At 35.8% G+C, this 64,332-nt stretch overlaps 2 protein-coding genes and 1 pseudogene across 2 annotated transcripts; 1 reads left to right on the top strand and 2 right to left on the bottom strand.

The window, feature by feature from the left end:
• Positions 1–14,959: 14,959 nt before the first annotated feature.
• CCDC181 (coiled-coil domain containing 181) lies at positions 14,960–36,266 on the top strand. Its single transcript, XM_007458120.1, has 5 exons — positions 14,960–15,076; positions 17,605–18,555; positions 22,313–22,459; positions 34,111–34,262; positions 35,990–36,266. The coding sequence occupies exons 1-5, from the start codon at positions 14,960–14,962 to the stop codon at positions 36,150–36,152; spliced, it is 1,530 nt and encodes a 509-aa protein (XP_007458182.1). The 3' UTR covers positions 36,153–36,266.
• Positions 36,267–37,951: 1,685 nt separating this feature from the next.
• LOC103069661 (small nuclear ribonucleoprotein-associated protein N pseudogene) lies at positions 37,952–38,675 on the bottom strand (annotated as a pseudogene).
• Positions 38,676–42,866: 4,191 nt separating this feature from the next.
• Positions 42,867–63,303, bottom strand: BLZF1 (basic leucine zipper nuclear factor 1). The gene is made up of 7 exons (XM_007458119.1): positions 63,166–63,303; positions 62,002–62,077; positions 51,982–52,421; positions 50,416–50,615; positions 48,490–48,618; positions 46,384–46,603; positions 42,867–43,217 (listed from the first exon to the last, which is right to left on the bottom strand). Exons 2-7 carry the CDS (start codon positions 62,030–62,032, stop codon positions 43,032–43,034), a joined length of 1,206 nt encoding a protein of 401 aa, XP_007458181.1. The 5' UTR covers positions 62,033–62,077; positions 63,166–63,303; the 3' UTR covers positions 42,867–43,031.
• Positions 63,304–64,332: the final 1,029 nt, after the last annotated feature.

The following is a 64,332-nucleotide window of genomic DNA, read 5'->3' as shown; positions in this document are numbered from 1 at the left end:
TTTTTTTTTTTTTTTTTTTTTTTGCAGTACACGGGCCTCTCACTGTTGCAGCCTCTCCCATTGTGGAGTACAGGCTCCAGATGTGCAGGCTCAGCGGCCATGGCCCACGGGCCCAGCCATTCCGTGGCATGTGGGACCTTCCCGGACCGGGGCACGAACCCATGTGCCCTGCATCGGCAGGCGGACTCTAAACCACTGCGCCACCAGGGAAGCCCCCCAAATTTTTTTTTGAGGAAGTATAATTGCTATCCTAAGATAAAAGATAAAATAGATTATATAAAATGCTCAACTAAAACCAGAGAAGGCAGAAAAAAAGGGGGGAAACATAACAAAGAATAAATGCAATAAACAGAAATCAATTATAAACATGGAGGATATTCATCCAAGCATATCAATAATTGCTTTAAATGTAAATGGTGTAAATACAACAATTAAAGGAAAGAGACTGTCAGAATGGATTAAAAAATAAGACCTAACTTATTTATAAGAAACCCACTTTAAAGACACATGTATGAATAGATTAGAAGCAACAGGCTGGGGAAAGATATACCATGCTAACAATCATTAAAAGGAAGCTGAAGTAGCTATATTGATTTCAGACAAAACTGAATTCAGAACAAGGACAATTAGCAGATATAAATAGGATCATTACATAATGATAAAGAGGCCAATTTTCCAAGAAGACATAACAATTCTTAGTGTGAATGCACTTAACAACAGAACCCTGAAATACATGAATCAAAATCTGACAACTAAAAGGAGAAATAGAAAAATACACTATTATAGTTAAATTATTCAACACCCTCTTTTAGTAATTGATAGATCAAATAGGCAGAAAATCAGTAAGGATATGGTTGGCCTGAAAAGCACTATCAACCTGATCTAGTTGACATTTACAGAATATTCCATCAAACAACAGCAGAATGTACATTTTTTCCAAACCTGAATAAACAATTTCCAAAATGGGCCACGTTCTTTTTTTTTTTTTTTTTTTGCGGTACACGGGCCTCTCACTGTTGTGGCCTCTCCCATTGTGGAGCACAGGCTCCGGATGCGCAGCCCCAGCGGCCATGGCTCATGGGCCCAGCCGCTCCGCGGCACGTGGGATCTTCCCAGACCGGGGCACAAACCCACATCCCCTGCATCAGCAGGTGGACTCTCAACCACTGCGCCACCAGGGAAGCCCGGGCCACATTCTTAGTTGTAAAACATACATTTACAAATTTGAAAGTATAGAAATCATATAAATTATATTCTCACACCACAATGAAATTAAACTAGAAATAAATAACAGAAATGTAACTGTAAAACTTCCAAATATTTGGAGTTAAAAGACACATGTCTAAATAACACCTGTGTCAAAAAGAAGTCTCAAGAGAAATTTAAAAATGTTTTGAACTAAAAGAAAATACTATTTATCAAAAGTTGTGGGAGGCAGCAAAAACAATGTTTAGAGAGAAGTTTATAATATTAAAGACAAATATTAGAAAAGAAGATCCAAAATCAGTAACATAAACTTCCACTTTAAGAAACTAAAGAAAAAAGGGCAATTTAAACCTAAGGCAAGCTGAAGAAAATAAATAATCTTTAAAAGGCAGAAAAAAATAAAATTGAAAACAAGAAATCAACAGAGAAAATTAATGAAACACAGTTGTTAAGATATCAATAAAATCAATAAACCTCTTGCCAGGCTGAGAAGACACTAATCACAATGTCAGAAATGAAAGAGGGATTATTACATGGACACTTAAGAATAATAAAGAAATAACATAAACAGCTCTAGGCCCATAAATTTGATAACTTAGATGAAATGAATGAACTCCTTGAAAAACACAATCTGAATAGGCCTATAACTATTAAAGAAACTGTATCACTAATATCCTTCCAAAATAGAAAGCACTAGGCCTGGATGGTTTCACTGGTGAATTCTACCAAATATTTAAGGAAGAAATAATGCCAATTCTCCACAATCTCTTCCAAAAAACAGAAGCCAAGGGAACACTTCCTAACTCATTCTATGAGGCCAGCATTACCCTAACACCAAAAACAAACAGACTTTACAACAAAGAAAAACTACAGACTAAAATCTCTCATGAACATAGAAGCAAAAATCCTCAACAAAATATTAGTAAATTGAATCCAGCAGTGAAAAGAAGTATACACCACAAACAAGTGGGATTTATTCTAGGTGTGCAAGGTGGCTCAACATTAAAAAAATCAATCAATGTAGTCCACCATATCAACAGGCTAAAGAGAAAAATAATCAATTAATGTAGAAAAAGCATTTGACAAAATCCAAAAGCCATTCACGATAAAAAAAAAAACCAAAAAATTTTCAGTAAACTAAGGACAGAGAGGAACTTCCTCAACTTGATAAAGAACATTTACAAAAAACCTACACTTAACATCATACTTAATGGTGAAAAATTGGGCATTTTCTCCCTAAAATCAAAAACAAGGCAAGAATGTCCACTCTTACCTAAAGGATGAGAAGGATTTAGCAGTGCAAATATCTGGGGAAGAGCATTCCCGGCAGAGGAAATAGCAAAGATGGAAAAGAGCTCAACGTTCTTGAGGAACAGAGAGGTCAGGGTGCTTGGTGCATCATGAATGAGCAGCAAAGTGGTAGGAGGTGAGATTACAGGAGTAAGATGGGGCCCAATTATGCAGAATCTTGGAAGTAAGGTAAGGAATTCGAATTTTATTCTAATAGCATTGGAAAGTCAGAGAGAGGTATGATCTGATTTACATTTTTAGAAGAGTGGCTTGCTGACATGAACCTCTTGGTTGTGGCCATATACGTTCTTGGGAGGCATTCACTCTTTGCATGTAGATTTAGAAGACAAGATGAGTCCATTTTCAGTTAATATATAGGTACTCTTGCATATCCAAGTTTTGTAATGAGCTTTAATGATATTGCCATCCTCAGAGAAGAGAGACAGCCATCATTGCTATTGGATTGTCACTTTAAGGCAGGAGACATTCACCAGGTATAGGTGAAGAGAAAAAGTTGGAAGAATTCAAAGTCAATATTTTTAAGTTTATGGTTTTGAAGTATAGCTTTAAAAAATTATTATTCTCAAGAAAATTGGAACAGCCTTAGGGAACTTGTCTATACCTTTGCTATAAAAATACTACTGAAGGCCTTGGCCCTTTCATCACTGACTACTCCTACTAAAAACCCCACCAAAGAAATTATTTTAAAAATAAATGCCAGGACAACAGGTTTTTCTTGAGGAACACATGTGATTTCTTTTAAGAAACAGAAAGTGTACTTTATTTCCATTTTTACACTAGCTGCTTAAAATTTGAAAACTCAGTTACAGAAACTGAACTGACTCTTAGTGTTAGGATACTGGCATTCACTTCATCTATATCTACCATTCATTGTATCCAGGACGGTATTGCAAGCAGCTTCAAATCCCTTTGGGAACATGTTGAGTATAAACTTAATCACAGGCAAATTTTATGCCTAATTGTATATTACCTTCAATAAACCAAAATGTACTTTGCCTTTCTATGGGGTGATGTTAATAGTAAAGAATATAAGTGGAACATGAAGGACTATAGAGATTATTAATTTAAAAGTATTTTTATGACAGCAGAGTGACCTGAAGTGCATTTCCTCATGTTGATGAGTCAATTATTTGATCTCGCACAGACGATAAGCAGGGTCATTCTTATCACTAGTCATCAATACTATTTGTATACCTTAAATAGAGCCTTTGTAGTTTAGCTTTCATATTTAATTATGTTTTGCTTTTCACATTAAATATGTATGTCTAGAAGTCAAGAAAGTGCAACTTCTGCTATAAAACTGCAAAGAGCTAGACCTATAGGACAGCTTAGCAAACGGCACTTAATGTTTAACCATATGGGTAGTTTCAGAGAGTAATTATTCAATCAGGCAATAAAACACTACTTATAAACAGAGGGTTTTCCTGTCAATAATTTAAAAGGTAAATTATGTTTGTTGTTTTTCCTCAAAGGCTAACCTCTGATTCATTTTGCTTCTTTCCCTTTATAATTTATTTCTATAAAATCCTTCTCCCAGATTTCAGGATTTCTAATCACATACTGAGTAAGCTAGAGCCTCATAGCAGGAGATCCCTTGAAACTTCTGCCTTATGGGGGCTGGGCATATACTCAAAAGTGCTGAACACATGAAACAAGTGCTGAATAATTTTTTTGTGTTAAAGGGATGTACTTATGGCTGGCATACAAGCTGAAAAAGGGATTGTCCTGCTGCTAAGGGTCATATGCAAACTCAAGCTCTCCAGCCTTTACTGTGACACACTCATAATAGTGCACTACAGAAAGAATGTCTTGATTTTTTCAGCAGTTGCTATATTTTTATTATAACTATATCCAGATATAAGATATAACTGATATGTAATATATATGTAATTGATAAATATTATTATACATCAAATCTGTGTATAACTACTATTAAAAGTATCAAATGTCACCTCAATAAGGCTTAACTTGACTAAGTTATTTGAAATAGCAGCCCCATTACTACAACCTAGCCCCACACTTCTGATCCTCTCTTCTTTGCCTTATGTTTTATATATCATTTCTCAACTTCTAACACACAATATGATTTACTTATTTAGTATGTTTATTATTTATTGTCTTTTCTCCCTACTAGAAGGTGAGCTCCATAAAGGAGGTGACTTTTTCACTTCCTAAAGAAAATATTCCCTACATTATAAAATAGCTTTTTTTTTTTTGCTGTACGCGGGCCTCTCACTGTTGTGGCCTCTTCCGTTGTGGAGCACAGGCTCCGGACGCACAGGCTCAGCGGCCATGGCTCACGGGCCCAGCCGCTCCGCGGCATGTGGGATCTTCCCAGACCAGGGCACGAACCCGCGTCCCCTGCATCAGCAGGCGGACTCTCAACCACTGCGCCACCAGGGAAGCCCTAAAATAGCTTTTTTAATTTACAAAAGATCCAGATGTTAATGTATCAATTTCAAATACATGTATGTAAACATTATAAAGCCCTTGTGTTCTGTAAATAAATGAGCCTTAAAGGTGGAATGTATAGGTATAAAATTCAGAAAGATACATGCTTAAAATTTCACCTCTTCTTTTTCCCTTCCTTTCAAATGGTAACATTCCAATTTCTGGGCTGGGAACTCAGAGAGCTGAACTTATTAGAATAAAGTAAGGCAAAGGACTCTGAAACTTTTGCACCTTTTTTTTTTTTGGCAATTGGGTTCTAGGTGTTTGAGATAGTTGGAACTCTGACTTCCAGAGAAGATGATAGTTCATTGATATATTCCAAGTATCTAGAACAGTGTCTGCCATGTAAGTGCTGAGTAATATTTGTTGAATGATTTAGAATATCATGACTCTATGCAGAATCTGAATATTGTCTGTAAAGTGTATTACTTTGTACAGTTTTATAGAAAACATGTACAGTCATGTCTTCTTAATTCTTGGCATTTATTTAATCTCTTCTGGGTACTTAAGTTAAATGAATATTGGCTTTTCTCAATCAAAGCCTTCAAAGTGTTTTTTTTTTTAATTGAAAGAGAGTTGTTCAACTTTATGCGGCTCTCTTCCTCATTTTGTGTACTTATTTCTATACCATGTATAAAGAACAATGACAGAAAACTGGGGGAGTTTTCTCTCTTTCTTGGATCTTTTTTTCAGAATGGACATTTGAAATTTATAGTTATAACTAGTATTAAATTAACCAGTGGAGAGGGAAAACACATGGCACTATTCATATACACAGTGATCGCTATTTGTAAAATCCCATAGTCTTTCATTTCTCTAATGAAGACATACAGATGGCCAAGAGGCACATGAAAAGATGCTCAACATCTGTGTATAAAATAACTAATGAGAACCTGCTGTATAGCACAGGGAACTCCACTGTACAGTAAAAACTAACAACATTGTAAAAAAACTATACCCAAATTAAAAAAAAAATTAATAAAAAAGAAGATGGGGACTCCCCTCGTGGCACAGTGGTTAAGAATCCACTGCCTGCCAATGCAGGGGACATGGGTTCTATCCGTGGTCCGGGAATATCCCACATGCAGCAGAGCAGCTAAGCCCGAGCGCCAAAACTATTGAGCCTGCACTCTAGAGCACATGAGCCACAATTACTGAAGCCTGTGCACATAGAGCCTATGCTCTGCAACAAGAGAAGCCACCGCAATGCACCATGCACCACAACGAAGAGTAGTCCCTGCTCGCCACAACTAGAGAAAGCCTGCATGCAGCAATGAAGACCCATCACAGCCAAAAATAAACAAATTAATTAATAAAAAATAGAAGATGTGGTACATATATACAATGGAATATTCCTCAGCCATAAAAACGAACGAAATTGGGTCATTTGTAGAGACGTGGACGGACCTAGAGACTGTCATACAGAGTGAAATAAGTCAGAAAGAGAAAAACAAATATCATATATTAACACATATATGTGGAATCTAGAAAAATGGTACAGATGGACCAGTTTGCAAGGCAGAAATAGAGACACAGATGTAGATAACAAACATATGGACACCAAGGGGTGAAACGGTGGTGGGATGAATTGAGTGATTGGGATTGACACATATACACTAATACATATAAAATAGATAACTAATGAGAATTGCTGTATACCACAGGGAACTCCACTTTGCTGTACAGTAGAAACTAACACAACACTGTAAAACAACTATACCCCATTTAAAAAAAAAAAATCCCAGTCGTTGATGAGTCATAAATTCAAAACACATTTCTGCTGCCTATTACTAAAACGTAGTCATTTATTGATGCTTAACATTTTCTGACTTTGAAGAGCATTAAAGTCCATCTAAGTGAAAGGGCCTGGATAGCAGAAAACTTCTTTTCTTTTTGTACCTGCATTTACCTAAATCATCCTGTTCCTATATTTCCTTAATTCTCCTTCCTTGTGCAGTCATTGGTAGTCCAAAGGGCTCACACCAGAGAGAAGAGGAAAGAGGACTTTATTTTTCCAACTTCACTGAGGTATAATTGACAAGTAAAAATTGTATATAGTTAGGTTATATGACATGATTTTTAAGGTGTACAATATGATGACTTTATATATACAAATATTTTATATGTGACTATTATATATTATTAAATACTATACTATATATAATATTTATAAGTATAAATGATTACAACAATCAAGTTAATTAACACATGCATTATCTCCCATAGTTACTTTTCTTTTTTTGGTGATAACACTTAAGATCTATTCTCTAAGCATGGGTCCGGTTGACCAATTCAGTAACATTTTCAAGGTTCATCCATGTTGTAGTATTGAATATTTATCAGTACTTCATTCCTTTTTACAGCTGAAATATTCCATTGAATGGATATACTACATTTTATGTATCCATTCATTATTTTTTTGGCCATTTGGGTTGTTTCTGCTTTTTGGATATTATGAACAATGGTGCTATATTCCATTAATATTTGCAAAAATACTTAAAATATTTAGGAGGGTCAGTGGAAAAAATATTCAACTAGGAGTTCAGAAATGTAAGGTCAACTTTAGCTTTGTAGTAATTCCATGTTCACTAAAGGAGATTTGACTAAAATTCCTTTGACCTTCAATACGTGTTAATTTTATATTTTTTGTCTTTTTCAAGTGTTTGGCCTAAGACCAAAGTCCTGCAGCAGAAGAAACATTAGGTCATTACAACTATATACATTCTACACTGTAGCTAGGAAGTGCACTCAATATTGTAATTAATCTTAACCTTAAATCTTTTCTATGTTTTTTAACTTAGTCTACTGTACAGTTTGGAGAATACTTAAAAATTCAGTTTTATATTGCTCCTCTTTGGAGGAAAGGTGCGCTCCATTTTACCAAATGATAGAAATCCTAATAATAAACAAAAATCATCTGAATGGAATGTACTGAGGAAATATTTTCATTTCTCCCTGTTTTATTTCTGGTAGGGAATGGACAGTTCCTAAAATCTTGCCATTTGTCACCACAGCCCAAAAATCATCTTGCTCCCCCTTCATACATAAAGATGACCTTTAAGGAGGATTTGAGAAAATTCTAGATGACCATTTTGACATGCTTGAAAGCTGGAGCAAACAACCTATCTCCTTTGACCATTCTCTTGGGCAATAAAAGTTTTTATTTTATTTTACTCTATTTTTTAAATTGAAATATAGTTGATATACAATGCTGTGCCAATCTCTGCTGTACAGCAACGTGACTCAGTTATACACATATAGACATGCCTTTTTCATATTTTTTCCATTATGTTTTATTACAGCATATTGAATATAGTTCCCTGTGCTATACAGTAGGACCTTGCTGTTTTTCCATCCTATATATAATAGGTTACATCTGCTAATCCCAAACTCCCAGTCCTTTCCTCCCCCACCCCCTCCCCCTTGGCAACCACAAGTCTGTTCTCCACGTCTGTGAGTCTGTTTCTGTTTCATAGTAGGTTCAGTTGTGCCATATTTCAGATTCCACATGCAAGTGATATCACATAGTATTTGTCTTTCTCTTTCTGACTTCACTTAATATGCTAACCTCTAGCTGCAAAGGTTTGGTTTTCATTAGGGAGGATGGGGGTGGGATGGGGAATCTTCCGGTCACTAATTAGCAATGTGCTTATCTACTAATGAAAGCTGAAACTACTTTTGGAAGTTAATGGTGAAGAAAACAACTTAACGGCAATATACCTCTAGAATTCATTCTAATAAAGTCCGTATCCGGCAAGAGACACACGTTGGAAAACTCAACCCAGAGAGTAAACTTTCCCCAATTCGTACTAACCCTCGTGAAACTTATGGGTGATGCTTGGATTTCTTGGTCGTTTCCCCAGAAACCGCAGCCAGAGAGGTCGTTTGCTCGCACCAGGAGGAGCGCCTGGAGAGGTAGGTGTTCTTAAGCTATCGTCTGCGTCTGCGCTGGTCTCCCGCGTCCTTGTAGTGAAAGAGGCCCGGATGGAAGACGCGGAGACGCGCCGTTGCCATGGCAGCCGGGTCCTGGCTGCTGCGGCGCAGGTGGTGGGGTCTCGCTCGCTTTGCTGTCAGAGCTTAGAAAGAGGAGGAAAGGAGAACTCCCCTGGCCGACTTTGTGACCCCAGCCGCTGCGTCTTACACAGGCAGGAGGGGATATAGAGGGAGCGAAGGGAAGGATGATGCGGAGATATTTACGGTGGGAGAGAGGGTAAAGGGGTAAACGTCTGGGACAGCTGGGAGGAAAGGTGGGTAGAGAAGCGAGTGAGGAGACTTCGTGTTGGCGCCTCATCCTTCTGAGTCCGGGGTACACGGAGCTTGGCGCTGGCAGGGAAGCCTGGCAATTCCGCCTTACTTCGCTCTGTATGAGGGAAACCCCTCAGAAGGTAGCTTCCTTTCTAATTTTTGTCATATTCTTTCGCCTCTAAAAGTTCTCATCCTTGGGAGAAAAAAGTCACTCCTGAAATGTTAGCTTCCATGAAGAGGCTAAGGTACTCAGTCGGTGGTACCTTGGGACCCTGGATAAAATTAAAATTACCACTGATGTTTGTAAAATATTGTTTATCCGCCATACTGTGTGACAGATTATGACTTAAAAAAATTTTTGCTGATGGGATCACAGTCTGGGTAGGGTGCCGCAGTAAGAATGGGCCAGATTGTTTCATGATGTGATTATTGGTTAGCTTTTGCTTAAGTACTTATTTTATATTAAAAGGAGTTTCGTTTGACGTTCTTCCCGTTTTCTTAGATTTTAAACAACCTTAAAATAGTATGACTGGAGTCAATGATTTAGATTAAACTATTTTTGAGTGTTTTGAATCCTGAAAGAAAGTTATCAAAATTGTGTGTATATATGGACTTAGTTTAGACTCACACTAAAAAATCTACAGTCATAACCACATGGGATTTAGCAGACACATAAGAGGAAGGAATTAATTTCTGTCTCTTGCTACAGTTCCTTATTAAGAGGGTGGTTCTGGCCTAAGCCACCTACATAGGTTTTTACTGATGATGCACATTGAATGTGTGAAACTCACAAGGAATACGTGTTAGGTGATTCAGTTTGTGTAAGATGTATTTCTGTTCCAGAATGTAGACTGTGTGCCATATGGCCAGTACCCTGGGGATGAAGATTAAAAAAACTGAAGGGGATTGAATATCCTGTGACGCATTTGAAAAAGGCTTAAGGGACTTCGTTACAAGAGTTTATGATTTATGTTCTTTGTTTACTTGGGAACTATCCATGAATTTTTTGAAGTTACAGGAGAAGAATGGCACTTGTTATTTGATGAACTTCATTTACTTCCCTGAGTCACTTCAACTATGGCTTTTTTTTCTTTTTAATTATAGCATAATAGTTTGATTTAACAATACCTAATATGTTTAGTTTGTAATTATTTTATTTTTATTTATTTTGCTGATTCTGTGTTTTAGTTTTAAATTTGAGTTTTCACATGGGTGAGATACTTTGTGAATAGAAAAGCGTATCTACTGGAGTCTTCAGGCAACCATTTATTTACAGGTCAGAACCATGTTTTTATGAAATTAAGGGAAAGCACTGATGAGTTCCATAGAAGTCTTACTCTAACAATTAGTTATGTAACTTAAACATCTTAAAATAATAAATTTCAAGATTCCTGATCTGAAAATAAAGCTGATTATCCTAAGGCATATGTGACTGTGAAAAATAGTATTATTTATATAAGTATTTTGGATCACAGTGAGTTTTAGTCTATTCTACATCATTCTTGGCACCCTTACTTTTTAAAACAATTTTTTAAAATTTATTTATTTTTGGCTGCGTTGGGTCTTCATTGCTGCGTGTGGGCTTCCTCTAGTTGCGACGAGCAAGGGCTACTCTTCCTTGCGGTGCGTGGGCTTCTCATTGTCATGGCTTCTCTTGTTGCGGAGCACGGGCTCTAGGCACGCAGGCTTCAGTAGTTGTGGCGCATGGGCTCAGTAGTTGTGGCTCACGGGCTCTAGAGCACAGGCTCAGTAGTTGTGGTGCTCGGGCTTAGCTGCTCCGTGGCATGTGGGATCTTCCCAGACCAGGGCTTGAACCCGTGTCCCCTTCATTGGCAGGCGGATTCTTAACCACTACACCACCAGGGAAGCCCCGGCACCCTTACTTTTAATTGGTAGGTAAGTAGATAAAACAGTTTACGTGATTTAGCTTGTTTTGCAGCTTAGGCAGTGATAAATAAACTCACTCTGAAACATTGATTTGTTTTCCTCAGGTCACTTCAAAATATTCCTCTCAACCTCTGATTTCCAAATTATTGAGGCATTACTTTGAGTCCTTTAAGAAAGTCCATTTCCTATTTTTAGCTTAAAAGAAATAAGTATCTAGAAGGATACAGTCCAACTAATATATTAGAAATAGTTATAATTATCCAGCTGAATAATTGAGTTGAATAATTAACACTCAGTGTGCCTAAAACTAATTTTGTCTTGAGAGGGAAGGGGAAATAATATTAAGAACTCTGCAGAGGAAAGGTGGTGACATTTAAATGAAATAGACTTTAGAATTTAAGTCTTGAACTCAGTTATTCAGACACTGATAAGTTATTTTAGAGTAAGTATTATCATGGTACTGTGTGTGCATTTGTTTTTACATTCTCTTGCATTTCATAAGTCGGCAGTTATTTGCTAATTTGCATCTTATAGTAAAAGTTAAAATAAACCTTAAGGGTCATCTAGCTCAATCATTTGTCTAAAGTTTCAGTCTCCTTTGAAACACTCTTGCTGTGATTATCTTCTGAGCTATGTATAAACATTTGATCAACAGGGAACGCAGCTCGCTTCAGGGCAAGTTTGAAAATGTAAATTCTGTCTTACATTGTGGAAAAATTTGCCCCTGAGTTTCTAGTCCTTGGTACTAGTCTTACTGTTTGAAATAATGCAAGTCCAACCCTCCTTTACATGGTGACCATTTAAATATTGTAAAGCAGTTGTCATGACTCTCCTTTAGGAGATTTCTCTTCTGTGGGCTAACATTCTGAGGGTTTTCAAGTATTCCTCAGAATATTGGCTGTAAGGCATTTTATTCTCATAACCTGCCTTCTTCCCTTCTCCTTGTCTTTTATTTCCCTGTCTCCTGGTTTACCAACCTCTGAATGTGTTCCAGCTTGTCTTTTATTCTCTAAACTGTAACAAACTGCATACAGAGCTTCGTGTGTTATCTGTACCTCAGCCAGGTCTCAGCCTTGGAGCCCATTTATGTTTTTGTCTTCATCATTTTTTTTCTAATTGATGTATACTTGATTTACAATGTTGTGTTAGTTTCTGGTGTACAGCAAAGTGATTCATATATTCTTTTTCATATTCTTTTCCATTATGGTTTATCACAGGATACTGAATATAATTCCCTGTGCTATACAGTAGGACCTTGTTGCTTAACAGTAAGACCTTGTTGTTTATCTGTTTTATATGTAGTAGTTTGTATCTGCTAATCCCAAACTCCTAATTAATCCCTCCCCTACCCCCTTTCCCCTTTGGTAACCAAAAGTTTGTTTTGTATGTCTGTGAGTTTGTTTCTGTTTCATAAATAAGTTCATTTGTGTCATATTTTAGGTTCCACGTACAAGTGATCTCATATGGTACTTGTCTTCCTCCTTCTGACTTACTTCACTTAGTATGATAATCTCTAGGTCCATCCATGTTGCTGCAAATGGCATTATTTCATTCTTTTTTATGGCTGAGTAATATTCCATTGTGTATATATACACACCACATCTTCTTTATGCATTCATCTGTTGATAGACATTTAGGTTGCTTCCATGTTTTGGCTATTGTAAATAGTGCTGCTGTGAACATTGGGGTGCATGTATCTATTTGAATTATCTCATCCTTTTAACTCATTTTGAACATACTGTTCACTAAAACCTATCAAAAGGTTTTTCACACATAGCGTTATCTATTCTCTTAGCTAGTGCTGTACAGCTAGTGGAAAGATGGTATCCCACATGCTTTCATTATCATTTGGTGGTGAACAGTAGAAGGAAAAAAATGTAAATCTTGCTTTAGTAAAATTGGCACTAGGTTAGGTAGTCTGGTCAAACATTTGGGGAGAATAAAGTGAAGCTAATGGCCACAACACAGTTTGATGTTTTATGTTTATCAAATCAAACATAATTTTTCTCATTTTGTATCTTAAAAAATGTACCTAGGGCTCCCCTGGTGGTGCAGTGGTTGAGAGTCCGCCTGCCGATGCAGGGGACACGGGTTCGTGCCCCGGTCCGGGAAGATCCCACATGCCGCGGAGCGGCTGGGCCCGTGAGCCATGGCCGCTGAGCCTGCGCGTCCGGAGCCTGTGCTCCGCAGCGGGAGAGGCCACAACAGTGAGAGGCCCACGTACCGCAAAAAAAAAAAAAAAAGTGTTACCTAGATTTCATGTGTGTTTGACATCTGTACTTTCTACTTCCAGAAAAGGTTTTAGGCAACTTAGTCTTGGTGTAGGAGCAAGAGAAGGCAGGTATAGAAACAAACAAGGTCCCAGGTGTTTGGGGCCCTGAAGATCATAGTTCTACAGTTATTTTGAAACTGGACCTAAAATTCTAAGTGTATTTATAGAGCATTGCTCTTTTTGTTTAAGTCAGTAGTGGAACGTATGCAGATTATTGCTGTATATTTCTACCTTTGGCTATTTCATGACAATTAGATCCACATAAACAATTTTCCCTCAACCATTTTCTTTTTGAAAAGAAAATATGACATCAAACTGATGCCTTCTCACTTCTTCTAGACCCTTCTCCAGGAGCACATTTATGTTCAGGCCACACTGGAAAATTCCATGCACTTCCGTGTTGGTTCTTCCTCATGCTGTTCTCTTGTCTGGGATAATGATGAACTCTCGTACTCATTATTCAAAACCCATCTCATTTTTCCTTGATATTTCCAATTTTAAACAGAGTTGCTTTTGTATTCTTCTTTCCACAGTCCTTTATAATATACCTTTTCCCACTTATCTACATTTTCAATTTATGTTTTTTATCTACATTTTAAATTTATGTACTTTATGTTTGTCTTCTGTATCAGGGCTCAAGAGCATATTTTATAATTTTTATAGGAATATTGTAGGTGTTCAACAAATATTTGTCAAAATTACAGTACATATTCACACATATATATAGTATGCTCACACACATAAAGGCACGTTATAGGTAAAAATTAAAATGCTTCCTCCATTTGAAAAATTATGGACCAAAAAATTAGGACTTGGAACTGACCTCAATTTGCAGATAACTTTAGTTTTTTTCATAAAAATGGCTGAATGGTATTTTCATAAAAAATTTTATACCATTTTCACACACATTTATTAACTGTCATTTGACATTCTTATTTCTTGTCACTGCCTTCCAGATAGTACTAGGCATCACAGTTTGTTTTTTATGAAAAAGATATATTTTATTTTGAATTGACAACAGTTTGACTTCTCTGGAAATTAGTATTTACTATAACGGAGAGTCAGTTGTTACATAGTTAAAAAAAACTCTCAGATCACAAATTATAATTATGCTATATAAATTATATGGGATTGAGAAACTGAGGATGAGAATTAATATAATTGTTTTTATGTGAATATGAGAAAATGTGAACGAGTGAGACTAAAAAGCTGATTCATCAGCTCGTACCTGGACAAGGAGTTTTAATGATTGGTGGGGATGTGGAAAATCCTTCTCTAAGTCTCAGATAGTTTTCTTTTCCACCCTTTTTAGTCTCCTTGTAAATAGGGTGTCAGGAATTGCGGGGAGATGGAATGGTTGTTTGGGAGCGGTACACCTAGAAAATGTCTGGCCTTTTTAAGTCTCTCTTTTAGGGTATGCTGATATGTTTATTCTGAACATTCCATAATTTGTGTTTCTGTGTTTAATTAGCTTCCTTTAACATTAAAGGTAAGCTAATTAAGCATACTCCATACTACCCCTAAAGTGGACATGACGTACACCTTATCTCTTTTAATCTTATAACATTATTCTTTAACAAACAGAAAATGGATGAAAATAAAGAAACTGATTCAAAATATAGTGGAGAATATGAAGATGACTTTGAAAAGGACCTGGAATGGTTGATTAATGAAAAAGAAAAAAGTGGTGCCAGCATAATAGAGGTATATATAAATTGCCAACGGAGTTCATAGTAATTATATTAACAGTGTTTTGTAGTTCTTGAGGAGTTTCACATATATTATCTCATCTAAACCTCACAAAATTCCTTTGATATACATAGAACAAGTGTAATTATCCCCATCTTAGAGATGAGAAAATTGAGGCATGGAGAGTTTAAACATCCTAAGGCATAGGGCTAATTAGTGAGAGAACAGCGATTAAGTTAGCACTTAATAAAGCCAAAATTATAATTAAAAATTAAAATTATAATTTACATAATATAAATAATTTATTGCATCAAAAGTAAAAAACAAATACATTTAATTTCTACTTTATATGAACCTGGGTAAAATCATGGGTTTATTCTTTTAATATACATGAAAAATAAAGCAAATCCTCAAAAACATGGTCTTCAGCTAATATTGGAAACCTTAAGAGTGAATTTTAGGGGAATGAATATATGGAAAAAAGTAAAAGGTCAAAGACTGAGCCATAGGAATATTTGTAGGAAAAAGTGGATCCATTAAACATGATTCTGTACTATTTATCAGACATGTAGAAGGGAAGTCCAGGAAAATGAACCAGTTCCTGGTTCACAGAAGGTTCCTTCTTTCTCTCTTTACATATATACAGTGTGTGTGTGTATCCATATATAATATATATGTGTATATATATATGCATATGTATTGACACTAATTATATATGTGTATTACAATAGATAATATTTAATTATTACGTAGAATATAATTATTGTCAATAAATAGGGAAGTAATAAAGAAAAGGACCAAGATGGGGATAAGAAAAGGTGACTTTAGAGGGACGTTGATCAGAGTAGTTACAACAAAAGCCAGATTTCAGAGAGTTAAGGAAAAGAATATGAGGAAATGAAGGCAGCAGGTTTTACATCACAGCTGTCTCTTGGCTCCTTTTTGCTTTCTTATGCAATGGAGAAGACAGATGGGATAGATGATATTTGGAAATGGCAACAGAGTCAAAAGTGAAGACTTTTCCAAGATGACTTTTACATGGGAGTTTTATGCATCTTTAACAAAAAAATAATCAGAATGAGTAGAGGTAGAGATACCCAGAGCAATAATGCTGAACCAAGGCAAGATCTCATGACTAGAAGAGTGTGAGAGCCACAGCACAGGGTAATAGAATTAGAGAAGTGATAATGATAATTCATTGTTTTACTTCTTTATTCATTCATTCAACAAAAAATAATGATCACCTGCCATGTGTCAGAGGCTGTTCTAAGTGCTAAAGATATAGCAGTGGTCAAAACAGAGTGCTGTAATGAGTCTTGCTCATTCTGGTGGATTATTACAATCACTTTTTCCTTTGAGGCTGGTAGGAAAAATGGATGACAGAGCTTGAAACAGGGGTGAGGGTCGGGGAAAGATTTTATTGTAGTGGGTTTTACAAAGAAGTGAAAGCTAAAGGAGAATCTGGAAACAGATACTATAGAAATGAGCCAGAGAATCAAATACGGCTAAAAAGAAAAATTACAAGGCAGAGATCTTAGTTGGTCTTAGTTGTTTGGTAGTCATTTTAGGGGGCCAGGTTTATTTACTTATTGGACATCCAGCAGTGTTGTGCAGGTTAGGAAGAGAAGGCTGTTAGAAATGGTGACTGAGCTAGTAAAAAAGGAAGGGAATTTTAAGGGGTTGAAGAGAGCAGAAAAGAGTAGCTCCCATGGAACTCTTTCCGGAGGAGAGAATTGTCTGAGAAAGAGAAAAAATTATATATTTTAGGGGCAAAGTGTTTGGTAGGTGAGGATACATGTTTGTAGGAGAGATGCTAGGTAAGAAACCATTAGTTAGAAACAGATGTGGAGCAGGGTTTTGTGATGTGATAATTCTGGTTTATGGTTCATGTGGAATTATGTTTTTTAAAAAAGTAAGGCCAAGTTATATAATGGTGTTTAACATAGATTATTGGAGCCTCTGAAGATAGCTGAGGAAAGAGAATCTGATCCAGAGCTAAAACTTGACCTGATATTTGGGTATAGGTCCTGCAGAAAATAGCAGCAATACTAATCTGAAAAGATTATAGGAACCTCAAAATTATTAGGACTTGACCAAAGGCAGTGACCTTGTAATGGTCCTGAGGAGAAAGATATCTTTTTGAAGAATACAAATATTACAAGGAGAAAACATTTAAAAATATATTCTTCTGAAACTGTAAAGGGAGGAAAATTTTATAGAGGGAGGAATATTAAAATAATATTGTACTATTTGTAGGTACATTTTTATACATTGGCGTAAAATTTAAAAAAAAATAACCAGTCTAGTACTTAGCAGCATCACATTCAAATTTAGAGTTAAATTTTTCCTGAAGTGCTTTTCCCTTGGGGTGCTCATAAATATGAATTAGAAAATTATGAGTGAAGTATGAGCAGGAAGCATGTAAATTTTCCCACATAAAATAAATTACATGAGCATGAAAATCCATTTTGGATTGTCTACATATAAATGGACAAAAGAGTCTCAATTTTTACTGAAAATGAATCTCATCTCTGTTTTTCTAGAAGGTTTGTGGGAATGAAGAGAATATTAACCAAGGCTTAAAAGAGAATGAAACAGAAATAGAACATTCCAAGCAGCTTTCTGATCCTGACAGATCTTTCAAGGATGAGGTTTCATCAAGAAGAAATGACTTCATTTCTGTACCAAGTATTCAAACTTTGGATCCCATATCAGATTCAGACAGTGAAAACTCTTTACAGGAATCCAAACTAGAAAGCCAGCAAGACCTGGAGGAGGAAGAGGATGAGGAAGTAAGGAGATATATTATGGAGAAAATTATACAAGCCAACAAGCTTCTACAAAATCAAGAACCCGTGAATGATAAAAGGGAAAGAAAACTTAAATTCAAAGACAAATTAGTTGATTTGGAAGTTCCTCCTCTGGAAGACACTGATACTTACAAAAATTACCTTGAAAATGAAAGTAACGTGTCTGGAAAACTGTCTCAGTTATGTATTTCCAATGAATTTGCACAAGAAAATGAGCTCCTGTCCCCTACTGATGGAAATTCTGAAGAAAACAAGGATAGGAAAATACTAGTAGAGAGAGATGGAAAGTTTGAACTTATGAATTTACAAGATATTGAGAGTCAGGGATTTTTGCCCCCCATTAATAATGCTAATTATACAGAAAATGAGCCTCAGCAGTTGTCACCCAGATCTCCCAATTTATCTGTCAGTGGAGTCAAGAAAGAAGAGCCAATAGCAAAAATTCATGCTTTTGCTCACTCATCAACAGAAGAGCAACTGGCTTATATCCCTCAGCCACCACCCAACCCCAAGACTCATCCAGGTTCTGCTGCCAACTCAGATCGAAGTAAGGGGAATGGAAAATCTAGTCATAGGACACGGTCTGCAGATATATCTCCAGTGACCTCAACATACTGTCTCTCTCCTCAACAGAAAGAACTGCAAAAACGACTAGAACAAAAGAGAGAAAAGCTAAAGAGAGAGGTGAGAGCACAAGTGGGCATTATATTGAAAGTAGAATATGTTTTTATGTTTTATAAATGCTGTAGGAATTGAAATGGTTCTTCAAATTATTTGATATATCTACTTGCTTGTTTTGTTTTTCTTTTGTTAGATTAAGTGGTTAAGTATTAAGCATCTGTATTTATGGAACAAGCACCATGATTACCTTGGTCCTTTCTGGTAAGCATCACAAAAGCATAGTAATGAATGACCTGTGTTAGAGCTAGAGGAGACCTCAGTGATGACCTCATCTGATCCTTTCATTTTAAACGTGAGGCTCAGAGAAGTTAAGTGACTGCTGAAAGTAATCTTGTTATGAGGTAGGTGAAAATCAGATGTCAGATGAAAAAATGAAGGCACAAATTTGGGGTTTAGGAGGCAACAGGTGGGACTGGATTATGTTCTCTGGGTTGTGTGTGTGTGTGTGTGTGTGTGTGTGTGTGTGTGTATTTCATATATCTTCCAGGCCTACTGATGGAAGAAATTTTCACATATTGAGGTGTGGGGAAGTCATTCTGGCTTATACATGATTTGTCTTGAACTTTATGCTAACTAGAACAGCCTGTCTTATGGCCTGTAAAGCATACATTGTACATCTGCTTTCACCATTAAAGAAAAAAAAGAATGTACTTACCAGATTGCTTAGAATGTCCACTTAATGGTGCTTAACAAGCACTGTTATTTCTTGCCAGCTTCAATCCTGGTTCTTGACAAACAACTTATGTAACTTTGCAGTTTTTGCTTATATATATGCCTCCCCCATTTTGTAGTCCAGTGGAACACAATTCAAGTGCTTCTTGAATTTGTGTCTCCTGGGCTATAGTCCTTAGTTTGGCTGGAATAAAACTCTTTTCTATTCCTATTACAGATTATTTTCATCAACACTACAGTTCCTTGATTTCAGGGGTTTTAGTTTTAGATTAAGAATAGAACCTCATAACCTAAATGAAATGTCTCCAAAATGCCATACAGAATCCAAAATTATTATGTTGGGATTTTTTTCTTGCTCTTAAATAAAAGTATAGTTGAAAATTCTAGGTACTAAAACTGGGGGATTTTCTCTAAATTACCTAAATCAGCACCCTGGTTCTCTGTTTTACTGGATACCTGATAGCATGAAGCTGAACCATGTAAAATGTCTAACTGTAAATACCAAACTGCAACAGAATCACAGTTAATAGAACCTTACAATTAGAAGAAACCTTAAAGATTATTTTACAGGTGAGAAAACTATAGTCGAGATAGTTTAATAGTTTATTGAAGTCCCTCAACTTGTCTGTAGCAAAGTCAAAATCCCAGTTTTCTTGTCATTTGTTGAGAAACGGTATATTTTCTACTTATGTAGGAAATTACCATGGAAATTTCTGGCATTTAAATCAAACTCACATTAGCAGAAAAAGATTAAAAAATGAAGTTAGTAAGAACATGTAACTTATAGCACACTCAGGTAGGAATCTGAAAGGGTGCATACTTAATAAAATTTTGCTTATTTGGGTACTGAAATCTGAACTCTAACAGTCAGACTCAGCTTACTTGGTTCAGGTATATAATAGGTACTTAAAAGGATCTGTTAACTCAGAACTTCATAATAACACAAAAGAATTTGTTGAGAATAACTGAACTATATGTTTGCTGTACACACACATGCATCTATATGTGTATTTGTGTATATACTTCTGTAAAAGTTATGCAGGAGGTTTTATATAATTTCAGTGTCTTTTCACTAATAAATTAATGGTAATCTTTAACCGGTATGACTGATGGATAGTTCTGTTTTTCTTTTGATCCTCTTTTTTAGGTGTCAAACACTCTGTTTTGGGATATACTTTTCTCATGTCAGGATCCTCATAACTAAATTTCCCTTTGCTTATGTACTTGCTGAAGGCATTGTCTTTAAGTGTTAAGACTTTAAAATATTTTTAGTTGGTTTCAGGGGAAGGCTTTCCTTTTTTATGCCCAGCAAAATATTTGCTGGGTTGGGCAGCTATACTCCATCTCTCTACACTAAATGCATCATTTCACTCTTCTCTTTGGCAACTGTAGGATCTGTACTTTGGCTGATATCTTCTGTATAATCCAGATGTTCCATCTGGAAAAATAATTGTCTTACAATACTGTCTATATTCATGCAAGGCATCCAAAATCCTTTTGGTAAAAATGAACTTAAATATAAAATTTAATATTTAATAAATTCACATATTATATAATGTAAGCTCCTTTAGGGCTTAGAAAATAATATACTGGTATTTTAAAAGACATTTTATACTGTTAATTGGATAGAACTTTTCCTTTCCTTCCTATACACTGTTCAATCAAAAAGAATTAGAAGGGCTTGCTATATTGTCAAAATGTAAGGAAAGAACTCTGAATTCCATTATTTAAAAACAGTTTAAACATGGATTCTATAATTCAGTTTATTTCCATGCTAAAATTTTAGTATTGGAAGAGACTTAAGAGCTTGTTAATACAACTTCATCTTATAGATTAGAATACTGAGTTAAGTGGTTTGCCCAAATTGACATATTATGATGGCAGTATGATTGTTAATCAGATCTCCTAACTTCTAGCTTGGTGCTATTTCCACTGTGACATGCTGCTTTGTTCCCAGTAACTATTTTATAACTCTTCATAATTGGTTTATACTTAAACCAGTGAGGTACTCTCACTTCTAGTTTAAGTAACTCTCTTTTATAACATTAGTTGAATAATGCAGTTATAAAGTGCATTTTGTTCTCATAGTTAACTAATTCCTTAATTCTTTTTCTGATAGCAGAAATGTTACTTTATGATTATACAGTAGTTGAAAATATTTTTAAACATTATAAAAAAAAAATCTCAAACACATACGAAGGTACAATTAACCCCTGTGTCTTCATTACCCAGATTCAAAAGTCATTGAGACTTTGGCATACTTGTTTCATCTCTTCCTTTTTTGGCTGAGGTATTTTTTTAAATTAATTAATTAATTAATTTATTTTTGGCTGTGTTGGGTCTTTGTTGCTGTGCACGGGCTTTCTCTAGTTGCGGCGAGCTGGGGCTACTCTTCATTGAGGTGCGTGGGCTTCTCATTGCGGAGACTTCTCTGCTCCACGGCATGTGGGATCTTCCCGGACCAGGGATCGAACCCACGTTCCCTGCATTGGCAGGCGGGTTCTTAAGCACTGTGCCACCAGGGAAGTCCCTGGCTGAGGTATTTTTAAAGCAAGTCCTAGACAGCCCATCATTGCTACTTGTGCACTTCAGAAATGATTGTACATGTCAGAAAGAAAATGATTATAGCATTTTGTTTTGTAACCACAATGCCATGTATCACAATTAGCAAATTTAACAATAATGTAAAAAATTTTAAGACATTTATAGTGCTTCTATAGACCCCGTGTAGTGCTTCTAGAGTGTGGTGTTTTTCTCTTTTGCACAGCTGCAATTTGGGGAGTTAAATACCAAGAGTAAACTAGGAAGTGAAGGAGAGATCCAAGGAATTCTTTAACAGCATGTTGTATAATGTAGATCTATGTAATTGTAGACTTTATCTTGACAATTTAATTTATCTGAAAAGTCTTCATTTTTTTCCCTAAGCAAATTAGAGGTCCTGTTTTTTAGGGAGGCCCAATTTACAGATGGAAATTTTTAGGGGCAGGGAATCCTAATTTCAGACCTCAAAATGTATCTCTCTACTTTGATAACACATATATAAGTTTATTAATTTTTCATTAATGTGTTTGGATATTCCTTCCACCAGGAAGAACAAAGGAAAATAGAAGAAGAGAAAGAAAAGAAAAAAGAGAATGACATGGTGTTTAAAGCATGGTTGCAGAAGAAGAGAGAGCAGGTCCTAGAAATGAGGAGAATTCAGCGAGCAAAGCAAATTGAAGACATGAACAGTAGAGTAAGTAAAACTCTGTGAAAAACAAGTTCATACAGATATGAAAGCTGAATTTATTTATAGAAGGGAGTCTATCAGACTAAAAACCTATGGAAGAAGTAGAAAAAGTGGTCCAAGAACTACCCTTGCAAAAGATGCCACATGCAGATGACTTATAATTAAATTCTAAGAAGGCTTGTAAAAATCAAATGATTCCTATTTTATTCAAACATTTATAGCACAGAAAAAGGAAAGCTACCAATTCATTTTTTTAAGATAGTATAACTTTGATATTTAAATAGGAGGACAATGCACACAAAAACCCTATAGACTGGTCTCACCGAAGCGTAGATGTATAGAAATCTTATGTGAAAACTAACAAAGTCATCAAATTATTTAATTTTTTAAAGTTCAAAATATACAAAAAACCCAAGAGAAAGTAAAAAAATCATCTATATCCATATTATTTAAAAAATGTATGTAAAGTAAAAATTGAAAATTCAATCCCAAGCCCTTCTAGGCTCATCCCCTAGTGGTAACCACTTTTAACAGTGTGCCAAAAATCCTTCCAGGTCTTATTTATATTTACATGTTTATCCGCTAAAATTTTATTATACGGTTTGATTTTTTTTTCACTCATTCATCAAGGACATATTTCTAGATCATTACATTTAGATCTCTCTTTTCAAATAGGTGCATGATATTCTGCTCTTCAGAGGTAACTTAATTTATTAAACCATTCCTCATTTGTACATATTTAGATTGGTTCTAATACTGCTCTATTAATTAACAATGCTGTTGTGAACATGTGCATTCTGTAGGACAACATCAGTATTCTGTAGGAGAGTTTCTTGGAAATTTATGACTTATTGGATGTCCAGAATGAAAGCTGTGGTTAAACATGCAAAATTAACCTCCTATCAGTTTATAGTCCCTCCAGCAGTATGGAAGAGTGAATGTTTAACACATCCTGTCTAACATTGTACCTAGTTTATTTTCTTAATTTTTCTTCGAATTAATAACATACATTATTATTGTATGCGAGCATGTGTGTATTCTGTGAATTTCCTATTTATAGTCTTTTCTTTTTTGTTTTATTTTTCTTATTGCATTGTATATTAGAGATTTTAATCTTTTGTCTATTATGTCTGTAAATATGTTTTCCTAGGCTGACAAAATGATATATTTTTACATTTATTTACATTTATTATGCCATTTGTAGAAATTTTTAGCTTTTAAAATCTTGGGATGGACGGTACCTTTTAAGGTAGTAGACCTGAAACCACAAACTAAAAGAGAAAATATTGAGAAATTTGACTGCAACTGTATAGTAAAATAATACTATGCTATAACCAAGTAGGATTTATTTTAGGAAGGAAATTATGGACCAATAATAACAAATCTATTAATATATTCAGTATATAATAGGTAGATAAAGGAGAATTTATGGTTATCTTGAAAGATATAGAAAGGGTATTTACTAGTATTTATTATAATTTATTTTAAAGTATTTCTAATAAAATGTGGGTTACAATCATCTTAGGAAATACTATAGGCATACCCATTAAAGTCAGAGATAGGTAAGGCTCCCCTCTATAATAATAATTTTATTCTGGGAGTTCTATCTAATTTTTAAGAGAAAAGGAAATGAGGTATAAGTATTAGCAAAGTGGTCTTTTATATTATAAATATACAAAAATTTATAGTCTTTCTGTATTCCAGCAAAAACCTCATAGAAAAATATAAAAGGGGAAGGAATATAGGCATATATAAAAAACTTTGAGCTGAACAGGAATGTATAAGACCTCTTTGGAGCGTCTTTGCAGGGGACCAAAAAGGTGAATTTGGTAAATGAAAATAAATATAATATTCCTAGATGGGGGAAAATATTATAAATATATGAGTTATTTACTAAATGAAAACAGATATGATACTTCTATAATATTCCTGGATGAATGAACTAAATATTACAAAGATTTGGGTTCCTCCAAGTTTATCTTTATATTTAATGTAATATCCATTAAAAGCTGATTAGGACTTTTAAATTGTCATAATTGTTAGTGTTACTATTAATATTTATATTATTAAAGCAAAAATTTTGAATTTTCCAATAAAAAATGGGCAAAGGATATGTATAATAAGTTCAAATAATATGGATAAATATAGTTATCCATAATATATGAGAGCAAGATACAAATTTGGTAGAGTCAAAGAAATGCCAATTTAAATTTTTCATGTATTCGATAGACATTTTTTTAACTGCTTACTATATGACAGATACTATTCTAGGCACAGCATGGAAAAAATAGGTTTATTTTTAATTAATTAATTAATTAATTAATTAATTACTTTGAGCTGGGTCTTATTTGCGCCAGATGGGCTCCTTAGTTGCAGCTCAAGGGCTCCTTAGTTGCAGCTTGCCAGCTCCTTAGTTGTGGCATGTGGGCTCCTTAGTTGTGGCTTGCCAGCTCCTTAGTTGAGGCACACAGCCTCCTTAGTTGTGGCAGGCGAACTCTTAGTTGTGACATGTATGTGGGATCTAGTTCCCTGACCGGGGGTTGAACCCAAGCCCCCTGAATTGGGAGCATGGAGTCTTAACCACTGCACCACCAGGGAAGTCCCAGAAAAATAGATTTAGTCTATGTTTTATAACGCTCATCTAGTAGGGATTGAAAAAAAATTTTAAGTCTCAATATAAAATAAATTTATAATTATAAATAGTGATGAATGCTATGAGAAAAAGGAACTATGAGAGATCATAATGAGGGAAATAAGTGTATCAGGAAAGATTTTTCTGATGAGTAAAGTAGAAGTAGAAATTAGGCCAAGAATTAGAGGAATTTGTTTTAAGCCAGGAAAACATGTGAGAATGCCTGAGACAGGAACTAACTTGGTGAGTTTGAGAGGATCCAGAAAGTGAGCAGGAACCAGATCATGTGGCATGTTGGGGTCTATAATTTTGTATTTAATCCTGTTATGGGAAGCCATTGAGATTATTTAAACAGAGGAGTGTTATATTGGATTTGCAGTTTCACAAGATCACTCTGACTGCCATGCTGTGAATGGATTGGAGGGGGCAAGAACAGATATGTGGAGAGCAGTTAGAAAGCATATATTGTTGTCTAGGTGAGAAATGATGGTGACTTGGGCTAGAATTATAACAGCAGAGAGAGAAAGAAAGAGAGATGTGAAATGTGATATTTGTTTTAGAGTATTAATTGAAGGAACTTCATAATTAACTAGATGTGTGAGTGAGGAAGAATGAGGTGTTAAAGAGAATACACCAGGTTTCTCTTCTGAGCAACTTGGTGGATGATGGTGCCACTCACTGGAGCAGTAGAAAAGATACTGATTGGGAGAAATTATCATTTCAATTGTTGAGTTTGAAGTGCCTACAAAACTTTCAGGTAAAGATGTTGAAGATTGACTGAAGAAATGTGTCTAGTATTCAGGACAGAGGCTGGGACTGGAAATATGAATGAGAAGATTAGTGATTTCCAAGATGTGGATGTGGATGTGGCTATTGGAGTGGGTGGCAAGTGCAGTGAAGAAAGGCGTAGAAAATGAAAAAATGAAAAATCTGTGAGGCTGGATGTCGAATGCCTCATTCATTTAAAGTGTTAACTTGGGATTAGGATGCAGAGGTACATTGAGCCAGTTGTGACCAGAGGTTGTTAGAGTAATATAGTCAAATAGTATAAATATCAAAGGAGCATGGCTTTACTTAAGAGCAGAGAAGAAATTCTCTACTCTTCAGGAGTTCTGAAGAAGTATGAAGGAATAAAGAGTATATTAACTTATTCACCAGATCTCTGAAGTACTTGAAGTATGGCAAAAAATGCAGCTTCCATTTGAGAGAGAAAAGCTGTGTCTTACGGGAGAATCAGGATTTGGGTAAGAAAGGAGGTTTAAGGCCAGGGTCCTAGCAATGGTTTGGGAGAATGAGGGATGTTTGGAAGTCTTTATATTATTGAATGGGAATTATAGAGAAGAAACTAGAAAGATTTTGGAGGGAGTGAAGGAATTCCAGATTGGGTAGGTTAGAAGGATAGCACATTACTGTAGTATTGAAGAGTAAAGAAATTGAGAGGAGCTTACGTTTCAATCACTGACCAAGAAAAACCCCTGTGACAACACTGCTGATAATTTCTCAGGGGATGACGGACCTTCAGGCCTCATGGCATTCAGCCTGTTATATTTTTATTGGGCATTTGTAAAAATAAATGTATACCTTAATTTTCTATTGTGTTCTATTTAGAGATAATAAAACTTTGAATTGTATTTGCTAAAAACATGAGCCACGTTGAACATAATTTAAATTTTTTTGGTTAGAAATCATGGTTATATAGTTCCCTTTGGAATTTTAATTTTTTGCTATATTTTAAGTCTGTCTCAAAAATTAACTTTAGCTAGAAATTATATCATAAACGAATAATATTCTGAAGAACTTCTGTGAACTTTGTCTCTACTGAAGCTGAGCTATAGTATACTTTGGCAGTTGATTAATTTGGCTTATTAATGCATTGTGATAGTAAGTGTATTTTGCTGGTCACTTCTGTGCGATATTTTGTATAATGTGAGTCATAGTTTCCAGAAAATATCTGTACAATATATAGATTGTAGAATGACCTATTTTACATTGAATTAAAAATGCTTTTAGGTGATGGAATTTTTATTGCCATTTAAGGAAAAATAGCTAAAAGTGTCTTTCCATCTTTGTAATGAGCTTTGCTTCTCTTGGTCAGTGCTATATATAAATGATACGTGTGCACTGTATGTATATACACACATATGCAAGCATATGTATGCATGTCATCACTCTATCTAGGTGAACTCTCCGTGGACACTTGCATACATTTTGTATTCTACATTTGGATGTTGTGTTGTATTAATGTCAATGGGTTGAAGTTGGTCGATAATGTTGTTTAAATCTTCTATATCCTTACTCTTTTCCCCCTCTTTGTTCTATGAAGTACTGAGAAAGTTATGTTAAACTACCATTGTGTACTTGTCTGTTTCCCTTCTAGTCCCATTGGGTTTTGCTTCATATTTTTAAAAGTTTTGTGTGTATGCATTTACGAATTTATGTCTTCCTGATTGAATGACATTTTCACATTATGAGTCCCTCTTATCTTGAAATCTACTTTGTCTGATGTTAATGAAGTCACAGTAACCTTCTTTAACATTTGCATGTTATAGCTTATTTCATATTTTAATTTCAATTTATCTGTCTTTATATTTGAAGAGTTACTTGTACAAACAGCATATATTTGGATCTTTTAATCCAGAAATTTATTACTTTTAACAGTTCATTTATATTTAATTATAATTATTGATAAGGGTATGTTTTAAGTTTACCATCTTGATATTTGTTTTCTATTTGTTCCACTTTTTTTAACTCCATTATTCATCTTTTTTCTGCCTTCTTACAGAGCTTAATCAAGTATTTAAAAAAATATTCCATTTTATTTTCTTATTGGCTTTTAGTTATACCTCTGAATTATTTTTGAAATCATTGCTTTAGGGATTATGATATGTATATCCTAAACCTTTATCAGAAATAGATTGTTTTTGAAGTTTTTTTAAAATTTGATATGGACTTTTGGGTTGACAGTTTTTTGTTTTGTTTTTTCTTTCAGCACTTTACAGATGGTGTTCAGTGGTTTTCTTGCATCCATTGTTTCTAATTAGAAGTCAGTTGTAATTCTTATCATTGTCCCTTTGTATGAAATGTTTTCTCTGTGGCTACTTTAAACCTTTTCTGATGTGAATTTCAGCAGTTTAGTAGATGTGTGACTCTCTTTGAATTTGACTAACTTGGGCTTTGCTGAGCTTCTTGTATCTGTAGGCTGAAGTTTTATACCAAATTTGGGAAATTTTTGGCCACTATTTTTACAAATTTTTTTTCTGTCCTATTATCTTTCTCTTATTATTCTGGAAATCCAGTTTTACATATGATAGAATACTTGCTGTTATCTCAGATGTTACTAAGGTCCTGTTTGTTAAAACATTTTTTCTTTTTTCAGCTTGCATAATTTCTATTGATCTATCTTCTGGCATTGACATCACTTAGGCAATGTCCAATCTACTGTTAAGCTCATTCAGGGAATTTAGGGGTTTTTTTTTGTCTTTTAAGTTTCTATTTCTTTGTGTGTGTGTATGTGTGTGATCAGTCTTTTTTTTTTTTTTAGTTGTATTGAAATATAATTAATAAATAAAATTGTAAGATAGAGTGTACAACATGATTTGATACACATATACATTATTAAAGGATTCCCCCCATTAAGTTGATTAACATATACATCACCTCCCCCCTTTTTGGAGAAAAGATTTAAGTTCTACTCTCTTGGCAAATTTCACTTATATAATACAGTGTTATCAACTATACTCACCATATTATACATTAGATCCTCAGACTTTTTTCACCTTATAACTGAAAGTTTGTACCCTTTTACCAACTTCTCCCTATTTCTCCCAACCCCCCAGTTCCTCATAACCACCACTCTCCATTTCTATGAACTAGACTGTTTTTTAAGTTTCCACATGTAAATGGTGCTATGCAGTATTTGTCTCTGTGTGGTATATTTCACTTATAATAATGCCCTCCAGGTTCAGGTTCATCCATGTTATTGCAAGTTATAGAATTTCCTTCTTTTTTAAGGCTGAATAATATTCATGTGTGTGCGTGCACGTGTGTGTGTGACATTTCTTGATCCATTCATTCATCTACAGACACTTAGGTTGTTTTCATACTTTGTCTATTGTGAATAATGATGCAACGAATATGGGAGTGCAGATATCTCTTCTAGATAATTTTTTTTTCCTTTGGATATATACCCACAAGTGGGATTGCTGGATCATATAATAATTCTATTTTTAATTTATTGCGGAACCTCCACACTGTTTACCATAATGGCTATACTAGATTACATCCCCACCAACCATGCACAAAGGTTCCCTTTTCTCCACATCCTTGCCAGCATTTGTTTTCTCTTGTCTTTTATGATAATAGCCATCCTAACATGTATGAGATGATATCTCATGGTGGTTTTTGTTTGCATTTTCCTGACGATGAGTGATGTGGAGCATGTTTTCACGTACATGTTGGCCATTTGTATATCTTATATGGGAAAATGTCCATTTAAGTCCTTTGCCTATTTTATAATTGGACTTTTTTCTTTTTTGCTATTGAATTATATGAATTCCTTGTATATTTTAGATATAACCCCTTATTGGACATATAGTTTGAAAATATTTTATCTCAGTCAATAGGTTGCCTTTTCATTTTGTTGAAGGTTCCCTTTGCTGATCACAAGCTTTTTAGTTTGATGTAGTCCCATTTAAAAATTATTGCTTATGCTGTCTTTGTTTTGCTATCAAATCCAAAAAATCATTTCTAAGAACAATGCTAAGAGCTTATCCTTGATATTTCTTTTTAGGAGTTGTACCGTTTCAGGTCTTACACACAGTCTTTAATCCATATTGAGTTGACTTTTGTGTATGGTGTAAGATAGGTGTTCAGTTTCATTTTTTTGTATGTAGCAATTCAGTTTTACCAATTTCATTTGTTGGAAAGACTGTCCTTTCCTCATTGTTATTTTTGGTTCCTTTGTTGAAAATTAATTACCATATATGCATGCGTTGATTTTGGGCTCTCTGTTCTGTTCCATTGATCTATGTATCTATTCTACCAGTACTATAGTGTTTGATTACTTTAGCTTTATAATATAGTTTAAAATCAGGAAGTATGATGCTTCCAGCTTTGTTCTTCTTTCTCAAGATTACATTGGATATTTGGATCTTATACAAATTTTAGGATTTTTTTTTCTATTTTTGTGAAAAATTCCGTTGGAATTTTTATGGGGATTATAATGAATTTTTAGATTATATGGACAATTTTTAAATAGAATGGATATTTTAACAGGATTAGTTTTTCAAGTCCGTGAGCATGGAATATCTTTCCATTCATTTGTGTCTTCTTCAGTTTCTTTCATCAGTGTCTTTTTGTTTTCAGCATATAGATCTTTCACCTCCTTAGTTAAATTTATTTCTAAGTACATATTTCATTCTTTGTGATGCTATTTTATTTATTTATTTTGCGGTATGCGGGCCTCTCACTGTTGTGGCCTCTCCCATTGCGGAGCACAGGCCTCGGACGCGCAGGCTCAGTGGCCACGGCTCACGGGCTTAGCCGCTTCGCGGTATGTGGGATCTTCCCAGACCGGGGCACGAACCCATGTCCCCTGCATTGGCAGGCGGACTCTCAACCACTGCACCACCAGGGAAGCCCTGTGATGCTATTTTAAAAGGGCTTATGTAATTAATTTTCTTTCAGATAGATTGTTGTTAGTGTATAGAAACAACAGATTTTTTTATATTGATTTTATATCCTGCAACTTTAGTGAATTGGTTTATTAGTTCTAACATTTTTAGGGTGGTGAAGTCTTTAGGGTTTCTGTATCATATAGAATAATATAATAATGTCATGTAATCTGAAAATAGAGCAGTTTTACTTCTTCCTTTCTAATTTGAATGCCTTTTATTTCTTTTTATTGTCTGATTGCTCCAGATAGGACTTCCAATACTGTGTTGAATAAAAGTGGTGAGAATGGGCATCCTTGTCTTGCTCCTGATATTAGAGGAAAAGCTTTCAGCTTTTCACTATTGTGTATGATGTTAGCTGTGGACTTGTGATATATAGCCTTTATTATGTTGCGGTATATTCTCTTTATACCCAATTTCTTGAGAGTTTTTATCATGAAAAGATATTTTGTCAAATGCCTTTTTGCATCTATCCAGATAATCATATGACTTTTATCTTTCGTTTTGTTAATGTGTATAACACTGATTGATTTGTAGATTTGAACCATCCTTATATCCCTGGAAAATCACCTGATCATAGTGTATGATCCTTTCTAATATACTGCTGAATTAGCTTTTCTAATATTTCACTGAGGATTTTTACATCACTGTTCATCCAGGATATCCTCTAATTTTGTTTTCATGTAGTATCCTTGTCTGGCTTTGGTATCACATTATGCTGGCCTCATAAAATGGGTTGGAAGTGTTTTCTGCTCTTTTGTTTATTGGAAGAGTTTGAGAAGGATTGGTATTAATTCTTCTGTTGATTTTCTAGAAGCCATCTGGTCTTGGACTTTTGTTTTTGGGAGATTTTTGATTACTGATTCAATTTCATTACTAGTAATCAGTCTATTCACATTTTCTATTTCTTCCTGATTCAGTCTCAGTAGGTTGTATGTTTCTAGGAATTTATTCATTTCTTCTGGGTTTTACAGTTTGTTGGTTTATAGTTGTTCATAATCGTCTTTTATGATCCTTTGTATTTCTGTACTATTAGTTGTAATGTCTCCTTTTTCATTTATAATTTTATTAATTTGAGTCCTCTCTTGGTAAGTCTAGCTAAATGTTTGTCTAGTTATCTTTTTAAGAAATCAGCTTTTAGTTTCTTTGATCTTCTCTATTGTCTTTTTAGTTTCTGTTGTATTTATTTACACTCTGATCTTTGTTATTTTCTTCCTTCTACTAACTTTTGGCTTAGTTTATATCTCTTTTTCTAATTACACCTCAGGTGTAAAGTTAGGGTGGTTTTTTGATCTCACCTTCTTAGAACTGTCTTTGTTGTATCCCGTAAGTGTTGGTATGTAGTATTTCCCTTTTCATTTGTGTCAGGCTATTTTTTGACTTCCCATCTGTTTTTATCCTTTGACCCATTGGTTGCTCAGGAGCCTGTTAATCTCCACATATTTGTGAATTTTCCAGTTTTCTTCTTGCAGTGGATTTTTGCTATTTACTGGACATGCCAAGTATACTCCCTTCTCAGATCCTTTGCCCTATTACCATTGCTTGAAATACTCTCTTTCCAGATATCCCATAAATGGTTCCCTCACTTTCTATCTATTGCTAAATACCATCCTTTCTCCTCACCTCTCCCATTATTACTCTCTCTGACATATCAATCAGTCAATCAATCATATATTTTCATCTCCTTATCTTGAACAACACTGCCCTATACAATTTTCTGTGATGATGGTAATATTCTATATCTGCAGCATCCAATAAAGTAGCCACTAGCCATAGTGTGACTATTAAGTATTTGAATGTGACTGAGGTACTAAATTTCTAATTTTATTTAATTTAAGTAGCTACATGTGACTAGTGACTACTTTATTGTATAGTGCAGGTATGGAATGTATGAGAAAGGGAGGCTTTTTTTTTTTTTTTTTTTTTTGCGGAACGCGGGCCTCTCACTGCTGTGGCCTTTTTTTTTTTTCTTTGATGCGTCCCGGTAGCTATGTGCATGTAGATACTCTGTGTAGTAGATACTCTGTAAATAGCTGTTGAATGAATAGATGAACAGTGATACCCATCAATCCTGTTTATCTCTGAATTCTTAACTCTTTTAATCTATAATTGCGGATTGAACACTTTTTAGTCATCTCCAGACATTCCCAAACTTTTAGGTGTTCAGCAATGGTCCTGTAGGTCCGTGGGACCTCCTCACAAAGTTCTGCATTATACATCAAAGATCCTAAATTGTATAAATTATATAAATTAGACTGAAGCATACTGGGCAATATGGGTTACAGATAAAGGAAAATGCAAGGTGTAGGAGGTGGTCTTCTCTATCACAGAGTTCATATTTGGCGAAAGTATTAAATGAATGAATCTTTTCCTTTTGTGTTCTAGCCAGGCATCCATGTGAGTCATGCTTTTCCCAAGACTAAAGAGTCCCAAATCTTTCCCTTTGGTCTCTTTATTCTCCCAAATAAGAGCTCTTTCAGCTATCCCTGAATATAGTATCCATCATGAACTTTGAAGAACCATACAATAAGCTGCTCCACTAGCTCATTCTTATGACAAAATCCTCATGGCTGTTATCCTTATGAAAAAGTTCTTATGGTTGAAAATCCTCATTGCCACCCTCCATAATAATAATTACAGTTTTGGAGATGGGCTTGGCAGTTAGATGCTCTTAAAACTTAAAAACGAAAGTAGAATTTAAAAGAAAGTTTGAATAACACAAATATTGGGTCATTGGTTTTCAGTTCCAGTGGAGCTTCCATGGAGCTTCCTTCAGGAATTGACACCAAGACCTCAACTCACTCATACTGCCTATCCCCAACATTTCTTCAACCATGTTTTATGTGTATGTGCCATTTTGCAAAATTATTTTGTCAAAGGGCTCAACTTTGAAAAGTTTGCAAATCACTGCATCTAGCCCTTCATTTATTGATTACCTCAGTAAGACTTTTGAAAGAAGCCAGAGGGCAGTGAGTTCAATGTTGAATTTTTTGACAAAAGAGTAATCAGTGTTGCTGATTCAAAGGTCATGTATTTGGTTTGGATACAAGGAGCGCAAGTAATGAGATTGGTATTATTATGAAAAATTGGTGAGTAGGACATGTGTTCCTATAGGGTCTTATAGGCAGGGGCTCAAAAAGTAGTTTTGGGGCTTCCCTGGTGGCACAGTGGTTGAAGAGTCCGCCTGCCGATGCAGGGGACGCCATGGCCGCTGAGCCTGCGCGTCCGGAGCCTGTGCTCCGCAGCGGGAGAGGCCACAACAGTGAGAGGCCCGTGTATTGCAAAAAAAAAAAAAAAAAAAATGTAGTTTTGGTTTCTTTAAATTAAGCCAAGCTTGTTTTTGTAAGCAGCAGGAAAACAGAGATCCACAGCAAGCTTTTCGATTATGGCTTAAAAAAAAGCACGAAGAACAGTTGAAAGAAAGAAAGACAGAAGAACTGCGAAAGCAAGAGGAATGCTTATTCTTCCTTAAAGGAACAGAAGGCCGTGAAAGGGCCTTTAAACAGTAAGTCAAAGGCAGGGCATTTTTCCCCCTTCCTCATGGTCATTTTTGAAAGTTATATAGTCAATAAAACTTTAAAAAATTGATCTCACTACATACCTATTCAATTTTAAAGCCACAGTTTTAACAATATGTGAGAAAATTCTTTAACTCCATCCATACTTTGTGTAATATCTATACCATTTTTTCAAGGTATTTTTCAATACAAAAATTGTTTCTTATGGCACCAGTGTGATAACCTTTGATAGCTTACCATTGATTGATTGATTGATTTGTTCATTTCTTAGAGAAATAGGCCAAAGACTGGTTACAGCTTCTCCTACACAGTCCTCAGGAAAACTTAATAAAAAGTTACATTTACCAATAAATATTTTTTCTGTAAAGTAAAGCAGTCAGGCTGAGGAGGAAGATCTGTACAGACCGAATGAAAAGGAGATTTGGACACATATTTTGGTAATTTAAGGCAAACCTGGTCTCCCTTCAGTTGCCTGGGTAAGAATCTGTATTACCCGGTTTATTCTGAGGAAACAGACCTGGCTTCATAATTTTGCCAGCATACCTTGGGAGAGGGTGTGAATATTGTGTCCAGTTGTTTGAAGCTCACTTCTTTCTTTCTTTTCTATCTTTTTTGCTATCTTTCTCTTTTTTAGTTTCTTTGCCTCTTTGTTTCCTTTCCTTCTTTAAAAAATATACATATCCTTTTATAATAGATGCAGTGAATGTGCATTGTGGAAATGGAGGGGAATAAACTCACATTTTCATCACCCAGGAATCACTATTGTTAGCACTGTACTGCATAACTTCTAGATATTTCTCTGAACGTATATTTACAGTTTTAAAATATAAATTGAGATCATACTGTATATAGTGTTCAATAATCTGCTTATTTTTGTTAATGATCTCATCTAATATCCAGCCTATAACCATTTTTTTCCCAATTGACCCCTAAATGACTACAGTTAATTTGCTCAAACTGATATCCAGTTTCAAAACCATACAACATTAGATTATGAGGTTTCTTAAGTCTCTTTTATACTAATGCAGTTATTTATTTGTCTGGATTTATTTCTGAAAAAAAAATATATACACACACACCACGTATGCACTTTCATGCCAGAGATGTGAGTATACAGTTATTTTTAATGTTATTTTACCTAAGCAAGTTTTATAGACTTAAATTTGTTAGAATGTGGACTCTTCACCCTTTTTGATGTTTCTTATGCTTAGGCTTAATTTTCCATTTTAAGAGAGAACTATTTTATGCACTGAAAACCAAGAGCTCTATAATTTCTCCACCAAGAAGAACAAGACGACATTTCTGCATGCTGTTATTCTGCATGCTGCTTAAGTAATGTTTTAGAATACAGTTAGTTGCAAAAAATAAGTTATTTGGTATCTGTCAAATACTTATTTGCTTAGAAAATCATATTTTAAAAGATAGGACCTATGTCACATAAAATAGTGTGTTTATTACTTAAAAAAGTTTTTTTCGTTGGCAGTTTCCTTATTAGACAAACAATTTCAAACATTTGATTCTAAATGTGACTGTGCTTCCTTGTATGAGCCTTTGGTATAAGCCTGAAATTTTTCAGTTAATACTAATTTGTGTTATGAACAGAGCTTTTTAATCTAAAGAAATCTAATTTCCTTTGTCTATAGTAATAACTTTATAGCATGAAGAGTATATTCAGGTTGATACTCAACAGGTATGTTCATGTCTTTTTCTACAGATGGCTAAGAAGGAAACGGATAGAAAAACTAGAAGAGCAGCAAGCTGTCAAAGAAAGAACTAGACAGCTCCGACTGGAAGCAAAGCGTTCTAAACAGTTACAGTACCACCTATATAATATGTCAGAAGCCAAATCTTTCCGTTTTACTGATCATTACAGCTGAAGGTATCTATTAAATACTTCATTTGGAAGCTGCTGTCCTCAAAATTTTGGATATCATTTCTTATGGCCTGTGTGCTTTGGTCATACTCTAAATTATGGAAATGCTATTTATCTTTTGGTAATGTTGATAGTGAATTTATCTTATTTCTTTTAACACTAGAGCAAAATAAATTTCTTCTCTCATAGCATTGTAATGTGTTACACCACTTCTTAGTCCATGGAAAAAATTGAACAACAAATGAACTGTACATTCCTTTACTTCTAAATTATTTTAACATTTCTAGCTGGAACGGACACAAAAAAGGGACAGATATCTATTAGTTTCTGTTATCATTTAAAAAAAAATGCAATAGAACATTTCATAAGGCAGGGGGAGTGACCTCTTAAACAAGCTTCGTTCAAGGCCTGATACAAAGTCCTAATTATGTCAGATTTGAATTTGAATACCTATGGCAAGCTAAGCGGTAGGTTACGCCTACTTCCACGTGTTCTTTAAAAAAAAAAAAGATAGTAACAATTATGTATACTATTTTAGGTATGTTATACAAAATTATCCAGCTCTTATTGAGAGTTTATATAATGTGCCTGGTATTGTTGTAAGTGCTTTGCATAAATAATTTGATCTAATCCTTATAACAACCCTATTAGTCTTGTTTTGCAGATGAGGAAACCAAAGTACAGAGGTGAGCAGTTTGCTCACAGATTCTGAGATCTGAATGATTACAAAATCCTTTCTGTTAGTTATATTATAAAGCTTACATACCTTGGTAGACATCTGTGGGTATATAGGACTATACAGGAATCCAGTGTGTGGGAGAACAGTATCCTTGATATGTGTAAGAGCACTTAAGGAGTGGAGGACAAAGGCAAACATACAAGTGTGATGGGGAGTGGAGAATTGCTGTAGGAGTTCTGTTAAAGCTTCAAAAGACAAGGTTCTTATCAACTGGGTATTTGTACCTTAATCACTTGACCCTAAATTAGAAAACACAGAGAACTATTCAATCCTGTCTCAACTTCCTACAGCACTTTGAGCATACACCAGGCAATTTAACATTTCATTATAACTAGTCTTGTGTTGTTTAAAGTTTATCCTTAATGATAAAAACCAATTTGGCATTTAAATATTCCAGAACATTTTTACAAAAAAAGCTGTTGGAATTTTCATAAGGATTGCAGTGAATCTATAGATGGCTTTAGGTACTATTGTCATCTTAATGATATTGTCTTCTAATCCATAAACACAAGAGTTTTCATTTAGTGCAGCAATGTTTTATAGTTTTCAGTGTACAAATCTTTCACCTATTTGGTTAAATTTATTCATAGATATTTATTCTTTTGGATTCTATTGCAAATGGAATTGTTTTCTTAATTTTCTTTATGGGTTGTATACTCAAAACACAAACATAGATGATTTTTGCGCATTGATATTATACCCTGCAACTTTGTTGAATTTGTTTATTAGCGCTAAACTTTTTCGGTGATTTTTTTTTTGCATTTTCTCTATATAGGATAATATCATTTTCAAATAGGTGTAGTTTTACTTCTTCCTATCCAACGGGATGCCTTTTATTTATTTATTTTTGTTGACTGATTACTCTGGCTAACATGTCTAATATAATGTAGAGTAATAGTAATGAAAGTGGGCACCCTTGTCTTTTTTCCCCCCACAGTTTAATTGCTTTATGCATTTATTAGCTAATATTAATGCAGCAGAGGGGACAAAAGCTCACGAACACTCCACATATTTCACAAGACGCATTGCGGGAAACAAAGTGACTAAGAAGGATCAATAGTATCCTAGGGTCTTGCTGGATGCATTTCTGGGGGAGGTGGGCCTCTTATTTCTGGTGGAGGGGGGCTCTCATTCCTGGAGGGGGCATGCCTATTGGCATCCCTCAAGTAGGGGGGAGCCCAATTGGTGGGCCCATGGGTGATCGTATACCAGGTGGAAGAGCCATAATTCCTAGAGGTGGGGTTGCTCGACCAACAGGTGTGGGGGCAGTCCCCCATCCTGGTGGATATTGAGTTGGGGCTCCAGCAATGCTGGCAGTAGCAGCAACTGCAGAAGCTGCTACAGTGCCTCTTCCTTGTGGGATCATTACCTGTTGGGATGGCCCCCAACCCCTCGGACAGGGTCTGCTAACCCAGCAGGAGCCTGGGGAATTTGAACACCAGCTGGACCATCTCTGCCAGCTGCCCTGCCAACTCCAGGGCCTCCTGCAGCTCCAGCAAGTGGTACCCGAGCAATACCAGTATCTCTGGGGGGTGGTCGCTCCACAGTCATGGAAACCAAGTTTTCTCCACACAGCAACACCTGACCCAAAACCTGTTTTTCTTCACGCTCTGCCTGCTTCGCATTCTTTGGCTTGATTTTCCTGAACTCATCACAGTCACAGAGGATCAAGTTCATATGCTTGTCAAAAGCCTTGAAGGTGCCAATGAAGATCTGGCCATCTTGCAGGACACATCTCATCCTATAGTCAATGTGCTGCAGCATCTTGCTGCTCTTTCCCAGAGTCATGAATGCTGTTCCACCAAATCCAATACCTACAGGAAAGTTTTGGGATCCTTAAGACCTAAGGGAAGGCTGGTTTTTTTTCTCTTGGAATCAGCTACCCAGGTGTTCCAATACTGCTTTAACCACCTCTTGGTGTTTCAGCTAAGAATGCCTGTCTCAGCTCCACATGGAAATCCACCGCAGGTACTTGCTGCTGCTGCTGAGACACCTCGGGTACAGGCGACTCTCCTGGTTGCTCAGCGAGGCTGTCCTACGTTTGACTTGGACTTCCACCTCTGGGATGTGCTGTTCCATAGTCCATCTCAAGTGTAAGCGGTCCCTGGCCCTGCTCCATCGTGCCACTGGCTGCTCCTCAGAACAGAATGTCTCCAGTGGCCCTTCCATTCTGCCTGGGCATCCTTGTTTTGTTCTTGATCTTAGGAGGAAAGCTTTAGTCTTTTAGCATTAAGTATGATGTTAGCTGTGGGTTTTCCATAAATGCCCCTTATGAAGTTGAAGAAGTTTTATTCTTATTCCTCCCTCTATTTACTCCTTCTATTCCCATTTTTATGAGTGCTTTTATCATGAAAGTGTGTTGGGTTGTATCAAATGCTTTCTGCGTCAAGTGAAATGATGCGGTTTTTCTTCTTTGTTCTATTAATGTGATATATTACATTGGTTGATATTCTTATATTGAACCACCCTTGCATTCCTGAGACAAATACCACTTAGTGGTATATAATCCCTTTACTATGATGTTGTATTTGGTTTGCTAGTATTTTGTGAGGATTTTTTTCATCTGTATTTGTAAGAGAGATTTTTCTGTAGTATTTTTTTCTTGTGTCTTTGTCTGGCTTTGGTATCAGGGTAATGCTGGCCTCAGAATGAATTAGGAAGTGTTCCCTGTTCCCTCTGCTTTTATTTTCTAGGAAGGGACTGAGGTGGATTGGTATTAATTCTTTAAATAGTTGGTAGAATTCACTAGTGAAACTATCTGGTCCTGGACTTTTCTTTGTTGGGATGTTTTTTGTTTTTTAATATACTTTATTTTTTAGAGCAGTTTTAGGTTCACAGCAAAGTTGAGCAGAAAGTACAGAGAGTTCCCATATATCCCCTGCTCCCTCCATCCCTAAAACCTTCCCCAGTATCAACATCCCTCACCAGAGTGGTACATTTGTTGCAATCACTGAACCTACATTGACACATCATCACCCAACATCCATAGCTCACGTTAGGATTCACTCTTGGTGTTGGGAGGTTTTTGATTACTGATTTAACCTCTTGTTATAGGCTTCTTCATATTTCCTATTTCTCGAGTCAGTTTTGGTAAATTGTGTTTCTAGGGATTTTTCCATTTCATTCAGGTTATTTAATTTGTTGGTGTATAATTGTTCCTTTATTTAAATGAGGTTGGTAATAATGTCCTACTCTCATTTCTGAGGTTAGGTATTTGCGTCTTCAGTTTTTCATAGACAGTCTGGCTACAGATTTGTCAATTTTGTGGATCTTTTCAAAGAACCAGCTTTTGATTTCCTTGATTCTGTTTTTCTATTTTATCTCCACCCTAACTTCAATTGTCTTCCTTCTGCTAGTTTTGGGTTGTTTGCTCTTCTTTTTCTAGCTCTTTAAGGTGTAATGTTAGGTTGTTGATATATGAACTCTGTTTGTTTGTTTAGCTCAGTTAACTGTTATCTTTATTATTGACACTCTTAAACCAACAGTTGTAGAGGTGTGCCACTAGTTTGTGGTTACAAGGGTGTATGTATATAATTTTTTTAAGTTTTTTTAATTGTAAAATATATATTACCTAATTTATGATTTTGACCTTTTTAAAATGTAAAATTCAGTGTCATTAAGTACATTCATATGTTGTGCAACCATCACCACTATCCATCTCCATAAATTTTCAACAGCCCAAACTGAAACTCTGTACCTAATAAACAACTCTCCATTCTGCTTTCCCTTAACCCTGGGTAACCACTATTCCACTGTCTCTATGAATTTGATTATTTCAGGTGTCAAATAAGTGGAATCATATACTATTTGCCCTTTTGTGTCTGATTTATCTAGTGTAGTGTCTTAAAGATTCATCTGTGCTGTAGCATATCAGAATATACTCCTTCTTAAGGCTGAATAATATTCCATTGCATGTATATACCACATTTTATCTATTCATCCATCAAAGGACATGTGAATTACTACTTTTTGGCTATTGTGAATGTTGCTGCTATGAACATTGGTATACAAATATCCTTTTGAGTCCCTGCTTTCAATTCTTTTGGGTATCTACCTAGAGGTGTAATTGTTGGATCATGTGGCAATTGTGTGTTTGTCTGAGGAACTTCCATACTGTCCTCAATAATGGCTGCACCATTTTACATTCCCACCAGCAATGCACAAGGGTTCCAGTTTCTCCACATCTTTGCCAACACTTGTTTTTTTGCTTTATTGGTAATAGTCATCCTAATGGATATGAAGTGATATCAATTTGCATTTCCCTAATGATTAGTGATGTTGAACATCTTTTGATGTGCTTATTGGCCATTCATATATCTTTTTTTGGAGAAATGTCTATTCCCTTGCCCATTTTTTTAACTGGATTGTTTTTTGGTTGTTGAGTTGTAGCCCTTTATTTATTCTGGACATTAGACCCTTAATAGATACATGATTTGCAAATATTTTTCTCCATTTTGTAGGATGCCTTTTCATTCTGTTGATTATTTCTTTTGCTGTGCAGACGGTTTTAATTTTGATGAGGTTTATCTATTTTTTTTTTTTGTTGCCTGTACTTCTGGTGTCATAGTCAAGAATGCCAAATCCACTGTCATGGAGCTATTCCTCTATGTTTTCTTCTGTTTTTTTTTTTTTTTACATCTTTATTAGAGTATAATTGCTTTACAATGGTGTGTTAGTTTCTGCTTTATAACAAAGTGAATCAGTTATACATATACATATGTTCCCATATCTCTTCCCTCTTGCGTCTCCCTCCCTCCCACCCTCCCTATCCTATGTTTTATACTAAGTAAACCTAAAGGAAAGGCTGAAGAGTCAGTTGTAAATAGTATAAGCTAGATGAAGACTTGAACTGAAGCACATCATTCTGGGGGAAAGATAAATATTCACACTAAAGAAGGTAGAGAAATTTATTGCCACTTGAAACTATAACTCAGATGAATCAGACCAAAACAAAACAAAACAAAATCATTAAGTTGACATTAAAACATATTGTTATTTGATCAGATTTGTCTTTTGAGGATTTCTTTACTGATAGGCACTTCTGCAACCAGTTAATTTGGTATAAACATGTTGGTTTTTTTTTTGCAGTACGCGGGCCTCTCACGGCTGTGACCTCTTCCGTTGCGGAGCACAGGCTCCGGACACGCAGGCTCAGCGGCCATGGCTCACAGGCCCAGCCTCCCCGCGGCATGTGGGATCCTCCCAGACCAGGGCACGAACCCGTGCCCCCTGCATCGGCAGGCGGACTCTCAACCACTGCGCCACCAGGGAAGCCCAAAGATCCTATTTTCTCTGCCATATTTCATAAGTATCAAATTGGATACTCTTGTTGTGCTGCAATTGCCAGCATGAGCTCAATAGTTAGAATGTTTCTTCTGTATATCAAGTTGCATCCATTCAAAATATGGAATCCCCTGCACAAAACCAAAATGAGAACATGTTTTGCTCAAGCATTTGTTAATGTGGCTATAAAATATTTAAAAGTTTCCTAACATATAGCATTTATTTTTAAAGTAGTCCCTTCACCCACAGTACTTCCATAAGACTCTTTTGTAGCCCCTAAAAATAACCAAAAAGGGAAAGGACTCCTATCCCACTCCCTCCCCGACCCCTGCCAGCTACTTTTACTTTAGAGTGGAGGTCAGAAAACTTTTTCTGTAAACGACAAGATGGTAAATAGTTTAGGCTTTGCTAGTCATACAAACCCTGTTGTAGCTACTCAATTCTGCTGTTGTAGCACATGACAGCCACCGACAATGGTAAATGAGTGGGTATGGCTGCATATGAGCCAAGGCTGTAGTCTGCCAATCCTTGCTTTAGAGTACAGAAATTAATTTGCTTATGTAAAATATATAGCAAGATTAATAAATTAGAGCCTAAAAGAAAGGTACAGAATCTTTCTTTTAGTCCTTTAGGAAAACCATCCTGTAATGCCTGTATTGTCTATTTTAAATATATCTACATAGTTTCATTTTTTTCTTACCCTGAGATATTTATTAAGAAAGGGTAATCCGGAGTCCAGTACATAAAACATCTTTGGGGATATATATTATTTAAATAGAAAGTGATAATACTTCTAGCATTAAAAGAACCCCAGCTGCCAAATAATAATGACTCTGTAGTGTGCCTCCAACATATTGACTGTTAAAGGGCAATAAGTTCTCCCTGGCAGTTATTGCAGCAATTGAAAGTTATATTTTCATATCTTGTATAGGGATGAAATCGTCCAATATTTTTCTTTGTAGCAAGTAAGGTGGTTGGTGAAGACTCAGAAAATGGATTATCAGGTGAGCTCTCTGTACAGGTTACTGGATCCAAAATGCGTAGAACCTAAGGAAAATAAGAGGTGATGTCAGATGTATGCAGTAAGGACTGTAAAAGCCCTTGGTTTTATTAATATATAACTACCAATAAGTGCTATTTCATTAGTATGAAACTGCCATAAAAAATAACATCTGAATGATGACTTTGATTATAGAGAACTTATGCCTTATCTTAAAAAGCTCTAAATTTGACAATGATGTCGTTATTATATTACCTAGGTTACCTATTTTTAAAAATAATGAAAATTAATCTTATGCATATTGATGAAAATATATGAAAACATAAAAGAAAATTAGGTTATATCAATTTTACTGTAAGTGATGTTGATTTTTATCTTTAACCAAAAAGTATGCACTACCTTTCTCCCTCAGTCCTTCACTGGACTGCCTGGAATTGGGATTCTGCCTTCATCCTTCTACTGAAATGTTATTTCAAAGTTTTTGATCATTTACTTGTAAAATCAATGGTTTTCATTTCTCTTTTTCTAATTTATATGAAATATTTGATGCTAACGATCATGCTTTTGTTTCTTGGATTCATGGACACCATACTCTCTTAATTCTTCTTCTGCTCTGATTTTTCCTATTCTGTTTCCTTTACTGAGACCCACAACAGGAGGAACTCTTGGGTTGAAAAAAATTCTCCAGTTAAGGGCAAGGATAACATGGCTGGCTCATAGCTCCTGTTTCTCATTTTCATATTCTTCCAACCATCATCATATGATGAACATGGGTTATTGGGCAAAGGAGGCAGGCACTGGAATTGGAAAGGAATTGGGAAAAAGCAATGGTGGAAAGAGCTTTCTCTCCTTCTATGTAAGGCTTATTCAAAACAGCTTTCAGAAATGGCTTGAGATGTCTGTTTCCCTAGCTCTCATATTGTCCAGCAGGTTTTTTTCCTTCTAAGTTACCAATGTACCCAAAGAGCTATAGCTAACTTAAAAACGTCCTGGCATCATTTAAGAGCTACCATTCTATTTCAGTACCTGTGTTTTTCTACTGGATTACTGCTTTTTCAATTTAGTTTTTGATATCCTTTTATTTTTTACGGAACTTGGTTAGATGCTACTGGACAAACAGAGATAAAGGGCTTATCTTAAAGCTGCTTATAAATTTAGAAGGGAAAATTATAACAGTACCCCAACTCTCTATATGTTATTAAATTATGTGCCTTTAGAGAGAGGAACAAAATGCCAAAGGAATACAATTAAAGGAGACCAAGATACCAGTATAGATATAAGGTTTCTAGATTTTAGCCTGAAAGTGATAGGGAAGGATTTTAAGCAGGGTGCCTTTCAGAGAGATCACTCTATACACAGCGGGTGGATGAGGGATGGAGTGGGCACTAAAGCAGACATGGGAAGAACAGAGAAAGGGAGTTTACAGCAATAATCTAGCTAAGAAATGCTGACCTTGAAGCAACGTGGCTAAAAGGTCCAAGAGACACTAAGGAAGTAGGATTGTCCGTTTTGTTCAATGAGATGATAAGGTGGATAAAGGATTGGGAGAATGGGATGTAAACCAAGCCTTGAGGCTACCCACCATTGTATAGTGAAATAGGAGGGTGTAGGGTTATGTAAGCCAAGGGAAGAGACTGTTTCAAGATATCAGGAGTAGTTAATTATACCAAATGCTACTGGCAGCAACCAGGTAGGCAGCAACACCAATTCCCAACAAAAAGAATAGAAAAAGAGAAACGATTTTGGATAAAGCTGATGAGTTTAGTTTCAGGGACTGATTCTGTAAATAGCTGAACACCTACTGTTGTACAAAGGATTATGCCAGACCTTGAGGAAATGTAAGACATAAGCTCCTTAAGGAACTTACAGTTTGGGAGAGAGATGGAGAATCAAACAATTGCAATTTAACATGATAAAGAGCTATACTAGATATATATGTACAAAATGGAAGCCTGGAGGAAGGAACATCTAGGTTTGCCTGTGGGATTCAGGGAAGGCTGATTCTTAAAGGCAATATAGTGGTTGGGCAAGAAGAGAGATGTTGGGAGGGCAGTCTAGGCAGAGGGAAAGTATGTACAGAGGCATGAGATACAGTGGCTTATCTGTGGAATGAAAGTGGTTAACACTGCTGGGATGTGAAGTTCAGAGGGTGGACACACCTGGAAAATGATACTAGAGAAGGGGAACTGGAATAATGATTAATGAAAGGCCTTCTCTACAATATGAAATAATTCAGATTCAGTAATGAGGGAGACTGGGAGCCCTCTGAACAGCAGTACCAAGAATGATGGGATTGGCATTTTTGAAATAACTCACTGACAGTAGAGGATGGCGTGGAGGCAGGTCAAAAGCAAGGTGGGGATATTGGTGAGGAGGCTATTACTAAAGTTTAGCCTGGAGATCAGGTGTTTGAACTTGGGAGAGGGGATAAATTAGAAGGAACTGATAGGACTTGTAAAGGCAACAGGATTAGAGGGATGAAGGATATAATAGTAAAAATGATAGCTACTATTTACTGAGAAATTACTGTACCTATATTGGAAACTGCTACAGGCTTTATATGTATTATTTTATGGAATCCTCAAAACTGTTGAGATCACAGTTCAAGGAGAGATGTTGAAGATTTTAAAAGTGGAAAAGTTCTGGTAATGACAAGGCCTATGATGGGGACATGGGAGTCAGATACTGAAGTGTAATGAGGGTGAACCTGAATGGTTGTAGAACTGTGAGACCACAGTATTTGACAGGTCACCTGCATGAGCCCTCAATTCACACAGGACTGAAGGTACCAGGTCTACACTAATTGATTCTGTGGAGTCTGGCACATTCCCATGTATATGGGGAAAAAACAAATAACATCTTAGACCAGAAGTAATCAATTATCTACTCTTGATTACTAAATTAAAAGTTCTACACAGTGCTTTTCATATCAAAATGAGCTCAAGAAAAGGATTATCAATGATTCAGTAGCTAAAAAATAGGGCATCTTTAAAAACAACTACAAATACATTTTTTTCTCAAGTGCTTGAGAAAATTAAAGCTCAGAAGAGGAAATAATTTTCTACAAGATCCCTAGCTCATTAGTATGAGAATCAAATTTTGATCCCATATTTCCTAACTCCCAATGCCAAGCACTTTCCATTACAACATGTCACCTTTCAATAAGAGGACAGTCTTAGAGGTTCCACAGATCACGAAAGAGAAGTATTTTACCGTTTCAGCCATTTTTTCTGCTGGTGTGCTGCAGAATTCAACTGTTGATGGAAACTTTTTTTGACCCTTAGTGCCAACATTTCCCAGAAGATGAGAATTTACTGCTTTTGCCAACTTGTGATTTGTTAACGCTAGTTCTGCTGTGCTGTGAGGTTGCGCGTTAGGGTAGTAAGTTTGCTCTCTTCCCCACTGCAAGGAGACCAAGAGCTCCTCCAACAACCTGAAAAGAACACACATGAGCACTGAATATTAATAAGAGGATAAAATATAAAAATCAAGAATAATGAATAAATGAGAAACATATTTCTGAAATCATATAGTATCTTTCTCCTCTATCTTTCTCTCAGAGTTCAATAAATCAGGGAGTCTGGTAAAATAAGTCAGATTACAGAAAGCACTTATTGATTTTATGGTTATCTGGAAATCATTCAACAAACAGCACATTTTTTAGTTCTCATATTTTAGTACAGATAAAATATAATAGTATACTCATACAGTATTACAGAACTACTGATTTGTGCATTTATTGAGATATTTATATGGTATATGTATATGATAATTTTTTGTGTGAGTTACATTGGTTGATTTCTAAATGATAAACTAACTTATAATACTTGGGATAAAACCTACTTGGCCACAATCTATAAACATTTTTATATACTGTTGGATTTGAATCACTAAAATTCTGTTAAGGATTTTTGCATCTGTATTCATTAGAGATATTGGCCTGTAGTTTTCTTGTAGTGCCTCTGTCTGGTTTTGGTGTCAAGATGATGCTGGCCTCATAAAATGAGTTGGAAATTGTTCCCTTCTCTATTTTCTAGAAAAGTTTGTGTAAATTTGGTTTTATTTCCTCCTTACATATCTGTTAGTATTCACCAATGGATCCATATAGGCCTGGGGTTTCCTTTACTAGAAAGTTTTTGACTACAAAGTGAATTGCTTTAATAGGTTAGGGCTATTCAGGTTATCTGTTCTTGAGTACTCTGGTGGTTTGGGTCTTTTAAAGAGATCGTCCATTTAAGTTGTTGAATTGATTAGCATAGTGTTGTTCATAACATCCCCTTATTATCTTTCCTATGTCTACAGAATCTGTAGTGTACCCCTCTCCTTCTCACCCCTGATACTAGTCATGTGTATGTATTTTTTTTCTGATTATACTGCCTAGAGGTTTTGTACTTATCTTTTCAAAGAACCAGTGTTTGGCTTTCTATTTCATTTATTTCTGCTCTCATCCTTTTCTTCCTGCTGCTTAATTTGCTCTTTGTGTTTCTTAAGAAGGAAGCTTATTGACGAGACCTTTTTTCGTTTCTACAATAAGCATTTAAAATTATAAATTTCCCTCTAAACACTGCTTTAGTTGCCTCCCACAAAATCTGATATTTTGATATATTGTGTTTTCATTCTTCTAATTTCCCCTATGATTTTCTCTTGACCTTTACTTATTTGATTTGTAAGAAATCAACTACATAAAAGTATAAAGTCCATTTAAGGAAGACTATCAATTTTGACTTCTGGTGCATACAGACATGAAAGTAAGCTCTAATACTGTAGAACAATCCTCAAAAAGATATCCTTCTGGGCTTCCCTGGTGGCGCAGTGGTTGAGAGTCCATCTGCCGATGCAGGGGACACGGGTTTGTGCCCCGGTCCGGGAGAATCCCACATGCTGCGGAGCGGCTGGGCCTGTGAGCCATGGCCGCTGAGCCTGCGTGTCTGGAGCCTGTGCTCCGCAACGGGAGAGGCCACAGCAGTGAGAGGCCCACGTACCGCAAGAAAAAAAAAAAAAAAAAGATCTCCTTCCAAAGGAAAGACCGGTATGCCTTTTGGCTTCTACCAAAAACCATACAAAACTACTATAACTATAACCAAAAACTACTTTTAAATCCAGAGATTTCTTCTATTATAGATATAACTAATTCTCTCCCCAATTAAGAATAAAAGAAGCATGTCTTCTGTTTTTTCAGTCTTTCTCCCTCCCCTGGGCATCTGTTTTAAAATGTATATGCTCAGTAAGTTATTAAATGTGGAAATACTAAAGAACTATCTCAATAACAAAAATTGCAGGAGAAAGGAGAAGAGTTCAGAGTGTAAACAAGTGCCATACTTCTGCGTAGCTATCATTTCCTGACGAAACTGTTCCCGTTCACTCAGGAGATCTTGTATAGCACTCTGTGCATCACGGTTTTGACGCTGTAAAACCGCTCTGGAATTGGTTAACTCATCTGCCATAACCCTGGAAAAGATGAAAATCTTACATATAAATTCTCTGACAGTGTTAAGAAGTTAATATACTACCTTTGTGACTGTCATTTTTAAAAACTTACAAAAAAGATTTAATGTTGTCAAATTACTTCTCAGTTTTTAAATCTTCACCAAAAAACATGTAAAATCTTTATGAGCTTAGAACTTATTAAAGGGACTCAATTAAAATATCTGTTTACAAAATGACAAAGGAAACAGTTTTTTAACTTCCCTATATAGTGACTTTGGAATGTACTTCAGTCTTACTCTAGATTAATCAAGTTTTGGGAAAAAATAACATTATTTAAATGTTTCTTAAATACGGAAAATTTAAGAGAAAAAAATGAGTTGTTTTTCTGCCATCAATTACTTCTTTGTCCTTAGAAAAATATTAAATGTAGAAAGATTTATAAAAAAGCAAAACTAAGTCCACTAAGTCCTTCTTCCTGTCCAGTATCCCCATCCTTCTTTTATAATCAGTGATCAATAAAGTAACCAATACATTTTTCTAGAAAAAAATAATCTATGTGTATATCAACATAAAATTATGTGTAAAAATAACTATATTCATATTATTTACAAAAAAGGGATTATTTAATACAAACTTTTCTATAGTTTGCTTTTTTTCACCTAATAATTTATCTTGGTGATTTTTTTTCATATTAGCACACATAGAGCTAACTCATTCCCTTTTTTTAAAAAAAAAACAGCTTCATGTTTTCTTCTGATTGGATGTACCAAAATGTATTTAACCAATTCTCTATTGATGGAACTGAAGCAAAATTTTAAAGTATTTTTATTCAGCTGAAAATCTTAAAACTAAAGTCTCAGACCATAGTAACCACTGAATTCCTTAAAATGAAAACAATTCTGACATTAAAAGATTAAATCAACTAAAATATCAATAAAGTTTGGTTTAATTATTATTGCCCTTAGAGTGTTACTATCAGCATTGATCAGAATGTTAAAAAAAAGTTATTACAGTAATCTGTAAAATATATGCATGATTTGCTTCTTAGGCTGTTCAATGAGAATTAATTAATATTCATTCTAAGTCAATAAATAGTAAATAAATTCATTTCTCCAAATAGATCCTATATTAGTACAATTAGAAATAGATGTGTGTTAGATGGATAACTGTTCTCCAGTAACTCAAAGTTGGAAGGAGGGGATAAATAGACAATCATAATATATAAGAGAGCTTCCCAACTACCAGTGTGTCCATGGGCCTGGGGGTTCTAGGGGCCTAGGGTTCTCACCTCTACTGGAGAGTAGCCTCATCCAGTATGCTATACAGTATGTTATACAGATGTTATCATTTTCTGTTTGTGCGTGGTGAGAAAAAGGTTGGGAAGCTCTATTCTGTAGTAAAATGAGCTATAAGAACAGAGCACAAGAGACAGAATATGATGTACGGAGTGGCAACGATATTTGAGTTCTCCAGATAGAAGGTGGGGGAAAATAGTCTTTGAAAAATTTTACATATTTATTAATTGCCTGAGTTTACAGTTTTGTTTTGATCTTAAACATTGTAGTAGGAGTGATTTCTGCTATAGACGAGTAATTCAGAATTCTGGAATGAGGGGGGTGCTTTTTGATACCACTTTTCCATTTACGGAGACTGTATGACCTCCAGAGGAGGGAGAGTCCACATCTTAAGTAATACATGAGGTACTCTGACAATTTGAATCAGAAATTTTCACATTACAATCTATTTTCTTGCATTAGGGGTCAAAAATCTGATAGAGCAAAAGCTAGGAAATGAAATACTATTTAAAATAGAAAATACCTGCTTGCAAGGAATTTACTTCGCCACACATCACACTGTATCGACATCCGTTCTAACTGTTCGGAAAGCTGAGCTGTGCTTCGACCTAGGGCTTCGTTTTCTAAAATAAGCTGATTTTTCTCACGGGCTAGACGTTCAAAGTGATATTGAAGATCATCCCCAACAGAAGCCACCAGCAGCTTTTTTAACTCACGATTGACCTGGAAGAAATCATGACCAATACAAGAAGCTCAACGTGATGCCAGTGACTTTAATGTAGCAAAATGAACAAAAGAGAAACTGTGTTTCATGTAGTTTGGACCTCCATTACTAAAAGTGTGTATCAAAAAGTGATATTAAATATTTAAGTTTCATAATGTATATAACCATGTCTATATCTCTATTAATCTATAGTCCATGTGGTTATAATCTTAGCCTCTTATTATAAGAGTACAAATCATTATCATAAAAATTACAAATTGCCTCCAGTCAACACTTAAAGGCAAAAAATTAGAAAACTGAACCAATAAATTTTGCTAAAAGATATGACAGAGTGTTTTATAAATCTTTTCCAACATTTAAAAATTGATTTCTTTGTGCCTTAGGATTTTTATTTTTAAGAATTTAAGCAAAGAAAGCAATTCACATGTCTATAAGCATGTTCTTCACATTGTTATCAAAAATGCAAAAAATCAAAACATAAATGTCCAATAAAAGGTATTGGTATATGGTGCAGTCATTGAAGAACACTGTTGCTATTAATAATGATATTTTAATAGAATATCCTGTATTAACTAAAAAACTAAAAAAAGTGAGTCACAAGGCAAAAATATACTCAGTATGTATAATTATGCATTTATAGCCAGATGGTATAATATAGGTAGCACTATTTTCATTATTTTTTCTGTATTTTCTAAAATGTTTACAAATAAATATGTACTAGTTTTGTAATTTGAAATCAGTTATTTAAAAATATATTAAAATATATTATTAAATATATTAGAAACATTTGAATGACAACCACTAACCATGGTGTCACAAAGACTAACATCTAGCAGAAAGATGTATAATCTAACAGAGAGGCAAAGTGGGGCTGGTAAGGCCATTACTAAGATGTAAAGATTAAAGAAAGTGAATCAAGCACTATAGATAATTTTCCATTTACAATGAAGATACTGATACTTATACCACCATTCTCTTTATTCTAAGTATTATCTATACCTAGAAAAAAATACTTGGAATTTATGGATTCTTAAAGCAAGGATTATTAACTAGTCTTACTTAGTCAATCTCTGGTCTGCAAGTTCATAACTGTAACCTCCTTTACAACTTGTAGGTAGCCTTGTCCAAAGTACCTCACACTGTCCAAAGTACCTCATACTTCAACCATGTTTAGAGGATAAGTTCCCAACATAAACTAGTTCTATTAGAGGCACTAAAGAGAATGAGAAATTTAAGAGGAAGTTTTTTAGATAAATGACAAGTTATAATGACATTGCAAGAGGAAGTATTGTTTTCTAACATGCAGGCTCAGAAGGCCCAGGTATAAAGAGAGGTACTCATTAAACCTATTAAGGCTGTTCTTACCTCTGACTGTACTCTGAGCTGGTTTGAAAGACCTTCTTTGTCCTGTAGTAACCTCCTTTCAGAGTTCTTGAGCTTTTCCAATATATTCTTTACCTCGGATAGTTCCTTTCTGGGTTCTTCAACTCCCTCTGGCTGGCCAAGGAATTCTCCTTTATGATGTCCCAGAGACTTAACCTTTGCATTTTTGTTGGGGATATCATGGGTTATAGCAGCTTTGGGAACTAATATTCTTACAGCTTCGACTTCCACTGCTTTTTCAGCGAGAATCTTCCCTAGCTGAAGAACGCCTGGGCTCTCTGATGGAACTGCTTTCTTTCGTGGACTTGGAAGGATGTGATGCTTTATAGGTTGGATTCCAGGAGTAACTTCAATAGATTTAGGTGGTTCCTCAGTTTCCATTCCATCTCCTGCTCCTCGAATTGGGGATGAAGTAAGGATGACTATAGAAGGGAAAACAAAACATAAACTACTTACTGAAAAGAAATGCCAGGAAAATGCTAAGACATGCTTTACCCTACATTCAGAACTCCTGGTACTGAAAAAAAGGGAAAAAATTTAGAGTAAAAATTTTCAAAACAATCATGTGTCAACAAAAGATGAACAAAGTCTTACAGGTTCAAACTTTCCTTAAGTAAATGGTTTCTCTCTTGGTAGAAACTGCAAGAGATTTGGAATCAAGGTATTCGGCCTCAACTTCTACTTCCTAGTATAATCCTAAGTAAATAATGTAACCCTCCATGAATCTCTATTTCCTAATCTGCAAAATGGAGATAGTAACAACTATGCTACAGGGTTGTGGTACAAAACAATGTAATAAGATCAAATGCCTGGCACGTTGTAGACACTCAATAATATTAGTTAAACATAAAAATAAATATAAGCTATGTATATATGTATTCGAAAGTGTCTACCTCAAAATAGATTGACCTGTTTTGGTGAGCTCTTAGCAAAGAATGCTTCACAAGTTATCCAACCAGATTCCTTAATACTCTCTCTCCTAGGCCTTTGTTTCTGCTATTTCTTATTCTCTTAAATGGCTTCTTTCGACACTTACTGTGATTCTCACTTATCCCTTTAAGAAGTCAGCTTAAACTCTACTCTGCATTAAATTTTCCCAACTGTTCTAGTCTACTCTCTGAATGCCTATGCTACTTACTATCTCAAACATTCAGTTTGAATCTTAATCATGAACCATAATTATCATTTATGGGTTTTGTTATATGCTAAATCTCACTTTCCCAATAAGTCTGATAAGCACACTATGGCCAGGCATCATGCCCTAAACAAGTGGAAGGAGCATGGTATTATAGAAATGACATGAATTCTGGGATCAGCCAGATCTGGTTTTGAGTCCCATTTCCACCACTGCTACCTGTACAATCCTGGACAAAATCCTGCAATTATCTAAGCTTCAGTTTTAGCCTCCATGAAATGAATTTAACAATACATCTAGGGTTACCTTATGTCTTAAATGAGAAAATGGTTAAGTAACAAATAAACAACACTTATAAAAGATTTACCATGTGCCAAACACTATTCTAAATACTTTACACATAACTCATTTATCCTTACAGTAACCCTTTGAGGTAAATATAATTAGCTCTATTTTATAGATGAAGAAAATAAGGCACAAAGAGGTTCAAGAACTTGCCCAAAGTCATACCACACAGTTAGTAAGTAGAAGATGCAGAATGCAATTCTGGGCAGCCTGGTCCCAAAGACTGAGGCCTTAACCACTGCACACACTGCCCCTTCAAGTGTCAAAAGTGTCTTGCACAGAATTGCAGACATTCAATAAATGATAGCTCCCATTCCTTTCCTCTGTAACACTTAATACATTGCTGAACACATTTACTAATTTGCTCAATTAAAATAATCTCCCGTCTGGGACTTCCCTGGTGGCACAGTGGTTAAGAATCTGCCTGCCAATGCAGGGGATACGGGTTCGAGCCCAGGTCCGGGAAGATCCCACATGCTGTGGAGCAACTAAGCCCATGAGCCACAACTACTGAGCCCGCATGCCACAACTACTGAAGCCCACATGCCTAGAGCCCGTGCTCTGCAACAAGAGAAACCACTGCAATGAGAAACCTGTGCACCACAACTAGAGTAAGACCCGCGTGCAGCAATGAAGAACCAATGCAGCCAAAAAAAAAAAATCTCCCCTCATATAAGACAAACCTGGCTAGCCGTCCTTAGTTCAGATAACCTTTGGAAGGCAGCTATGCTCACCACTATACTACCATTGCTCCAGTCAAATAACAAAAATTTTGTTTCTTTTCTCCTATTTTACCTTACCTCAAATTAAGCAGTGTAAGAAGTTTCATTGAGTCATCCTTCTCCAAGAAAGGGCTAATTTCACTAACTGATTCAAGAAAATAAGTGGTTTAGAGCTTAGAAAGAATGGAGGATCTGCTAGACTGGGAAATGTTGCAACCTTGAGGAAATGGCTGAGATGATACCTAACCTACATGGAGTTCTTGAATTAGTATATTCAGTAACATCCCTATGAGCAACAAGTTAGATTCCTTGCCATTTTACAAGTCCAGCATACATCTGAGAAAATGGAGGCCAAAACCTAGGAATGGTAATAATTAGCTTTTATTCAATTTACTATGTGCCAAGGACATAGTTCTAAGTCCTTCAGATGCATCAACATCATTTAATTTTTACAGGTTTCATGGGGTAAGCACAATAGTACCCATTTTGTAGATAGAAACACAGGCTGTAAAAGGTTAAATAGCTTGTCCAAATCATCAGTGTCAAACTGGGATTTGAGTCCGAATATGACTCGAGCTAAGCTGTTAATTGGTCTGGGAGGCCTTCCACAAACAGAACTATTGCCTCATCAACCTTGAACTTAATGCCTCTGCTAATAGCCCTATTTGTCAGGTTGCAAAAGCCCACAGAATTTATATAACAGTTATAGTGAACTTAAAAAAATGCAGATCTGATATGCATCAAACCCTTGAATGGCTTCCTATCACTCTCAGAATAAAGACCAAGATCCTTACCATGGCCCATATGGCCCTTGGTGATCTGGCCCGCTGCCTATCTCCTGGGTCTCAATTTATGCCATTCACTCCCTCAGATCCTAAGTTCCAGTGTTACTTGCTTTCTTTTAGTGTCTCAATAGGAGCAAATGCCTTCCTCTTCCTCTGCAGACATTTCTTCTTGGAATATTCTTGGAATCTTCTTCCTAACTTCTCCCCTACTCATCCTTCAAATCTCAGTTCAACCTTTCCAAAGGGAAGCCTTTCTCTAATCTTCCATGATTAGGCTAGGTTCTTTGTTTACACGCCCCTAGAGGAAAGACCCTGCCTTTCTCTGTTTACCATTTATCAAAATGGTAAACATTTTTTTTCAGTGTAATTAGTTATATACTATTTGTGCTTTCCACTAGGATATAAGTTCCATGAGGGTAGGGACTATGTGTCACTCGTTTACCACTATATTCTTAGTAAAGTGCCTTGTACCCAGAACTCCCTATCTGATGAACAATAAATAAATGGAAGCAAGAGGAAGGGAAAAGGATAAGCACATATAAAGATGGTGATGATAAACTTTTGAGTTTTACAGGCAACAAACATGCTGCCTGGTGCCTAATATTGGCCAGACATTGTATGAGGTAGTGGGGACCTCTATGCTTAAGAAACTTACTATCTAAACTTGAGGAGACAGGACATACATGTAAAAAGATAACATATTACTGGGTAATATATAATAAGTGTGCAATAAGTGGCAGAAAAATATCTCTACAAAAATTTGATTTTTACAAAAGTGTTAATTGAACAAGCATGGACTATTGATCAGTCTTTGGTGAATTCATTACTATCTAGCCAAATCATATATTCATATGATTTAAATATACATTTACAATGTTGTGTTAATTTCTCGTGTACAGCAAAGTGATTCAGTTGTAAGTATGTATACATTCTTTTTCATATATTTTTCCATTATGGTTTATTACAGGATATTGAATATAGTTCCCTGTGCTATACAGTAGGTCCTTGTTGTTTATCCACTTGATATATAATAGTCTGCATCCGCTAATCCGAAACTCGCAATCCCTCCCTCCCAGGTTTCTACTTTTTAATAAGCTTATTTTTCTTCTTCTTCCAAACTTAGTTATATAGATACAGGAACTAGAGAGTAGAACAGATTATCATCATACACAGTCACATATCTTCTGGTTTCTATTACTATTTTTTAAAACATTACATTATTAAAAGATATTAAGAAGAAAAAATTATATATATTCTAATCATTCTAAAATAACTTTTCATTACTTCAAATTTCTTCAATATTTTTATATACTTATACTCATAAGTAACTTTATAAGCTTAATATATTTTTCTGTTTTGCTTGTCTCCATATTTTCATTTTATGACTATATTATTCCTTCAAGTTAAAATAGCACTATTTAATTAATTACTATTTTATTGTTGGATGTTTAGACTCCAACTTTTTTATTATAAAAATGCTTTAGTGAATATTTTTATGCCTACAGGTTTTTTTTTTTCAAATTCTCAATTATTCCTTTTGAATAAATTCCCAAGAATAGAATTAATGTGCCAGGTGAAGATCTGCATTGTCAAACTGCCTCACAAAATAACCCTACTGACATATCAGTAGATCTATTACTTATGTCTTTATTTAGTTTTATTTTTTGCATGCTCCATATCCATGAGCTAATGCAATGCTTAAAAGTAAATAAGAAAACATTCTAAAGTGTTTAGAATGGCACAGTAAGCACTCATTAAATGTTACCTCCTATTGCTTTTATTATTATTCTTTAAAAAAATCTAATAACTTTGGATCTTGATTAAGGGGAGAAAAAGCTTAATATCATAAAATATAATTGTGCCTTTTATTATCTTATGCTAAAGTTTTACAAAGTTATATCATCAGACTTTAGGACTATTTTTTCATTTATCATATTTTTGGGGACTTTTTCCTAAGTATGTAGTAATGTACTGGGAATCCTGAGTTATGTTACACAGGAGGTAGAAAGACATCTGAGGTATAATTAAGGTGTTCTATTTAACGAAACGTTTTATATTAAAATAAAATATTTTGTCATTTCTGTATTAAATGTTAACTAAGACATACCTTGAGCTTTAGGACTGACTCTACTTTCAAAAAGATGAACAAAGGAATACTTCCGAAAGTGAAATAAAGGGTTTGGTACTTAGTTCATGCTGTAGCACATCAGCATGGAGAAGGAGAATTCCCACTGAACTGTTTTAAAAATAAAGGTCTAGGGCTTCCCTGGTGGCGCAGTGCTTGAGAGTCCGCCTGCCGATGCAGGAGACGCGGGTTCGTGCCCCGTTTCGGGAGGATCCCACATGCCGCGGAGCGGCTGGGCCCGTGAGCCATGGCCGCTGAGCCTGCGCGTCCGGAGCCTGTGCTCCGCAAATGGGAGGGGCCACAGCAGTGAGGGGGCCACAGCAGTGAGAGGCCCGCATAACGCAAGAAAATAAATAAATAAATAAATAAATAAATAAATAAAGGTCTATTCCCATGCTTTTAAAATATGTTTTCAAGTTTGTCTAACTCTATCTTGTACAAATTTAATTTTGTCACTAAGACATCCTGGCATTTAAGAAGTAATGTAGAGTCATGAATTAACTACAGATTCACAATAAAAAAACACAACAAAAAGACACACTAGAGCTATGCCATTCAGGCCCACTGAAGCTGAAGAAATAAGAAGCAGGTGTGACATCTGTTAAGATTAAATACGATTTCTAGGCAAGTCGTAACATTTTTGAGTTGGAATTTTAGGTAATGGATATTCAAGAACAAATCACAAAATGGTTAATGCTAAATTTAAAAGGCAAAGAAACAATGGGTATTGAACAGAAATCTCTTTTCAAACAAAATTGTCATAAAATTCCAATCAAGAAATTCAATCAATTTGGTTCAAACTCAATTTACTCTTCCTTTATTTAAACTGTTCTACTTACTCAAGCACTTGTGAGTCCCAAAGCTGAACCATATCTCACATGGCAGCTCCCTCTTTGTAACAACTGTGCTTCTAGCTACCGTGCATGGGGCAAGGAGGCAAGGGGGAGTGAGGGCTTTACATTTTCTCGCCCAGTAACTTACTTTCATAATTCTATTTTTTCTGTGACCCACATAGAAACCTTTATTACATATGCACTAGGCCCAATCCAGGGCACATTCATGAGCAATTACCTTCAGTCAAGTGGGATGACAGTGATCTATGGTACCAGCTCTGTAATTATGAGTAATGTTTAAGTAAAGCAAAACATCAATCCCTTCCCATTCTTTGAAGGGAACCAACAAAACAATTCTTCAATTACTCATCAACATTAACTTCCACCTGTAAGCACTTATCAAAGAATTAAAACATATCTAAGGTTTATGGCTAATTTCACTGCCTTTCCCCCAAATTGGTGAAATGTAGCAAGAGAACAAATAATACTGTTCAGTAGGGGTTGGCAAACTTTTCCCATAAAGGGTCAGATAACATTTTAGGCTTTGTGGACCATGAGGCAAAATTAAGGATACTACTGATATATAGGCATTTATATATGAAGAGAAAAAACACAACTTTAAAGATGAAATTCAAATTATAATTATTGAGTGAAATTTTTGGGGGTAATATAGGTTTAATAATGAAAAGAATAGAGTTCTTTTTTACTTGGGATAACACTTGGCTTAAGTGGGATTCAAAGCTCGTGTTCCCTATGATCAGACTGCCTGCAAATATTCTCAGCAGGCCCAAGAGCCATAATTTGCCAATCCTTGCTCTAGAATACTGAGGCAAAAAGAACATTATTTTATAGTCTGTAATGAAACAATCATTTCTCCTTTTTTGATAAAACTGTAAATCTATGAAGACAGATACTCAGAGTCAGCAGGATGGTATAATAAAACTGGACTAGACTCTGAGGCAAAAACTTCAGTCTCCACTGCCACCCATTGTGTGACCTTGGGCAAACCACCCTACATTGCTTTCAGAATAATGCAAATAGAAGAGTGTTTCAAAATAATTTGTTTCTCTCCTAGACTAAACTGTTGAGATCTCCTAAGGGCAGGGACTGCCTCCTAATCTTGGTATCATCAGCTTAATGAAATGGTGCTTGGTGCAGAAAAGGTGAGTAAGTGCTTACGGAAGTTCATTAATGTTAACATTAACACACCACCTAGAAGATTTCCTTTTAACATCCAATAACTAACTCATTTAAAAACTGCTCGATTTTTCTCCTCTACACGAAATCATTAATTACTAACTCATAATCTGACAAACTTTTCAGATTGTATGCAGATTCAGTTATAAAACAGTTAAATTAGGGATCATCACTTGGTAATTTTAAATTAATATTCTTTTATATGTCACCAGTATCACCCAATGAAGTTTACTTACCACTAAATTAGAAAAATATGCTATAGGCAGTGAACTTAAGAGTCGGGCCCACGTTTACTGACGTGGAATCCAAACGTTCCTTTTGTCACAGGCCCCGCAAATAAAAGAGCTTCCCGGTCAAATAAGTGTGGGCAGTGCTGCATACCACGTATATCTCTTTGGAGCTGCACAGTGTACATCAGTATATTAAAGCCTCTGAAGGGTCCTGTAGTATAATCTCTCCCTTAATCCAGCATTTCTCTAATTTATCTGTCCATGGAATCCTTTTTCACCTAATAACTATTGTTCCACAGACTTAGAGTTAAAAGTTAGACTATTTTATGGAATTATAAATATTTGAACATCTCAGACCTTCCTATTTGGTCTATTTTCACTAAACTGTTTGACTTTAATCCCTTTACTTTTAATTTCAACCTTGCTTCCCCCAAAAATTTTGGATTCAAATTCTAACTTTCTAATTGTTTCTATTTATTGCATGTTTCCCTTTCAAAAAGCCTTAGCAGCAAGGACACATCCATCTCATGATGACAGTATTGCTCAAATGTCTGCTGAGAAGAGGTTCTGTCCCTATAAGCCAATCTTGCTTCTTTTCTGAGGCAGTTACAGGAAATGTAGGCAACTGACAAATGTCAACCATATAAGTGCACCTTTTCTCAGGCCATGTGATACAAGTAACTGTTCTTCACTAACAGTTAAAATGATATTAAATGAAGGATTAAGACTAACAGCTGACTACCTCACTGTAAAATTAAGATCAAATGAAGTAATGTATGTGAAAGTGCTTTATAACTCTAATCCTCATTACAAACAAGTAACAACAAATAAATAATTTCACAGAGGCCTTGCAATAACTAACTTCTAATTACTAATGATAATGTCGTATTTAGTTTTTCGTTTTTTGCCAAGTACCATGCTAACTGCTTTCATAGTAGTTATGATTTAATTGCTCTTATTTCCCATTAATCCCCAGCTTATTACTTTCATTTCAGTTCCTGGTTTGCTTATTCTAATAATATAAAAAGCCTCTGGTGACCTGAAATGCTCTTGCACTCAGCTGAATTAAATTCAGTTAAATATTTATTGGCATGATCTTCGCTGTCTAAACACATTTAAACCCCCTTTAAAGAGTTTGCTTTTGGAGATCTGCTTGCTGCAAAACTGGCTTCTAGAAAATAGTTTCCCATCTCTCACTGACAGCTGCAACCTCCACAACTCACTCTACCCAATAACCTGAATCTAGAGGAGCTAACTTTGGGACATGCTAAGACTGTTTTCTATGTCTAAGTGAAGATAATCAGTAGACAGTAAGCTACAAGGGTCTGAATCACAAGGAAAGAGATCTGAGCTATAGATAGATTTGGAAGCCATCCTTATAATTACTAAAGCTGTGAGAGTAGAAGAGAAGGAGGGCTGAAAAACATCAATATTTAAAAGATAAACCAGAAGAAGAGGAGAATTAAAAAGAAACTATAACTAGAGCAGTGGTGTCCAACAGAACTTTCTACAATTATAGAAATGTTTTATATCTGCACTTTCTAATACAATACCCACCAGCCACATGTGGCTATTGAGCACTTCAATGTGGCTAATGTGACTGAGAAACTGAATTTTTAAAAATACTAATTTAAGCTCAAATAGCCACATATGGCTACTGCATTGGACAGTGAAGGGCCATAGAGTAGATGGAAAATAAGAGTAAAGTCATGGAAATCAAGGACAAAAAGTATTTCAAAAAGTGGGAATGATCAACAGTATGAAATGTTACACAAAGGACAAGCAAGGCAGGACTAAAAAGTAACTACTGGAGTTAGCAAATGTTCTGAGTTGAACTGTGTCCCACCCGTACCTCAGAATGTGACCTCATTTGGAAATAAAGTCATTGCAGATGTAATTAGTTAAGATGAGATCATACTGGAGTAGTGTGTACCCTAATCCAATAAGATTAATGTCCTTATAAAAAGGAGAAATTTGGACACAGACACATACATGCACAGGGAGAATGCCACGTGAACAAAAAGGCAGAGATCACTGTGATGTGTCTACAAGCCAAGGAATACTAAAAATTGCCAACAAACCACCAGAAACTAGGAGAGAGGCCTTGAACAGATCCTTCCCTAGTGCCTGCAGAGGGAGCATGGCTCTGCCAACACCTTGATCTTGGACTACTAGACTCTAAAACTGTGAGACAATAAATTTCTGTTAAGCCACCAGTTTGTGATACTTTGTTACAGCAGCCCTAACAAACCAATGCAATAAGGAAAAGTTCTTTTATACCTGCTGGTTTTTCATCCATCTACCCAAATCTTTTAAAATGTACATTCTTATTTATTTAAATCTCAATCTTCTAGTGGACAGAGAACATAGCTATAAAAATTTGCTTTTACACTACTGTTTAACAGTAGTAGTCATCTAATAAATACTACCAAATGATGTTACTATTCACCTGTATATCTGTAGTCCTGAAATGTAAACACTGCATTAAAAAACAAACATGAAGAGATATGAAATACAAATGATTCCCAAGGGCTCTATGGGGTTTGGTTACCTGGCTCAAACAGTCCTTCGTCCTATCATCATAAATTTCATGTTTTAAAAACAATTATCAGCAAAAGAAGAACACTTACCTTTGGTTTCTAAACTTTCAAGAGTAGTCATTTTTTTCACCAATAAAAATGCACCCCAAGACTTCTACTAAAAAACCTAAAAATGTATAAAATGAAAGAATTAAAACAATACCATATAAAAACATTCACTAAGTCCCCGTAATTTATATACTGTGATATTCTTCTTCTGCATTTAATAAGGCTGCATTTAGGAGGTGCCCCTTATAGCCCTTTTTCACAAAGTGATATTGTTATGGTTCCCAAATGTCTCAAAAAAATTAGGGGTGGTTTATTTTCAAATTTCTGTTTCAGTGTATACTCTAAATTACCACCAGTATATTCTAAATTATCAGATGTGTGTCCTTAAATTTAGCTCAGAAAGAGTACTATAGTTACTGTAGGGGCTTTTGTATCACTGATATGACACCAGGAATTTAAAAGTAATTAAAGTAATTATGTTCTCAGTAGACATTATTGACACTGTTTTGTTCACTATATATATCAGAGAGGAGCTTCTGTTCAGATGTTTAACAAGCGATAAAAAATTCATGATAATTTGCACTTCTTGGTAATAAAATTAAAATGGCATAGCATATACTTTCAGAAATGTATGCATGGCCTTACAGTATAGACTAAGATTCAGTGGAGAACGTTGAGAAGGAAGGTGATACTAATGCAGTGATTATGAGTATGATGAACTGGACACTGGATGACAACTGGTTTCACCACAAAAATGATCACTCGGGTACTCGATATAACTCGGCATAGCGTCTCCCACGACTACTTTCCTCAAAAGTCACAAACCCTCCTCCTATTGTTCTGAAAACAGGTCTCCAAAGACCCTTCGAAAGAGCAGTGAGCCCTCGGAAGATGCGCAGCGAAATGTACGAGGGCAGCGAAATGTACGAGCACAGCCAATGTCGGCCAGCAAACACCAAGGGAAGGGGGTGAAGGATGGGTCTGGAGTGGGTAACAGGTATGAAGGCGGCAGGATGGAAGCGACAAGCCTGTCAACCTCTGCGGTCCCCAGAAGTCGAATCCCAAGTTCCGTGCCTGTCTGAACAAGCCTTCCTGGAACAACAGGCAACCTTTCCTTACAAAGCGACTGAACACCAAACTTCAACTCAGACCGCCGTCCCGTTCCAAAACGCCCTCTTAGTTACACAAGTCCGTTTTTGGACTTACCTCTCAGACTCTCACTCTTCCTATTGCAGGGGGCCTCACTTTACACGTTCTTCGTCTAGCTCTCACTGGGCTAACTTCTCCACACACTACTCTTGCACTCGGAAGCCAATCCGCCCAGGCCTTGGTGACATCAAGCTTCTGGTTCACAAATAATCACTTCCGATTACTCAGGGTTTCGTTTCCGGAATACTTTTCCAAAAGAAAAAGGTAAACACACTCTGTGGTGCGTTTAAACTCAAGTAACACAGAACATCTTCTGTAAGACTCCAGTAAGTGAAAACTGGATGAACCTTTATTAAAAAATAAAATGTAGACTATTTGGACCCTAGCCGCGTATTAGTTTGAACTTCCGAGTTATCTGTCGGCCAAACGGAAGTGATGATGCTGGCACGAGGTAGGCGGTGTTCCGTCGCCCCAGGCGACGGAGTGAAAGGGCGGTTCTGTCGATTGGGTGGGCGGAGCTGAGTTTAATTTTAGCCAATAGGGACGAAGGGGCGGACAGGGCGGCCCACGCAAAGTACGGCAGTAGGTGGAGCTCTGTTGCCAGAGTAACCCGGCGTTGGTGTTGGTGTTGTATACTTCCTGTCGCAACCATACCTGTTTCCTTGCGCTGAGATCCTGAGGTGATGGTGAGTGCCAGGCGAGGCCAGAACGGCTCCGGGGTCCTCTTTACTCCGCGTCCCAGGTCCTTGGTTGTCTGGGCACTGAGAGGTGTCCGCGTCCCATCTGCCTTCACGCCGTTATCTCTTTCTCCCTTTCCAGGAGCACTCCCTGCAATTTCCTCCTTCCCTATTTCTTGTAGCACTCTGAATTCCACTTTGGTACTGCTAAGCCTCGAGAGTAATGTGACAGGAAGTTTAGGGGTAAGACATTGAGTCTAATAGTCTGAGGTGAGAGATTATTTCGAACAAACATTTAAAATGTTTTCATTTTTCATCATTGCATTTTTGTTTTTCAAGCTCCCAGCTTCACCTTAACGCGCTTCATTTAATAGTATGTTGTGGTGTGTGTATAACTTTCTCATTACTGATCCGAACCTCCCTAGTTCCTGAAATCTTTGCTTTCTTGAGTGGCCGAGTACTGTCCCACACTCTAAGGGCCATATAGTAATAGCTGTATTTTGCATTAGCTCTCTTGTAGCCAGTTGATTACCTTCTAGGTCCGTGC

This window comes from Lipotes vexillifer, unplaced genomic scaffold, assembly GCF_000442215.2.
Source record: "Lipotes vexillifer unplaced genomic scaffold, Lipotes_vexillifer_v1.1 scaffold189, whole genome shotgun sequence".
NCBI classification, from domain to species: Eukaryota; Metazoa; Chordata; class Mammalia; order Artiodactyla; family Lipotidae; genus Lipotes; species Lipotes vexillifer.
This window is presented reverse-complemented; position numbering and strand designations above follow the sequence as displayed.

Coding starts and splice junctions, on each gene's coding strand:
- CCDC181 (XM_007458120.1), top strand. CDS start 14,960: ATGGATGAAAATAAAGAAACTGATTCAAAATATAGTGGAGAATATGAA. Junction 18,556..22,312: donor GAGAAAAGCTAAAGAGAGAG/GTGAGAGCACAA, acceptor TCCTTCCACCAG/GAAGAACAAAGGAAAATAGA. Junction 22,460..34,110: donor TTGAAGACATGAACAGTAGA/GTAAGTAAAACT, acceptor TGTAAGCAGCAG/GAAAACAGAGATCCACAGCA.
- BLZF1 (XM_007458119.1), bottom strand. CDS start 62,032: ATGACTACTCTTGAAAGTTTAGAAACCAAAG. Junction 50,616..51,981: donor AGCTCAGAGTACAGTCAGAG/GTAAGAACAGCC, acceptor GATTTCTTCCAG/GTCAATCGTGAGTTAAAAAA. Junction 48,619..50,415: donor AGTAAATTCCTTGCAAGCAG/GTATTTTCTATT, acceptor CATCTTTTCCAG/GGTTATGGCAGATGAGTTAA.